The sequence below is a fragment of the Ranitomeya imitator genome, chromosome 3 (assembly GCF_032444005.1).
Source record: "Ranitomeya imitator isolate aRanImi1 chromosome 3, aRanImi1.pri, whole genome shotgun sequence".
In the NCBI taxonomy this organism is placed as follows: domain Eukaryota; kingdom Metazoa; phylum Chordata; class Amphibia; order Anura; family Dendrobatidae; genus Ranitomeya; species Ranitomeya imitator.
Window position 1 is genome coordinate 669,382,008 of NC_091284.1, and position 72,089 is coordinate 669,454,096.

At 44.6% G+C, this 72,089-nt stretch overlaps 2 protein-coding genes and 1 long non-coding RNA gene across 3 annotated transcripts; 2 read left to right on the forward strand and 1 right to left on the reverse strand.

The window, feature by feature from the left end:
- Positions 1-11,232: 11,232 nt before the first annotated feature.
- Positions 11,233-21,284, forward strand: LOC138671718 (collagen alpha-1(XVI) chain-like). The gene is made up of 10 exons (XM_069759871.1): positions 11,233-11,394; positions 11,698-11,751; positions 12,448-12,492; positions 13,170-13,214; positions 13,303-13,356; positions 13,444-13,497; positions 13,580-13,630; positions 13,718-13,807; positions 14,298-14,333; positions 21,255-21,284. Exons 1-10 carry the CDS (start codon positions 11,248-11,250, stop codon positions 21,282-21,284), a joined length of 606 nt encoding a protein of 201 aa, XP_069615972.1. The 5' UTR covers positions 11,233-11,247.
- A 13,427-nt stretch (positions 21,285-34,711) lies between these two features.
- On the forward strand, positions 34,712-36,604 carry LOC138672255 (uncharacterized). Its single transcript, XM_069760227.1, has 2 exons — positions 34,712-35,118; positions 35,611-36,604. The coding sequence occupies exons 1-2, from the start codon at positions 35,072-35,074 to the stop codon at positions 36,530-36,532; spliced, it is 969 nt and encodes a 322-aa protein (XP_069616328.1). The 5' UTR covers positions 34,712-35,071; the 3' UTR covers positions 36,533-36,604.
- Positions 36,605-38,140: 1,536 nt separating this feature from the next.
- Positions 38,141-38,793, reverse strand: LOC138672256 (uncharacterized). Its single transcript, XR_011319674.1, has 3 exons — positions 38,509-38,793; positions 38,274-38,424; positions 38,141-38,187 (listed from the first exon to the last, which is right to left on the reverse strand). It is a non-coding gene; the product is annotated as an uncharacterized lncRNA (long non-coding RNA).
- Positions 38,794-72,089: the final 33,296 nt, after the last annotated feature.

The following is a 72,089-nucleotide window of genomic DNA, read 5'->3' on the forward strand; positions in this document are numbered from 1 at the left end:
GCCAATCAGAGCGATTTGTAATATTTCACCTATTATAACTGGTGAAATATTACAATCCAGCCATGGCCGATGCTGCAATATCATCGGCCATGGCTGGAAACACTGATGTGCCCCGACCCCACCCCACCGATCGCCCCCCGAGCCCTCCGATCTGTCCTTTACACTGCTCCGCTCCCCTCCGTCCTCCTGTCCGCTCCCCCCCGTGCTCTTGTCCGCTCACCCCCGTTCTCCAATCCCACCCCCATGCTCCAACCACCCCCCTGCACTCCGATCCACCCCCCCTGCAGTCCGATCCACCCCCCGATGCTCCAATGCACCCCCCCGTGCTCCGATCCACCCCCCGTGCTCCGATTTACCCCCCATACTCCGATCCACCCCCCCGTGCTCCCCCCCACCCCATCATACTTACCGAGCTTCCCGTGGTCCGTCTGTCTTCTTTCCTGGGCGCCGCCATCTTCCAAAATGGCGGGCGCATGCCGGCCGGCAGATTCGTTTCAAGTGCATTTTGATCACTGCGATAAAACCTATCGCAGTGATCAAAATAAAAAAAATACTGAATGACCCCCCCCTTTGTCACCCCGATAGGTAGGGACAATAATAAAATAAAGATTTTTTTTTTGTTCCACTAAGGTTGGGGTAAGAACTAGGGTTAGGGTTAGGGTTTCGGTATGTGCACACGTATTCTGGTCCTCTGCGGATTTTTCCGCTGCGGATTTGATAAATCCGCAGTGCTAAACCGCTGCGGATTTATGGCAGATTTACCGCGGTTTTTCTGCGCATTTCACTGCAGTTTTACAACTGCGATTTTCTATTGGAGCAGTTGTAAAACCGCTGTGGAATCCGCAGAAAGAAGCGACATGCTGCGGAATGTAAACCGCTGCGTTTCCGTGCAGTTTTTCTACAGCATGTGTACAGCGATTTTTGTTTTCCATAGGTTTACATTGAACTGTAAACTCATGGGAAACTGCTGCGGATCCGCAGCGTTTTCCGCAGCGTGTACACATACCTTTAGAATTAGGCCATGTGCACACGGTGCGGATTGGCCGCTGCAGATTCGCAGCAGTGTTCCATCAGGTTTACAGTACCATGTAAACCTATGGAAAACCAAATCCGCTGTGCCCATGGTGCGGAAAATACCACGCGGAAACGCTGCGTTGTATTTTCCGCAGCATTTCAATTCTTTGTGCGGATTCCGCGGCGTTTTACACCTGTTCCTCAATAGGAATCCGTAGGTGAAATCCGCACAAAAAACACTGGAAATCCACGGTAAATCCGCAGGTAAAACGCAGTGCCTTTTACCGGCGGATTTTTCAAAAATGATGCTGAAAAATCTCACACGAATCCGCAATGTGGGCACATAGCCTTAGGGTTGGAATTAGGGTTGTGGTTAGGGTTAGGGGTGTGTTGGGGTTAGGGTTGTGGTTAGGGGTGTGTTGCGGTTAGGGTTGTGATTAGGGTTATGGCTACAGTTGGGATTAGGGTTAGGGGTGTGTTGGGGTTAGTGTTGGAGGTAGAATTGAGGGGTTTCCACTGTTTAGGCACATCAGGGGTCTCCAAACGCAACATGGCACCAACATTGATTCCAGCCAATCTTGTATTCAAAAAGTCAAATGGTGCTCCCTCACTTCCGAGCTCCGACGTGTGCCCAAACAGTGGTTTACCCCCACATATGGGGTACCAGCATACTCAGGACAAACTGCGCAACAATTACTGGGGTCCAATTTCTCCTGTTACCCTTGTGAAAATAAAAAAATCATTTTTGAGGAAAGAAAAATGATTTTTTATTTTCACGGCTCTGCGTTGTAAACGTCTGTGAAGCACTTGGGGGTTCAAAGTGCTCACCACATATCTAGATAAGTTCCTTGGGGGGTCTAGTTTCTAAAATGGGGTCACTTGTGGGGGGTTTCTACTGTTTAGGCACACCAGGGGCTCTGCAAACGCAACGTGACACTCGCAGACCATTCCATCAAAGTCTGCATTTCAAAAGTCACTACTTCCCTTCTGAGCCCCGACGTGTGCCCAAACAGTGGTTTACCCCCACACATGGGGTATCAGCGTACTCAGGAGAAACTGGACAACAACTTTTGGGGTCCAATTTCTCCTGTAACCCTTGGGAAAATAAAAAATTCTGGGCTAAATAATTATTTTTGAGGAAAGAAAACGTATTTATTATTTTCACGGCTCTGCGTTATAAACTTCTGTGAAGCACTTGGGGGTTCAAAGTGCTCACCACACATCTAGATAAGTTCCTTTCGGGGTCTAGTTTCCAAAATGGGGTCACTTGTGGGGGGTTTCTACTGTTTACATAGTTACATAGTTACATAGTTATTAAGGTTGAAGGAAGACTATATGTCCATCTAGTTCAACCCATAGCCTAACCTAACATGCCCTAACATGTTGATCCAGAGGAAGGCAAAAAAACCCCATGTGCAAAGAGTAAGCTCCACATTGGGGAAAAAAATTCCTTCCCGACTCCACATACGGCAATCAGACTAGTTCCCTGGATCAACGCCCTATCAAGGAATCTAGTGTATATACCCTGTAACATTATACTTTTCCAGAAAGGAATCCAGTCCCCTCTTAAATTTAAGTAATGAATCACTCATTACAACATCACACGGCAGAGAGTTCCATAGTCTCACTGCTCTTACAGTAAAGAATCCGTGTCTGTTATTATGCTTAAACCTTTTTTCCTCCAACCGCAGAGGATGCCCCCTTGTCCCTGTTTCAGGTCTATGATTAAAAAGATCATCAGAAAGGTCTTTGTACTGTCCCCTCATATATTTATACATTAAAATGAGATCACCCCTTAGTCTTCGTTTTTCCAAACTAAATAGCCCCAAGTGTAATAACCTATCTTGGTATTGCAGACCCCCCAGTCCTCTAATAACCTTGGTCGCTCTTCTCTGCACCCGCTCCAGTTCAGCTATGTCTTTCTTATACACCGGAGACCAGAACTGTGCACAGTATTCTAAGTGTGGTCGAACTAGTGACTTATATAGAGGTAAAATTATATTCTCCTCATGAGCATCTATGCCTCTTTTAATGCATCCCATTATTTTATTTGCCTTTGTAGCAGCTGCCTGACACTGGCCACTGAATTTAAGTTTGTCATCCACCCATACACCCAGGTCTTTTTCATTGACGGTTTTGCCCAGAGTTTTAGAATTAAGCACATAATTATACATCTTATTACTTCTACCCAAGTGCATGACCTTACATTTATCCCCATTAAAGCTCATTTGCCATTTATCAGCCCAAGCTTCTAGTTTACATAAATCATCCTGTAATATAAAATTGTCCTCCTCTGTATTGATTACCCTGCAGAGTTTAGTGTCATTTGCAAATATTGAAATTCTACTCTGAATGCCCCCTACAAGGTCATTAATAAATATGTTAAAAAGAAGAGGGCCCAATACTGACCCCTGTGGTACCCCACTGCTAACCGCTACCCAGTCCGAGTGTGCTCCATTAATAACCACCCTTTGTTTCCTATCCCTGAGCCAGCTCTCAACCCACTTGCACATATTTTCCCCTATCCCCATTATTCTCATTTTATGTATCAACCTTTTGTGTGGCACCGTATCAAAAGCTTTTGAAAAGTCCATATACACTACATCCACTGGGTTCCCTTGGTCCAATCCGGAACTTACCTCTTCATAGAAACTGATCAAATTAGTCTGACATGAACGGTCCCTAGTAAACCCGTGCTGATACTGGGTCATGAGGTTATTCCTCTTCAGATACTCCAGTATAGCGTCCCTTAGAATGCCCTCCAGGATTTTACCCACAGTAGAGGTTAAGCTTACTGGCCTATAGTTTCCGAGTTCAGTTTTTGTTCCCTTTTTGAATATTGGCACCACATTTGCTATACGCCAGTCCTGTGGCACAGACCCTGTTATTATGGAGTCTTTAAAGATTAAAAATAATGGTCTATCAATGACTGTACTTAATTCCTGCAGTACTCGAGGGTGTATCCCATCCGGGCCCGGAGATTTGTCAATTTTAGTGATTTTTAGACGCCGCCGCACTTCCTGCTGGGTTAAGCAGGTGACATTTAATTGGGAATTTTTATCCCAATCAGGGATTTAGCCACATCAGGGGCTCTGCAAACGCAACGTGACGCCCGCAGAGCATTCCATCAAAGTCTGCATTTCAAAACGTCACTACTTCACTTCCGAGCCCCGGCATGTGCCCAAACAGTCGTTTACCCCCACATATGGGGTATCACCATACTCAGGAGAAACTGGACAACAACTTTTGGGGTCAAATTTCTCCTGTTACCCTTGGGAAAATAAAAATTGCAGGCTAAAAGATCATTTTTGAGAAAATATTTTTTTTTTTATTTTCATGGCTCTGCGTTATAAACTTCTGTGAAGCACTTGGGGGTTCAAAGTCCTCACCACACATCTAGATTAGTTCCTTTGGGGGTCTAGTTTCCAAAATGGGGTCATTTGTGGGGGATCTCCAATGTTTAGGCACACAAGGGCTCTCCAAACGTGACATGGTGTCCGCTAATGATTGGAGCTAATTTTCCATTTAAAAAGCCAAATGGCGTGCCTTCCCTTCCGAGCCCTGCCGTGCGCCTAAACAGTGGTTTACCCCCACATATGAGGTATCGGCGTACTCGGGAGAAATTGCACAACAAATTTTAGGATCCATTTTATCCTATTGCCCATGTGAAAATGAAAAAATTGAGGCGAAAATAAATTTTTTGTGAAAAAAAAGTACTTTTTCATTTTTACAGATCAATTTGTGAAGCACCTGAGGGTTTAAAGTGCTCACTAGGCATCTAGATAAGTTCCTTGGGGGGTCTAGTTTCCAAAATGGAGTCACTTGTGGGGGAGCTCCAATGTTTAGGCACACAGGGGCTCTCCAAACGCGACATGGTGTCCGCTAACGATGGAGATAATTTATCATTCAAAAAGTCAAATGGCGCTCCTTCCCTTCCGAGCCTTACCATGTGCCCAAACAGTGGTTTACCCCCACATGTGAGGTATCGGTGTACTCAGGAGAAATTGCCGAACAAATTTTAGGATCCATTTTATCCTGTTGCCCATGTGAAAATGAAAAAAATGAGGCTAAAAGAATTTTTTTGTGAAAAAAAGTACTTTTTCATTTTTACGGATCAATTTGTGAAGCACCTGGGGGTTCAAAGTGCTCACTATGCATCTAGATAAGTTCCTTGGGGTGTCTAGTTTCCAAAATGGGGTCACTTGTGGGGGAGCTCCAATTTTTAGGCACACGGGGGCTCTCCAAACGTGACATGGTGTCCGCTAAAGAGTGGAGCCAATTTTTCATTCAAAAAGTCAAATGGCGCTCCTTCCCTTCCAAGCCCTGCCGTGCGCCCAAACAGTGGTTTACCCCTACATATGAGGTATCAGCGTACTCAGGACAAATTGGACAACAACTTTCGTGGTTCAGTTTCTCCTTTTACCATTGTGAAATAAAAAAAAGTGTTGCTAAATATAATCTTTGTGACTAAAAAGTTAAATGTTCATTTTTTCCTTCCATGTTGCTTCTGCTGCTGTGAAGCTCCTGAAGGGTTAATAAACTTCTTGAATGTGGTTTTGTGCACCTTGAGGGGTGCAGTTTTTAGAATGGGGTCACTTTTGGGTATTTTCAGCCATATAGACCCCGTAAACTGACTTCAAATGTGAGGTGGTCCCTAAAAAAAATGGTTTTGTAAATTTCGTTGTAAAAATGAGAAATCGCTGGTCAAATTTTAACCCTTATAACTTCCTAGCGAAAAAAAATTTTGCTTCCAAAATTGTGCTGATGTAAAGTATACATGTGGAAAATGTTATTTATTAACTATTTTGTGTCACATAACTCTCTGGTTTAACAGAATAAAAATTCAAATTGTGAAAATTGCCAAATTTTCAAAATTTTCGCCAAATTTCCATTTTTATCACAAATAAACGCATAATTTATTGACCTAAATTTACCACTAACATGAAGCCCAATATGTCACGAAAAAACAATCTCAGAACCGCTAGGATCCGTTGAAGCGTTCCTGAGTTATTACCTCAAAGGGACACTGGTCAGAATTGCAAGAAACGGCTAGGTCATTAAGGTCAAAATAGGCTGAGTCATGAAGGGGTTAAGGAGGAGGAATGGATCATCAGAGGCAGGGTTCGAAATAAGTATAGAATTTTTGGCAAAATGATGTATTTCATCACCAGGATTTTACCTAATAGAGACAAGTTTAAGAATTTGAAGTGGGCAAAGTCTTTGGATATAGTTTTAGTCAGGTTGTCTATATTCGTAGGGATTAACAGGTGGAATTTATTTATTAGTGTGATTCCTAAATACGCGATCTCTTTGTCGTCCCATAGAAAATTAGTATGCTGTTCAATTTCTTGGATCAAGTTATGGTTGAGGCAAAAAGGTAGGATTTTAGATTTCTGAGGATTGAATTTAAAGTATGAAATTTTCGAAAAGGAGTCCAAATCTGATTTAAGGGCAGTAATTGATTTTAAAGGGTCCTTAATTGTTAAAAAGATATCATCAGCGAATAAGGTAATTTTATGCTGGCGGTGTGGGGTATCAAATCCCGTAATTGAATTATTTAATCAAACCTTTTCAGCCAATGGCTGACCCCATTTTGGAAACTGGACCCCCCAAGGAACTTATCTAGATGCCTAGTGAGCACTTTAAACCCTCAGGTGCTTCACAAATTGATCCGTAAAAATGAAAAAGTACTTTTTTTTCACAAAAAATTTCTTTTCACCTCAATTTTTTCATTTTCACATGGGCAATAGGATACAATGGATCCTAAAATTTGTTGAGCAATTTCTCCCAAGTACGCCGATACCTCATATGTGGGGGTAAACCACTGTTTGGGCACACGGCAGGGCTCGGAAGGGAAGACGCGCCTTTTGACTTTTTGAATGGAAAATTAGCTCCAATTGTTAGCGGACACCATATCGCATTTGGAGAGCCCCTGTGTGCCTACGCATTGGAGCTCCCCCACAAGTGACCCCATTTTGGAAACTAGAACCCCCAAGGAACTTATCTAGATGCATACTGAGCTTTTAAACCACCAGGTGCTTCACAGAAGTTTATAATGCAGAGCCATGAAAATAAAAAATAATTTTTCTTTTCTCAAAAATGATTTTTTAGCCTGGAATTTCCTATTTTGCCAATGGTAATAGGAGAAATTGGACCACAAATGTTGTTGTCCAGTTTGTCCTGAGTACGTAGATACCCCATATGTGGGGGTAAACCACTGTTTGGGCGCACGGCAGGGCTCAGAAGGGAAGGCACGCCATTTGGCTTTTTAAATGGAAAATTAGCTCCATCATTAGCGGACACCATGTCGCGTTTGGAGAGCCCCTGTGTGCCTAAACATTGGAGATCCCCCACAAATGACCCCATTTTGGAAACTAGACCCCCAAAGGAACTAATCTAGATGTGTGGTGAGCACTTTGAACCCTCAAGTGCTTCACAGAAGTTTATAACGCAGAGCCATGAAAATAAAATAAAAATTTCTTTTCTCAAAAATGATTTTTTAGCCCGCAATTTTTTATTTTCCCAAGGGTAACAGGAAATTTGACCCCAAAAGTTGTTGTCCAGTTTCTCCTGAGTAGGCTGATACCCCATATGTGGGGGTAAACTACTGTTTAGGCACATGCTGGGGCTCGGAAGTGAAGTAGTGACGTTTTGAAATGCAGACTTTGATGGAATGCTCTGCGGGCGTCACGTTGCGTTTGCAGAGCCCCTGATGTGGCTAAACAGTAGAAACCCCCCACAAGTGACCCCATTTTGGAAACTAGACCCCGAAAGGAACTTATATAGATGTGAGGTGAGCACTTTGAACCCCCAAGTGCTTCACAGAAGTTCATAACACAGAGCAGTGAAAATAATAAATACGTTTTCTTTCCTCAAAAATAATTTTTTAGCCCAGAATTTTTTATTTTCCCAAGGGTTACAGGAGAAATTGGACCACAAAACTTGTTGTCCAGTTTCTCCTGAGTAAGCTGATACCCCTTGTGTGGGGGTAAACCACTGTTTGGGCACACGTGGGGGCTCAGAAGGGAAGTAGTGACTTTTGAAATGCAGACTTTGATGGAATGGTCTGCGGGAGTCACGTTGCGTTTGCAGAGCCCCTAGTGTGCCTAAACAGTAGAAACCCCCCACAAGTGACCCCATTTTGGAAACTAGACCCCCAAAGGAACTTATCTAGATATGTGGTGAGCACTTTCAATCCCCAAGTGCTTTACAGAAGCTTATAACGCAGAGCCGTGAAAATAATAAATACGTTTTCTTTCCTCAAAAATAATTATTTAGCCCAGAATTTTTTATTTTCCCAAGGGTTACAGGAGAAATTGGACCCCAAAAGTTGTTGTCCAGTTTCTCCTGAGTACGCCGATACCCCATGTGTGGGGGTAAACCACTGTTTGGGCACACATCGGGGCTCAGAAGGGAAGTAGTGACTTTTGAAATGCAAATTTTGATGGAATGGTCTGCGGACGTCACGTTGCGTTTGCAGAGCCCCTGGTGTGCCTAAACAGTAGAAACCCCCCACAAGTGACCCCATTTTGGAAACTAGACCCCCCAAGGAACTTATCTAGATATGTGGTGAGCACTTTGAACCCCCAAGTGCTTCACAGACGTTTACAACGCAGAGCCGTGAAAATAAAAAATCATTTTTCTTTCCTCAAAAATGATGTTTTAGCAAGCAATTTTTTATTTTCTCAAGGGTAACGGGAGAAATTGGACCCCAGTAATTGTTGCGCAGTTTGTCCTGAGTATGCTGGTACCCCATATGTGGGGGTAAACCACTGTTTGGGCACACGTCGGGGCTCGGAAGTGAGGGAGCACCATTTGACTTTTTGAATACAAGATTGGCTGGAATCCATGGTGGCGCCATGTTGCGTTTGGAGACCCCCTGATGTGCCTAAACAGTGGAAACCCCTCAATTCTAACTCCAACACACCCCTAAACCTTATCCCAACTGTAGCCGTAACCCTAATCACAACCCTAACCCCAACACACCCCTAACCACAACCCTAATTCCAACCCAACCCTAACCCTAAGGCTATGTGCCAACGTTGCGGATTCGTATGAGATTTTTCAGCACCATTTTTTAAAAATCCACGGGTAAAAGGCACTGCGTTTTACCTGCGGATTTACCACGGATTGCCAGTGTTTTTTTGTGCGGATTTCACCTGTGGATTCCTATTGAGGAACAGGTGTAAAACGCTGCGGAATCCGCACAAAGAATTGACATGCTGCGGAAAATACAACGCAGCGTTCCCGCGCTGTATTTTCCGCACCATGGGCACAGCGGATTTGGTTTTCCATATGTTTACATGGTACTGTAAACCTGATGGAACACTGCTGTGAATCCTCAGCCAAATCCGCGCCGTGTGCACATAGCCTAATTCTAAAGGTATGTGCACACGCTGCGGAAAACGCTGCGGATCCGCAGCAGTTTCCCATGAGTTTACAGTTATTATTATTATTATTTTAATACATTTTTATAGCGCCATTTATTCCATGGCGCTTTACATGTGAACGGGGCAAATATAGACAAGTACAATAAACATGAGTTAAACAAGGCACACACAAGTACAGGAGGAGAGAGGACCCTGCCTGTGAGGGCTCACAGTCTACAGGGGATAGGTGAGGATACACTAGGAGAGGGTAGAGCTGGTCATGCGGCGTTTCAGTAGACTGGAGATCACTGTAGGTTGTAGGCTTGTTGGAAGCGGTGGGTCTTCAGGTTCCTTTTGAAGGTTTCCGTGGTAAGCGAGAGCCTGATGTGTTGGGGTAGAGAGTTCCAGAGTAGAGGGAAAGCACGGGAGAAGTTTTGGATGCGGTTGTGGGAGGAAGAGATGAGAGGAGTAGAGAAGGAGATCATGAGACGATCGAAGGTTGCGTGTAGGTAGGTCTCGGGAGACCATGTCACAGATGTATGGAGGAGTCAGGTTGTGAATGGCTTTGTATGTCATTGTTAGTGTTTTGAACTGTAGCCTCTGGGCAATAGGAAGCCAGTGAAGGGCCTGGCAGAGAGAAGAGGCTGGGGAGTAACGGGAAGACAGGTGGTTTAGTTGGGCAGCAGAGTTTAGGATGGATTGGAGTGGTGCCAGAGTGCTAGAGGGGAGGCCAAAGAGTAGGAGGTTGCAGTAGTCGAGGCGGGAGATAAGGGCATGTACTAGTGTTTTTGTGGTTTCTTTGTTAAGGAATGTACGGATCTGGGAAATGTTTTTGAGTTGGAATCGGGAAGAGGAGGCAAGTGCTTGAATATGTGGCTTGAAAGAGAGGATAGAGTCAAGGATCACCCCGAGGCACCGAGCGTGTGGGACCTGGGAAAGTGAGCAGCTATTGACATTGATGGATAGGTCGGGTGGAGGGATAGAGTGAGGTGGGGGAAAGAGGATGAATTCTGTTTTGTTCATGTTCAGTTTTAGAAAACGAACAGAAAAGAAGGATGAAATAGCAGACAGACATTGTGGGATTTTGGTCAGTAAGGAAGTGAGGTCGGATGCAGATAGGTAGATCTGCGTGTCATCAGCGTAGAGATGATATTGTAAACCATGGGATTCTATGAGCTGTCCCAGGCCGAAGGTGTAGATGGAGAAGAGTAGGGGTCCTAGAACTGGGCCTTGGGGAACACCGACAGACAGGGGGCAAGATGAGGAGGTGGTGTGGGAGAGGAAGACACTGAATGTCCGGTCTGTTAGATATGATGAGATCCAGGATAGGGCCAAGTCTGTGATGCCAAGAGATGAGAGAATCTGTAACAGGAGGGAGTGGTCCACAGTGTCAAAGGCAGAAGTCAGGTCCAGGAGGAGGAGGACAGAGTTGTGTAGAGTAGATATGTGAATATTACCATAGACTTTAATGAGTATGCAAACTATGTGCAAACACCACGGATAGAACACATACGTGATTCTCGGACATCTGAATAAGGTTATTAGTCTCACAGAGACAACCTCTTTTTAAAACGAAGATTAATGATCATCTGATCACTGTTGTAACTTCTCTGCCTTCTGTCAAGCATGCAAAAAGAGTCCTTAGCCACTCATTTACCCTTATTTTTTTTGGCACAATCTGCAATAGGTGCCTTAGCCAAAGACTCTTAGGTGGGGGAGGCAACCCTTTTAAAAAAAACTATTGAGAATGCAATGAATGCAGACAGATGAAAATAAAATGACCCATAAAGATAGAAGATGGATAAACAAAGAAGATGGGTAAACAAATTATGTCATATGAGAAAGTAGTGCAGCCTCTTTACTGATGTGTTCGGATTTTATTTTCGAATTCTCAAACTCATGGCATCATTGTGTTTCCTATTCTCTTGTCTGTGTGCAGGGTGCAGAGGGACAACGCGGTTCTCAAGGACTAAGTGGTCCATCTGGTCCTCCAGGGCCTCCTGGAATACAGGTAATTTCAGGTTCCTTTTTAGAAAATGTAATGGCCTATCTAGTAGCAATTACTCAGCTGTATTTGCAACTCTTATCACTAATTGGAGAGAGATGCGCATGTGTGACCAGCTTTCTTGTCACTGCAGTTGGAGCGCCAGTCAAAATGGGGGCTCAGGGGGACCCACATTTTTAGATAGGTGATAATCCCAGAAGTGGGGCCCTCATCCATTAGACATTAATGGCATATGACTGTCATGGGGAGACACTTTAACATGTGATGTACTAGAATAGCATTACTCTAATTCTGTAACAATTTATTTAGGGACCTCCTGGAATTGAAGGTCTAGATGGAAAAGATGGGAAACCTGGTGCAACGGTATGTACTAGAGTCAGATGTTTGGTTGTAAATAGAATTACATGACTGATATTTACGGATGAGACACTATGTCTTGGTTTGTGAAGTGGTGTTTTTTTCCAACATTTCCTCATCCCCAAAGTTCAACATGACTGATGTTTGGACACTTGTTAAATTGAAAGTTGTCAGGTTCAATATATTCGGTAGAAAAGCTAGTTGGCTTGCATGCTACATGTATGTATATATTTAATAACCAAATACTTATGTATGGTTGTTACATGCAGACATCTTTTTATTTTATGGCAAGCCTGACATTTTGCATTTTTTTTATTTTAATTTATATTATTCCATTTTAGTGAAAACTTTTTTAGACGGCCACCAAAAATTGCATTGAAAAGTGGTCTTCCAGGGTATAATCTTCTCAAAGAAGATAGTCAATATGCATAATATTTGTTGGAAAATAAATGTCACATAATATCTGGTCTTGATGAGAAGGCGGTCCTCTCAAAGAGTATTTCTCATACGTCTACTCCATTACAGTGGATGAAGTAACTTTATTCTGTTTTTATTGCCCTGCATTATTATAAGCTACTGAGTGTCTGGGGTGCTGTATTACAAAAATGGGAAGATATGGCATCTTTTAAGTGGTTTGTTTGCACACTCTTGCCTGAAACCATTGATAACTATTATTTTTTCTTTCTTGTCTTCTATTCACAGGGAGTACCAGGTCCTCCAGGTCCTCCTGGAATTAAGGGCCTTCCAGTGAGTTAAAGCATTGGTATTCATTTAACATTGCTTTGGTGACTTCATCTACTTACTTGTACTTACTTTGTTTACATAAATGTTGTGTTCCATAAATTCAAGACATATGTGTCCTCAGCAAAATTTTGAGGCAGAAACTTACATTTCTGCTCTGAATTGGCGTTGGTGGTGCTGTAGGGTCACAAGTAGATCAGCCACATACAGTAGCCTGTGGTTTGCTACCTTAATTCTAGTCGGAAACTACTTATTAACTGGTATGCCACTTTTTTTGAGGAGTACTTGAATTTCATATCTAGATACAAAAATTCATTGGCCTTATGAATGGCAATTACATTTTTCCACTAAAACAATAGTCCATGTTGTGTTGGCAGATTTTATATGTATTTTGTCTTAGAAACGCGAAGAAATCCTTGTTAATATCTGCCATTTGAGCATACCTACACTGATTGTAATTTATAATTTAGTTATAAATTTAATTTTAAAATGTATCATTTTGTGCAGTTTTAGACACAAATTTTGAGAATTCCAACACAATTAAATGCAATCTGTAAGATTAGTTGATGGAAATATTAATTACATTTTAAAGTTATTTTACTATTGGTTTGGGATGTTTGTATAGGATTATGCATCAAAGATGAGATGTTTGACAAAATGAATTCATAATATTTTTATTCTAGGGATTCAAAGGAAAAACAGGTCACATGGGCCTGCCAGGAGCAAAGGTACAATAATTTACCACTATTGATCAACTTTCTCACCTAGTAACACAATAATGAATGCTAAATTCTCATTTCTTAATCTTTGTCTTAGGGAGATTGTGGGCCTGCCGGACCTCAAGGAAGTCCAGGAAGGCCGGGAGCAGAGGCAAGCTCACAGCTTCAGTTATTATTTTCCTACAGCTGTAGATGATCTATGTTTGTGATAAAGGCTACAAATAACATTTCTGTTTAGGGTGATCCTGGTCCAATGGGTCCACAAGGACGTCCAGGTCCTCCAGGTCATCTAGTAAGTACACAAGTATCATTTGTAACGTGATACATGCACTTCTGATGTCCACATTGTGAAGTATTTGTAACCTTAATTTTAGGGAAGTGCAGGAAGCCCAGGGCAACCAGGCAGCCCAGGACCTCCAGGGCTGGTAAGGTCTTATAATAGTCTTATCATTAGAGAATATTCAAAAATATGAAAATAATTCATCAATATTTTATTTACTTTCACATTCTAGGGAATGAAGGGAGAACGAGGACCCTCTGGTGAAAGAGGTTTGATGGGTCTTCCTGGGGAACCAGGAGCCCCAGGACATCCTGGCCCTGTTGTAAGTATCACAGTGATGACAAAGACCATCCATCAATTTGTGAGCAATGTCAGTAGTGAATCTGCAATCAGAAATCAGATTTGTAAAAATGTAAAGTGGTTGTTCTGCATTAACATGTTATTGAGTTATCCTATCCATGGTATAGGTCATCAATATGAGATTGGTGGGGGGTCCGACACCATTCTAACCGATCAGCTGACACTTGGTACAAACACCACAGCTCTGTACATTGTTTAGGGGCTGCTGCTGAGTACTGCGGTTCACTTCCCTTAGAGAACAGTGCCAGTCAACTCACTGTCAATGTAACATGAATCAGAATGACCTGTACAATAAATAAAACAATGATGCTGGATTTGCTGTTTTTTTCATTACCTCACCCAAAACTGATTATTCATGTTCATAAAGGCCCGACCAGGGTTTGCCCATTAAGAGTACAAACAAAAGGGAATGTTAAGTAAATATGTTGAAAGTATTTTCTTGCTTTCATTAGGGAGAAACTGGAGCAGATGGAGCACCAGTGAAAGAGGTATGTAATGTTTAAAAGGTTTTGTCAATGTATTTGCAGGTAATGAAGCAATAATTATATGTATACATTTATCACCATGGATACAATAACCAAGTATGTCTACATTTTATAATGGAAATGAGATGCCCGCCAGGGCCGTGGGGTACCTTGTACCGGGTCCGGTATTAACAGGGGAATGTCATGGTGGCGACCCGGTCCGTGACCCTGGGCACCCATGTAAAAGGGATATTGATTACAGTTTGTGTTCGTGATGCCACCTGTGGTATTCGGTCAGTGGGGACTGAGCTGCTTTAAGGGGTCCACTGGGGTGATATTATGGCAGCTAGATGGTATTACTTCCAGGTGAAGTATATGCCCAGGGCTCCCGGGGTGTAGATGGAAGATGATGGTGAATGGTGCAATAATAGTAGATAGAACAACAGGAAATGACAGAACATAAATGACCCCTGGACAAAGCTCACTTAGTACTCGTGGGTGTATGCCATCCGGACCCGGAGATTTATCTATTTTAATCTTATTTAGCCGGTTTCGCACCTCTTCTTGGGTTAGATTGGTGACCCTTAATATAGGGTTTTCATTGTTTCTTGGGATTTCACCTAGCATTTCATTTTCCACCGTGAATACCGTGGAGAAGAAGGTGTTTAATATGTTAGCTTTTTCCTCGTCATCTACAACCATTCTTTCCTCACTATTTTTTAAGGGGCCTACATTTTCAGTTTTTATTCTTTTACTATTGATATAGTTGAAGAACAGTTTGGGATTAGTTTTACTCTCCTTAGCAATGTGCTTCTCTGTTTCCTTTTTGGCAGCTTTAATTAGTTTTTTAGATAAAGTATTTTTCTCCCTATAGTTTTTTAGAGCTTCAATGGTGCCATCCTGCTTTAGTAGTGCAAATGCTTTCTTTTTACTGTTAATTGCCTGTCTTACTAATTTGTTTAGCCACATTGGGTTTTTCCTATTTCTAGTCCTTTTATTCCCACAAGGTATAAACCGCTTACACTGCCTATTTAGGATGTTCTTAAACATTTCCCATTTATTATCTGTATTCTTATTTCTGAGGATATTGTCCCAGTCTACCAGATTAAGGGCATCTCTAAGCTGGTCAAACTTTGCCTTCCTAAAGTTCAGTGTTTTTGTGACTCCCTGACAAGTCCCCCTAGTGAAAGACAGGTGAAACTGTACAATATTGTGGTCGCTATTTCCTAGATGCCCGACCACCTGCAGATTTGTTATTCTGTCAGGTCTATTAGATAGTATTAGGTCTAAAAGTGCTGCTCCTCTGGTTGGATTCTGCACCAATTGTTGATCAAGAGAAAGGCTTTGGAGACCTCCTCTGACCACAACTTGGGATTTGCTCCCTTCTTGGTGAGGGCAACCAAGGGAGCTACCAAAGTTGAGAAGTGTGGAATGAACTGGCGATAGTAATTAATGAACCCCATAAAGCACTGCACCACTTTAAGAGAATGGGGTTCCTGCCAGTCCATTACAGCCTGTAGCTTGGCAGGATCCATAGCCAAACCCTGGGCAGAGATGATATAACCAAGGAAAGGCAAGGACTCCTGCTCAAACACACACTTCTCCAACTTGGCGTAGAGGGAGTTTGCCCGTAAGAGGTCGAAGACTTTGCGAACATCTCTCCGATGGGAGTCAATATCTGGAGAGAATATGAGAATATCATCCAGATAGACTACGACCGAGGTGGTGAGCATATCCCAGAAGATGTCGTTCACAAAGTCTTGGAAAACGGCTGGGGCATTACAGAGCCCGAAGGGCATCACCAGATATTCATAGTGCCCATCCCTGGTGTTAAAAGCCGTCTTCCATTCATCCCCCTCACGGATGCGAATCAGGTTGTAAGCACCCCGCAGATCTAACTTTGTAAATACCCTCGCTCCCCGTAGCCTATCAAACAGCTCAGATATCAGGGGTAGTGGGTACTTGTTCTTAATGGTGATGGCGTTAAGACCCCTGTAGTCTATGCATGGACGTAAGTCTCCAGTCTTCTTCTGTACGAAGAAGAACCCAGCCCCTGCCGGTGACACTGACTTCCTAATGAATCCTCTTGCCAGATTCTCTTGGATGTACTGAGACATTGCCTCCGTCTCCGGGAGAGATAACGGATAGACTCGACCCCGGGGAGGCTCAGCACCAGGCAAGAGGTCAATAGGACAGTCATAGGGGCGGTGAGGCGGAAGGGTCTCCGCAGCTCTTTTGGAGAACACGTCTGCATAGGGCCAATAGTGCTTGGGGAGAGAGGAAAGATCTGCGGGTACCTGTGTAGTAGCAACCCGAATGCACTCCCTCTGACATCTACCCTCGCAGGATTTACTCCATCCCAAAATTCTCCCAGAGGACCACTCAATATGAGGAGAATGGTAGCGAAGCCATGGTATCCCCAACAGGACCTCATCAATTCCCTCAGGAATGACTAATAGGGAGATTATCTCCTGATGTGATGGAGACACAGAAAGCGTGAAAGGAATGGTTTGGTGGGTAATCTGTGAGGGTAGTGTTGACCCATTTACCACTCGAACGGTTACAGGCTTGGCGAGCATCACCAAGGGTATTGCGTGACGCTGGGCAAAAGAGGAAGACATAAAATTACCCTCTGCCCCAGAATCCACGCATAGCTCGACCATAAGAGTGGATGGGCCTATGGTAATTGTCCCCTTGAAGGACAACTTTGAGGCAAACATTGCCGTGTCTAGTGTACCTCCTCCAACTGCCACTAGACGCTGACGTTTCCCTGACCGCTGAGGACCCTTGGAGGCAAGATGTCCTGACTGCTGGCAAACATGACGGACCCTATGTGCACGGGCGGACTGAGATTTGGATCCCGCTCGTGTCACCTCTAAGGCCTCATGTGACTCAGATGCCTGGATTGGAGATTCCAAAGGTTTGGCGAAGGTGGGAGCCAGCCGAAACCTCTGCCTACACTGGGCTCGCTCTAACCTCCGTTCGTTAAAACGGAGGTCAATACGAGTAGAGACAGTTATTAACTCCTCCAGTGTGGCAGGAATCTCCCTAGTGGCCAGAGCGTCCTTAACGTGATCAGCCAGGCCCCTCCAAAATATGGGGATAAGGGCTTTATCTGACCACTCCAGCTCAGAAGCTAAAGTACGTAAGCGGACGGAAAAATGGCTGACCAAGGACTCACCCTGAGTTAATGCCAGTAGTTGGAGCGCTGTGTCATGGGTGACTTGAGGTCCTAAAAAGACCTTTTTCAGAGTGCTCAGAAACAATGGAGCACTCTGCACCACATGATCACCACGCTCCCACAGCGGCGTAGCCCACTCCAACGCCCTGTCCGGCAAGAGAGAGACAATAAATCCCACCTTAGCCCGCTCTGTAGGAAAACGTGCAGCCAGGAGCTCGAGGTGGATAGAGCACTGACTCACGAATCCCCTACAAGTTTTGCAATCTCCAGAAAATTTTTCTGGCAACGGGAGGCGAGATAATGTCGGAACAGGGGTGGCAGTGGACAAGGTTGCTGCAGCCACGCTAGCAGCCTGTACAGCAACTGCGGTAACATCCACAGCTGAGGTTGAGCTCTCGAGAGCCGTCAACCTACCCTCCAGCTGCTGGATATACCGCAAAGATTGCTGAATGTCCGCCATTTACTAGCCAGACCTTGGCGCTAGTATTATGTTAAGGACTGGCGGAACGCACCAAGTGTAAGATGATATGGAACTAGGTGCGTTCGCAGTCTGAGGTCCACCGTGCAGGTAAAAACCCTGCTGCTAGTAAAGATGGACTATATGGTGGGACTATAAGAATACACACACATGGGTTAACTCCACCCTGTGTGAAGGAAGCGACCCTGTTGCGTCACAGGACCGCGGTACCGCACATAGAGCGCTAGCAAGGAGTCTCTAATCTCAAACCCGAGACTGAGGATTTGAGTTCAGAAGATCCCATGCGCTCGACACCGCAACTGGGGTGTCAGAGAAACATAAATAATAATATATAAGGCACGAGAGTGCGTGCGGTGCCGCACTGACGGACGCCACTAACCACCCAGGCTTGGGTAAGGAAAGCGCAGAGAAAGCGCACGGCGCCGTACTGGCGGACACAGCAACTGGACGCTGTGATGTGTGTTACGTGCAGATGGCTAGTCGGGCGCTAGATAGCTACCATCATCCGCGAGCAGTCAACAACACTAGGGAGGGATATTTAGGAGCTTTCATCCTTCGACATACATCCATCTACACACACACATATATCAAAGACAATACTAGCGCATGGCCGTGCGGTCATGCGCAGCTTATATAGTTGCAGCACAGGAAGCTGCTACCAAAGTTTTGCCCTTTCAGGACCTTCCTGGAGGACCAATGGGATGCGCTGCAGTACCTGAGCATGTGACCCTTGACCTCCAACGGGAGATCTTGCCCTGGGCATGCTCAGTGTGTGTAAATAAGGACTTAGTCCCAGAGAAGCCTGCTCGCCGCAGATCAGTGCAGGGTACCATAGGAAAGCCAGAAAAGGCAGTAGTGACCCTATGCACAGAATCAGCTTCAGCGAGACGCTGGGAGCGACGTCTCCGCTGAGCAGACCCCACTGCGGCCGATGCAGAATGGGAGACCGCAGCAGACACGGATCGAGATTCCCCCTGTGCAGCAGAGGAAACTCGACTCCTAACACAGGTGACCACAAATTACATCACCACAATTTTCAAAACATATTTTTTTTGTTAGGAAGTTATAATGGTTAAAAGTTGACCAGCGATTTCTCATTTTTACAACAAAATTTACAAAACCATTTTTTGGGGGGACCACATCACATTTGAAGTGACTTTGAGGAGTCTATATGTCAGAAAATACCCAAATTGACACCAGTCTAAAAACTGCACACCTCAAGTTGATAAAAACCACATGTCAGGAAAATATGAATTGTTTACCATTGTTCTGGGGACATGGCCAAAGCTGGCCTACTATTCCTCCCACCATTGGTTTCCTCTCTCTGTGATTTTCCACCCCTCAGTCCTTCAGGCAAATGGTCAGTGTGGAATGCGAGTTGTATTGCCTGCTAGGACTAGCAGAGCTGAATGTGTTTCCCCCAAAAAAATCATCTCTTTGTCTTCTAAGCATACCACTCAAATTCAATAATGCACTTTAACCCCAGAAATGGGCACTAGGGGTTACATATGGCAGCGTTTTGCGGTGTTTAGGGCCATCAGAAACCTGGGAAATGAATTTCTGCCGACTAGCAAATCACAGACATACCGTGTTTGGACTCTAAAGAATGGTAAAATCGTAGAAGAAAATACAATGCCAATATTGTTGGCCTGTGAGCTTTCAGGCCAAAGATATGAAGAAAAGGAGTTATCCATAACTTTACAAGCTATGCGTACCTCCCAGAAAACAGCCCATATGTGAGGTCAGCAAAGTGGGAGTTCTTAGTTTTATGGCCGAAGCATAAAACAAGAATGTCCATGTTCGGCAGTCATTCAGAGCCAGGAGAGACAGCTGAAACACCATGCTGTGGTACTGGATAATTTCTTTGGGATGTCTCCTCCCCTTTATCGACACGTCATACATGTGACTGATATTTAGTAAGTTTCATATTTTCATCCTTTTTATTTCATAACTGTTTGTACATAATTGTATTTTGTCTCTTTTGTAATATCATTTGTATCTTTTGTAAACACTGACAATTTTTTCTGGAGTAAATTTATTAATTTGCTAGCTTTCTTCTTACTCTATGAGCGATTCGCCACGTACTCCGAAAATTCACGTTACCAAACGAGTGTCCGATCCATCTATAAGAGGTCGGTGGTGGCAGCATAGTTTTCATATTTATGTGGTGTTGGGGACTTGGTGGTGAATGGATCAAGGTATATATAAGATCCTATCAGGAACCGGTGGTATATATACATCCCGTCACATCACGAGCTGCAATACTTGACATAAATTAGAGCAGCTGCACCCTTTTTCTTATCCTTTGTCAATAAACTTATTGTCCAGCAGAGCAGGGGGTGCCAGATAGTTGAAAGTCCCTGACTAAAAGTGAAGTTTTCTTGAAACCACATTAAAGAAGTTTATTAAACCTTCAGTTAGTTCACAGGAATTAATGGAACATGGAAGGAGAAAACAAACATTTAACTTTTTTCCACAAACTGTCCTTTAGACCCACATCTTTTTTCATTTCACAAGGGCAACAGGAGAAAATGGACCATACAGTTTGTTGTGCATTTTCTCCTAAGCATGATGATACCTCATATGTGGCGGAAACCACTGTTTAGGTCCACGGCAGGGCTCAGAAGGGAAGGAGTGCCATTTGACTTTTTGAATGTAAAATTTGCTGGAATAATTAGCAGACGCCATGTCGCGTTTGGAGAGCCCTTGATGTGCCTGAACAGTGGAAACCCACCACAAGTGACACCATTTTGATATCTAGACCCCTCTGGGAACTTATGTAGATGTGTATTGAGCACCTTAAACCGCAGGTGCTTTACAGAAGTTTATAATGTTGAGCAGTGAAAATAAAAAAAATCACAGTTAGGGTAACAGGAGAAATTGTGTAACATCCCTACCGGCATCACTGCATGGCTTCCCATCTCCTCTCTTACTTACCACTCCTGGCCATGCTGTGAGTTCTGTCTTCTGCGGGCTCCATGCTCTGGGGCTCATGTTCTTGCTTGTTGCATGCTTCCTGGCTGAGTGCTTAGGGCGGCAGCCCCGGCACTTCCTGTTTCTTATAGTGACTGTGTGCACCATCCTAATGTGTCCCCTGCCAATTGCCAAGAGGCATCAGGTACTTAAGGCATTCCCACCCCTAGGGGGATGCCTGAGCAACTTACTTCCTCAGTTAGTGGCTTGCTGCTGAGGCGCCAGGTCCCTTCTTGCTTTTTTCTCTTGTGTCAGCCACCCAGAGGGTCTTCGTACTCTGGCCTGTACCTGTGTTCTGTGTCTCATGTTTCAGCCACCCAGGGGTATTCGTACCCTGGACTGAGTCCTTGTTTCTGTGCCTTGTCCCATTCCTGACCCTGTCTGAACATAGTCCTATACCTGTGTCCATTTGTATCCCTGTCTGTAGCCTTTCCTATTCCGCTGTGTGTTTCCTTGTGTTCACTCCTTATCCTCTTTGCTCTGCCTCCTGCAGCTTTGCTCTTTGCTCCACCTCCTGCAGCTCTGCTCTTTGCTCCGCCTCCTGTGGCTCTGCTCTTTGCTCTGCCTCCTTCGGCTCTGCTCTTTGCTCCACCTCCTGTGGTTCTGCTCTTTGCTCTGCCTCTTGCAGTTCTGCTCGTTGCTCTGCCTCCTGTAGCTCTGCTCTTTGCTCTGCCTCCTGTGGTTCTGCTCTTTGCTCCATCTCTTGTGGTTCTGGTCTTTGCTCTGCCTCTTGCGGTTCTGGTCTTTGCTCCACCTCTTGCGGCTCAGTCCTGCTCTCCACATCGTGCGGTTTTGCTCTGCTCCTGCTCCGTACCCTGTGTGTCCTTGTCCCTCCAGTCTGTACTGTTTCCTACCTGCTCCCTTATCCTACTCATTCCAACCTGTGTTCCCATGTCTCCTGAAACAGTTCCTGTCCCTCCAGTCTGAACTGGTTCCCATCTGTTCCCTACTTTTACCTGCCTATGTGCCTGTCCTACCCGAACCAGTTCCAATTCCGCTAGTAATGCCCGCCTGCCTGGCTGCCTAGAGTGCCAGCCGTGCCTGCCCACCTGCCTGCCTAGAGTGCCAGCTGTGCCTGCCTGCCTAGAGTGCCAGCTGTGCTCGCCTGCCTGCCCAGAGTGCCAGCCATGCCTGCCTGCCTGCCCATAGTGCCAGATGTGCCTGTCAAAAGTGCCAGCTGTGCCCGCATGCCTCCCAAGAGTGCCAGCCGTGCCCGCCAGAGTACCAGTCGTGCCGTCTGCACTTGCCTGCACTTGTTATTAGTGTTTAGTTCTTCAGTGTGATCAGCTGCCACAGCCAGACACAGCCCTGGAGTGGTACCTGGCAGCTACCTGCCGCACAAACCTGACCTCACCATCAGAAGCTCCAGTGAACACCTTCCATGGTAGTCTGGCTTGTGGCACAGTGGGGCCACAATCCCATACTCGCGTCACCCAGTCAGGGCGCGAGCGTTAAAAATTGTACCATACAATCTGTTGAGCAATTTCTCCTGAGCATGCTGATACCCCATATGTGGGGGAAACTACTATTTGGGTGCATGATAGGGTTCGAAGGGTAAGGAATGCCATTTGACTTTTTGAATGTAACATTTTCTGGAATAATTAGCGTATGCCATGTCGCGTTTGGAGAGCCCCTGAAGTGCCTAAATAGTCTAAACCCCATACAAGTGGCACCATTTTGGAAACTAGACCCCTCAGTGAACTTATCTAGATGTGTGATGAGAACCTTAACACCCCAGGTGCTTTATAGAAGTTTATAAAGTTGAGCCGTGAAAATAAAAATAAATACATTTTTCCCACAAAAATGTTTTTTAGCCTCAAATTTTGTGTTTTTACATGAGTAACAGGAGAAAATGGTCCCCAAAATGTGTTGTACAATTTCTTCTGAGTTCACTGATACCCTATAAGAGGTAAAAATTACTTTTGAGGCACAGTACAAAGCTCAGAAGGGAAGGAGCGCCATATTACAGTGCAGATTTTGCTTCACTGGTTTGAGGGTGCCATGTCGCATTGGCAGAGCCTCTGAGGTATCAGAACAGCAGAACCCCCCCATAAGTGACCCCATTTTACAAACTAAACCTCTCAATGAATCTAGGGGATCAGTAATCATATTGACACCACAGGTGTGTCACAGAGTTTTATGCCATTGGGCAGTGGAGAAAAAATAATTTTCATTTTTACCATCAAGATTGTGTGTTAGCCCCAAATTTTACATTTTCATACTAGAAAATGGGTTAAAATGGCACCAAAATTTGTCCCAAAATTTCTGCTGAATGTAAAATACACCAGTACTGTTTAGCCACACGGTGAGACTCTGGAGGGAAGGAACTCTATTTGCCTCCTGAAGTGCAGATTTTCCTAGAATAGTTTGCGGACTCCATATACAAAGCCTTTAAGTGCTAGAATGCTAGAAAAGCAGAATCCCACTTAATTGACCACATTTTGGAAATTATACCCCATTGGGAATTTATTTACTGGAGCAGTGACGAATCTGATTCCATGAGTGTTTTAAACAGAAAGGTGACATGGGGCAGCAAAATATAGATCATGATCTGGGCAATTATAAATAAATGAAAAAACAGTGTTAATAGTCAATTGTCCAGTTTCAGTTTCTGCCATGGATACAAAGGAATATGACCGGTTACCAAATAACTAACACGAAAAGGGGGGAAGGAAAAAATCCAACAGATAACCAATGGTCTTTAAAAGTAATGCTTTATTGTGAGAGGCATAGAGGCGGTGGCAGCAACAGAAAGCCACCAAACTTGAAAAAGAAAGGGCACTGAGAACCCATATGTGCCATGAAAATATTTAGGGTATAGCAAATATACACAGTACAGGGTACAAGATATATTCGCCCGCATGTAGAGCTAACATAGGTACATATTTAATGCAATCACATGCGGATAGATGTCGTCCCAGCTCCAAATTGAGCCGGACACAAATAGATATAAAGTAGATATATATCATACAGGTAAAGAAATGAATAATACATCACCCAGAAAGTGCAAGCAAATGCAGGCAGGTAGAGGATCCCAGCGCCCGCCCCAACGCGCGTTTCGGAACACCTTCGTCAGGGGCAGGGGTGGATTAAGGGTAGCCAGGGCCCCGGGCTGTTCAGACACTGTGGGCCCCCCGGGTCATGTGACGGGGGTCATGTGACGGGGGTCATGTGACGGGGGTCATGTGACGGGGGTCATGTGCCATACCAGAGCCAGATTATTCCAGAAAAATGGCCGGGCCCTACTCTACTGTAACCTATTAAATATTTGTTAAAATCTGCAATACAATTTAGGTATATTTTGACCAATAATATCACATACAAGGAACAAATACCACCGCACCATGACCAGACCACAAATTACAACCACAGTGATCGAATAATATCACATACAAGGAACAAATACCACCGCACCATGTCAAGACCACATATTACCATTTGGTGACCAAATAGCACATACAAGGGACAAATACCACAACACCATTTCCAGACCACATATTACCACCACATAGTGACTGAATGCTACAATACTGATCAGTAATAAAAAAGAAAACAAAAAACAAACAAACACAATACTATCACTATAAGTGCCAGTATTCACAGGAGATCTGTACTTAGTATGCAGTGTCTGTGTAGAGGTAATACAGAGATCACTGGTGGTATTATACACAGGAGCTCTGTATATAATGTATATGGAATACAGTGATCACTGGTGACATAGTACACAGGAGCTCTGTATATAGTATACAGTGTATAGTGTCAGTGTATAGGTAACACTGACTCACCAGTGACGTCTCTAGGTGAAGTCCTTCATCTTTCATCCAGCAAAGACCGCCATCATTTTTTCTAGCCAGGACTCGTTTCTGCAGGAAATAACACAGTTATCTCGAGCTCCGCTTGCAGAACACATTACTTAATTTTTCACAACTTCTACATTACAACACGAAGAAAAAAAGGCGACAGTGTCACTCTGCACAGTAACAGGACCGCCCCCCCATTTAAAACAGTATACTCAAAAAAATAAAATAAATACATCACTGCAGTAATAATATCCCTTAATTAGCCCCTATGGTAATAATATTCCCCACCCTGGCCCCGTGTGTCTCATTCCTGGCTCCAGTCATATGTTCTCCCATCCTGCACTCATGACTATCCATTCTACACCATATGATCTCCCCATCCTGCCCCATCTGTCTCCATCGTATCCATCCTGCCCCATGATCCAATCCTGCCCCGTGTCTCCAATCATGCCACGTGTCTACATTCTGCCCATGCCTCCAGTCCTGCCCCCAGTGTGTCCAGCAATCTGCCCCAGTGTGTCCAGCATATTACCCCCAGTGTGTCCAGCAATCTGCCCCAGTATGTCCAGCATATTGCTCCAGTGTGTCCAGCATTGCCCCCAGACAGTGTGTCCAGCAATCTGTCCCAGTGTCTCCAGTATTGCCCCCAGTGTGTCCAGCAATCTGCCACAGTATGTCCAGCATTGCCCCCAGACAGCGTCCAGCAATCTGCCCCAGTGTATCCAGCATATTACCCCCAGTGTGTCCAGCATATTACCCCCAGTGTGTCCAGCATATTACCCCCAGTGTGTCCAGCATATTACCCCCAGTGTGTCCAGCAATCTGCCCCAGTGTGTCCAGCATATTACCCCCAGTGTGTCCAGCAATCTGCCCCAGAATGTCCAGCATATTGCCCCAGTGTGTCCAGCATTGCCCCCAGACAGTGTGTCCAGCAATCTGCCCCAGTGTCCAGCATTGCCCCCAGACAGTGTGTCCAGCAATCTGCCCCAGTGTGTCCAGCAATCTGCCCCAGTGTGTCCAGCAATCTGTCCCAGTGTCTGACTCCAGCATATTGCCCCCAGTGTGTCCAGCAATGTGCCCCAGTGTCCAGCATTGCCCCCAGACAGTGTCCAGCAATCTGCCCCAGTGTGTCCAGCAATCTGCCCCAGTGTGTCCAGCATATTACCCCCAGTGTGTCCAGCATATTACCCCCAGTGTGTCCAGCATATTACCCCCAGTGTGTCCAGCATATTACCCCCAGTGTGTCCAGCATATTACCCCCAGTGTGTCCAGCAATCTGCCCCAGTGTGTCCAGCAATCTGCCACAGTATGTCCAGCATTGCCCCAGACAGTGTCCAGCAATCTGCCCCAGTGTGTTCAGCATATTACCCCCGTGTGTTCAGCATGTTACCCCCAGTGTGTCCAGCATATTGCCCCCAGTGTGTCCAGCATATTGCCCCAGTGTGTCCAGCATAGTGCCCCCAGAAAGTGTGTCCAGCAATCTGCCCCAGTGTCTCCAGCAATCTGCCCCAGTGTCTCCAGCAATCTGCCCCAGTGTCTCCAGTATTGCCCCCAGTGTGTCCTCCAGCAATCTGCCCCAGTGTCTCCAGTATTGCCCCCAGTGTGTCCTCCAGCAATCTGCCCCAGTGTCTCCAGTATTGCCCCCAGTGTGTCCTCCAGCAATCTGCCCCAGTGTCTCCAGTATTGCCCCCAGTGTGTCCTCCAGCAATCTGCCCCAGTGTCTCCAGTATTGCCCCCAGTGTGTCCTCCAGCAATCTGCCCCAGTGTCTCCAGTATTGCCCCCAGTGTGTCCTCCAGCAATCTGCCCCAGTGTCTCCAATATTGCCCCCAGTGTGTCCTCCAGCAATCTGCCCCAGTGTCTCCAGTATTGCCCCCAGTGTGTCCTCCAGCATTGCCCCAGTGTGTCCTCCAGCATTGCCCCAGTGTGTCCTCCAGCATTGCCCCAGTGTGTCCTCCAGCATTGCCCCCCAGTGTGTCCACCGTAACCGTTAGCTTAACAGTCTCCTCACCTGTCCGCGCTCCAGGCGACGAGCTCCTTCCAGCAGCGCACACTCGCCGGCGACTGACAATGACGTCAGACGCCGGCGACGTGTGCGCTGCGGCCGACATCAGCTGCCAGCCTCCAATTGGCTGGCGGCTGTTGTTGTTAACTATTGATGTGCGGGCGCGCGCCCGCACATCAATAGGAAACCGCCGTAGCGCCGGAAGGGGCCCGGTGAGCAGAGGAGAAGGGGCCCAATGCGGGCCCCCTCTCTCTGCCCACCGGATCCGGGGGCACATACATGCCGGCCCGGCGGTGGGCATTCAATCACAGACGATTAGTGGAGGGTCAATCTGTGCGGCAGCCCAGGGCCCCCCCAGACCACTGGGCCCTGGGCTACCGCCCATATTGACCCTCTGATAATCCGCCCCTGGTCAGGGGGCACATTTGTACAGAGAACGGAGGGAGTTTAAAAAGGCCACGCGCAGGAAGTGAACTGTGAAACCGCACCGGATGTACTTCGGCGCTCCCTAGCAACCACACACACGGCAGAACAGGTATCCTCCAGGCTGTGCGTATGGACGACACGTGGGGCCCCACGTGATCCACACGCAACAGAAACCATGGGCGGTGCCGTCTGCCAAAGATGGTAAGTGGGCGCATGCACCAAGGTAAAAGTACAACACAGACCGCCATATAGTCTAAGGGCAAGGACATAGTGATGTATGGGCAAATACCACCCATACAAAAGTCACAACGGCCAATTAGAAATATACCAGTGAGAATAACAAACAAAGGAGGAGTATGTATACAAAGTGCTCCTGCAAAGTACACTGAGGACTGATAACAAGAGAGAAAGAAAGAGAAAGAAAAGAAAAGAAGGTGAGACGATACTACCCAATCTATAACCATCGTTTAACCATATCCCCATTACATGTTAAGAAAATATTAAAGGTAGCTGGATATAAATGTCCATACAGTATATATCACGTATAATGGCACCTAAATTTGTCCCACAATTTCTCAATGTAAAATACACCATATGTGGATGTTGTTGAGTGAAAATTGCAAACTGCCATTATAGTGACCAGTATGTTGAAGTGAACAGTACCTTATAGTGCCCAGCTCATGCTTCAGGAGACACAGACCAGTAAATAAGGCGGGCTATCATCACTACAGAAATGCCAAACATTTGGGTGCAAGATGTGGTTATCAGGATTTGGGGGAGAAAACCCGAGAAGTGGACCCTCTTGATCGTGGCTTCTGAGCCTCCGAGGACGAGCAGACCAGATGAAGCCACCCCCTGTACAGGGAGTGTTTGGAACAGTCCCAAGGAGGATGAAACCTCAACTGCCGGAGACAAAGGGGCGACTAAGGGCTAAGGAGAAGAGAGGACGAGGTAAAGACAGGACCACCGAGGTGGCAGAGACAGCAGAGATACAGGGCAGACAGGAACGGCAGAGACACAGGACTGATCGGATTGGCAGAGACACAGGTCTGGCAGGGACGGCAGTGACACCGTACTGGCAGGAGCAGCAGAGAACACAGGGCAGGCAGGGATGGCAGAGAACACATGGCAGGCAGGAACGGCAGAGACACAGGGCTGGCAGGAACGGCAGTGAACACGGAGCTGAAAAGAATGGCAGAGACAATAAGAATGGAACAAGGCAGAGTCACAGCGAAGGAAACAGACAGGGAGCCAGAAGAGCCTAAAAAAGCGCCAGCAAGAAAGCCAGCGACACCAATAGATACAAAGGCGTTTTACCTGAGTAGACGCAGGAAAGAAATACCCGATGGGTGCCACCATATTGAGGTGGGGCCACGAACTCCCAGAAGCCCCAGCGGTGAAAGGAGCACATCTGCGCATGCTCGGTCTGCTGAAGGGACGAGCACCAGTGAACCCAGACGGAGGAGAGTGAGGAGCAGCGTCGGGATCGTGCCGGCCGGAGAGGTGAGGTAAGTATTAGGTGGTGTGACAGTGGTTTAAAGATAATGGGGCATAGAAGGGAGGTGGGGCATTTGGATTTGGGAGCACAGAATTTGCTGAATTTCTTTTGAGAGGCAAGGAGCCATTTCGCTTTCCAGAGCCTTTGTGCTACCAGTAGCATAAAAGTCCCCTACATTTATGTTAACAGAAGACGGACCTGAGGGGGTGGGGGGGTTCTTGATTTTTTTTGATGATTGAGTTGAAACTTTTATTGGGAACATTTTACATAACATTTAGGACCATATTTATCTGGTGCTCTATGCTGAGCACTTACTTTGAGGTTTCCATCTTAATCTCCGAGTGACGTGATTCAAATGAAACCCCCGAGGGATCCATTCACTATAATGAGGCAGCAGAGTTACTCTGGACTCTGTCTGGCCTTTGTTCAACGTTGTCCTTATTTTCAGAAGTGCACAAAACTGTAGTTGACTGCGCTTTTCTACTCATCTAAAAATACGAACACCACCGGATCACAGGTCAGACAGCGCCCACAGTGCCTCGATCTGCCTCATTATAGGGAATCTTCCGCTGGGGTTTTGTTTGAACTGCGCATTTCAGAGATTTACATGGAAACCCCGATGTAAATGCTCTGTGCAGAGTGCAGTATAAATGTGCGACAAGCCTTACTGTGATATTTGGGAGGCAGAATGAAAAAATCAGCAGGTGAAGAATTGATTTTATTTATTTTTTACCAAATTCCTTGTGTGGTATAAGTGATTTGACGACTTTATCCTTTGGTTCGGTGTAATCACAGCGATACCAGATTCATATCAAGGTTTTATGTTTGGCTGCTGTCACACACTAATAAACACTTTCCCCCATATTTAGACACCTATAATTTCTCCATATTTCGGCTGACATTTATGTGATGTCTTGTTTTTTGTGGGACAAGTTGACGTTCTTATTTGTACCATTTTCGGGCACATAACATTTTTTATCGCTTTCTCTTCCAATTTTTGGGAGGTAGAATTAACAAAACCAGCAATTCAGGAATAGTTTTTGTCTTTTGTTTTTCTATCGTTCCGCGTTTGGTAAAATTGATAAAGCAGCTTTGTTCTCCCGGTTAGTATGATTACAGCAATACCAAATTTACATCTTTTTATGTTTTGGCGCTTTTACACAAGAAAAACTATTTTATAAAAAAAATAATTATTTTTGCATTGCTTTATTCTGAGAGCTATATTTTTTTTCATTTTTCCACTGATGGAGCTGTATGGAGGCTTGTTTTATGTGGAAGAAGATTATATTTTCAGCAGTATCATTTTTATTTACATTCGTCTTTTTGATCGCGTTTTATTGCATTTTTTGCTCAGCGGTATGAGGATAAAGCATTGTTTTTTGCCTCATTTTCTTTTTTTTAATTGTGCTCACTGAAGGGGTTAAATAGTGGGGCAGTTTTATAGAGTGGGGTGCTCCGTACGTGGCGATAGCAAATATGTGTACTTTTTTACATAAATAAATGTGTTTATTGGATTCATTTTTTGTTCTTTATTTGTAGATTTAAAAAAATATATTTTTACACTTTCTAATAATAACTTTAAAAAAAAAACTTTTTTACATTGTCCCAGGATGGGACATCACTCTATAACAACAGATCGATGATCTGGTACTCTGCAATCCTTCTGCACTGCAGAGCAACAGAGCAATGTCTGACAGGCAGCGAAGCCAACTTCCCTGCAGGACTCGAAAGGATCCTGCGGCCATCTTGCCGCCAGGGGGTCACCATGGAGACCATCAGCCTAACACGATTGCATGATGTTGGAGCTTACTGCCTGTGCTATGCTCCTCAATGTCACTGTCACTATTGACTTCGGCATCAGAGGGGTAAAACATCCGCTGTATATATATATATGATAAACCAATGGATCACAATGGCGCTAAACACATGTACCTTCAGCCAAAGCAGCAGGCAATCCAGCTAGTGTGGTGTGTGAAACTGCCTAGATAACGAAAACTGGACGAATAAAAAAGATTGCCGCGCTAAGGGGCACTTATGAATATGTGTGCAGTCCTGTGCAGGGAAGAAAAACTGGCGTGGTGGTATATTCCCCACTGTCCACTGGTGTCCGATGTGGGAGCGTCCTCCAAAAGACTGCAGTCCCCCGTGAACACGCCGCTGGCACAGCGGTTAGCCTCGGCCGATGGCGCCGCTGCTGGAGTAGCGTGGTGAGCGGGGGGCGTGGTCGACTGGTGACTTCACCTGTCCGTGTGTGAGGGATTGGCCTATATACAGTTAGGCCCATATATATTTGGACAGAGACAACATTTTTCTAATTCTGGTTATAGACATTACCACAATGAATTTTAAACAAAACAATTCGGATGCAGTGGAAGTTCAGACTTTCAGCTTTCATTTGAGGGTATCCACATTAAAATTGGATGAAGGGTTTAGGAGTTTCAGCTCCTTAACATGTGCCACCCTGTTTTTAAAGAGACCAAAAGTAATTGGACAATTGACTCCAAGGCTATTTCATGGACAGGTGTGGGCAATCCCTTTGTTATGTAATTCTCAATTAAGCAGATAAAAGGCCTGGAGTTGATTTGAGGTGTGGTGCTTGCATTTGGAAGGTTTTGCTGTGAAGTAAACATGCGGTCAAAGGAGCTCTCCATGCAGGTGAAACAAGCCATCCTTAAGTTGCGAAAACAGAAAAAACCCATCCGAGAAATTGCTACAATATTAGGAGTGGCAAAATCTACAGTTTGGTACATCCTGAGAAAGAAAGAAAGCACTGGTGAACTCATCAATGCAAAAAGACCTGGGCGCCCACGGAAGACAACAGTGGTGGATGATCGCAGAATAATCTCCATGGTGAAAAGAAACCCCTTCACAACAGCCAACCAAGTGACCAACACTCTCCAGGAGGTAGGCGTATCAATATCCAAATCTACCATAAAGAGAAGACTGCATGAAAGTAAATACAGAGGGTTCACTGCACGGTGCAAGCCACTCATAAGCATCAAGAATAAAAAGGCTAGACTGGGCTTTGCTAAAAAACATCTAAAAAAGCCAGCACAGTTCTGGAAGAATATTCTTTGGACAGATGAAATTAAGATCAACCTCTACCAGAATGATGGAAAGAGAAAAGTATGGCAAAGGCGTGGTACAGCTCATGATCCAAAGCATACCACATCATCTGTAAAACACGGCGGAGGCAGTGTGATGGCTTGGGCATGCATGGCTGCCAGTGGCACTGGGTCACTAGTGTTTATTGATGATGTGACACAGGACAGAAGCAGCCGAATGAATTCTGAGGTATTCAGAGCCATACTGTGTGCTCAGATCCAGCCAAATGCAGCCAAACTGATTGGTTGTCGTTTCATACTACAGATGGACAATGACCCAAAACATAAAGCCAAAGCAACCCAGGAGTTTATTAAAGCAAAGAAGTGGAATATTCTTGAATGGCCAAGTCAGTCACGTGATCTCAACCCAATTGAGCATGCATTTCACTTGTTAAAGACTAAACTTCGGACAGAAAGGCCCACAAACAAACAGCAACTGAAAACCACCTCAGTGAAGGCCTGGCAGAGCATCAAAAAAGAGGATACACAGCGACTGGTGATGTCCATGGGTTCAAGACTTCAGGCAGTCATTGCCAACAAAGTGTTTTCAACCAAGTACTAAAAATGAACATTTTATTTAAAATTGTTGAATCTGTCCAATTACTTTTGGTCCCTTTAAAAACAGGGTGGCACATGTTAAGGAGCTGAAACTCCTAAACGCTTCATCCAATTTTAATGTGGATACCCTCAAATGAAAGCTGAAAGTCTGAACTCGAACTGCATCTGAATTGTTTTGTTTAAAATACATTGTGGTAATGTCTATAACCAAAATTATAAAAATGTTGTCTCTGTCCAAATATATATGGACCTAACTGTATATATACTAGATGGTGGCCCGATTCTAACGCATCGGGTATTCTAGAATATGTATGTATATAGCAGCCACATAGTATATAGCACAGGCCACGTAGTATATAGGAGTACTATGTGTCCTGTGGTATATACCCTGTGGCTGCTATATACATACATATTGTAGAATACCTGATGCGTTAATATAGGCCAAGCAGTAAATAACACAGCCCACGTAGTATATAACACAGCCCACACAGTATATAGCAGCCACGCAGTATATATAGCAGCCACGCAGTATATAGCAGCCACGCAGTATATAACACAGCCCACGTAGTATGTAACACTGGCCACGTAATATATAACACAGCCCACGTAATATACACCCCTCCCCCTATACAGTACAGATAATGGCCGGTATACACCGCCTCCTCCCTGCAGTGTCCGCACATTACACAGGATATATATTAAATACACATTATGTATATGTATATATATATATATATATATATAGAGGTAAAAAAGGGAACAGCACAGCTTTTAAACTTATCTGCGGGTGCAAAGCCTTTAGGGAGCCTGTCCACCGGCTATCCTCAGTCCATAGATTCAAACAGAAAATAGGCAGCACTCCATAGTCTTGGATGTCTTGTGCAGTTTATTCAGACCCACATGTCTTAATTGCAACGTTTCGGCTCAGACTGAGCCTTTCTCAAGCAGTGAGTGAACCATTTGTGTGCGTATAAATACATTTCAAACCATAACCAGCCTTAATTAGCCATTAATGGACAGTACATGTGCTTATAAATTCTTATACAAATTTCAATCATTATCATAAAGTGCTACAGTGCATACCTTCTGTGCAAGTGTTGCTGTGTAAACTATATATTACTATACTTGTGGAGCTGCTTACCGGCAATGGAGGATATCTGCACACATCTCGGCGTTCTCTATGCGCAACTGCGCATGTCCGCTACGTCACCGCTCTGTGTTAGACCGCGGACCAATCAGCGCCTACAGCGCCTGCGCAGTAGCGCTATGTATCGCCATTTTGGTAGTGGCATCTCATACAGGAAGGTCAATTCCTTAGTCGGATGACAGCGCCTGCGCATAAAGCGCTGCTCAGCACTAAATCCACCCTTCACTTGCCAGCAAAGATTCCAGCCACTGTGGGACCATACTAAATATAAGGTTGTGGTCCTCACAAACTTCACCACGCATAACAATGCTTTTGTTAGATCGTGCCCTGTGGACATTCTAGCGCTAAACATCGCCCTGACACTACGGGCTCAACCATATCTTAGCTGATGTCCGTAGGTCATACACTCACACGCCTAGCGTCAGGTCAACCCTCTCAGGTCAATCCACCCCAGGCTTAGACTGTATTAGCAATAGCGTTGACGTCCCGGCATACACACTATATCGAAGTTAGAGGTAGTAGACCACTGCTGTATAATATTTTAACTGCTTTATTTATTAATCCATGGTCCAACACAGTATGGGACAAAATAACAATAATATTCCAATCCAAATATATAATTATATGTCCTCCATGCCCTTAAGCATTTCTCCACTGGTCTTCCGCTATATTAGAAGCATCAGAAATCTAAAATTAGAGAAATACAGTTACGTGAGTTACATATGGTTCTCTAAAATTAAAAACAAAAACAAAAAGTCACATGACTGACTCATAAGGACTCTATATAATATACAACGGAGTTCATACACATTATTAAATTATTGTATGCATTTTAAAGTCGGCGTTAAGTCCTCCCGGTCTCAAGGTTTTAAGTTCATAAATCCACATAAGTTCCTTTTTCTTTAATATCAGCTCCCTATCACCACCTCTTCTCTGTATCGGAACAGCATCTATAATTTTACATCTAAGGTCCTTTTCTGTATGTTTGCAGTCAGCAAAATGTTTTGCAACAGGAAGATCCAGTCTGTTCTTTCTTATACTGAATCTGTGCTGGTTCATTCTTGTTTTAAACTCACATGTTGTTTCACCAACGTACCAGAGATTACATGGGCACATGAGCACATATATAACGTAGTCTGAACTACATGTGAGGAATTGATCAATATTATATGTCTTTCCCGTTTTCGGATGTACAAAAGTCGGTCCCTTAACCATATATATGCAATTAACACAGTTCAAACAAGGGAAACATCCTTTTCTTTTACTCCCTGTAAGGTATCTCTGTGTATCTTTCTTTTTGGGGCCGATATCCGATTGTATGACCATGTCTTTGATATTTTTGTTCCTCTTATATGAATATAAGCTTGCCAAAAATACCTGAATTCAAAATGCCACCGCTATATAAGTAGAAATATATTGAACGACAAATTTACCTTTTTTTGCTAACAATACTTGTGAAGTAACCCTTTTTTGTGTTTCTTTTTCAATTTTCAGATATCCGGACAAATTTATATCTTTTTGTCGGCTATCGATTCTGGCATTCGACAGACTGCTCACCATCCTGGCACCCCATTTGACACTGCAAGACACAGTGATGAGGAAGTCCATCTCTGCAGAGGAAAGGCTGCTCATCACCTTGCGGTAAGTAACAATTTTTTTTGTGGGAATGTCGTTAGGTCTCTATTTTACACGTCTCTGTGTCCAGTATGTGTGATTAAACCCACCCACTCCTCTTGTTGGACGGGGAGCACACATACACACACACACGTGAGATACGGGCGAGTGTTGTATGGTAATTCCCGGCCCTGCCGCCTGCACTCTGGAGCTGAGTTTGCACCCACATACCAATACATGGAGCCGCACGCTCCACAACGGAGTGCATGCAGCAGGTCCGGGGATTACCATGCAACACTCGGTCATATCTCGCATGTGTGTGTGCACAAGTCCCATCAGGCCTTTTATTAAGGTTTTTTACACCCTTTGTGTTGTGCTGGGTGTTAATGCCATCATTATTGAATGCTTAACATAACACATGAATGGTGCTGGACGCATATTATAGCGGCCTTAACTTGTGACATATTTTAATTACATTTTTGTGTGACACTTCTAATTTTCTTTTTTGTTTCTTTGCAGATTTTTGGCCACAGGAGAGAGCTATACATCCCTGCACCTCCAATTTAGAGTTGGTAAATCTACCATCTCTAACATTGTGAGGTGTACATGTACCGTCATCTGGCAGAAGTTGCAGCCTATAGTGATGCCTTCCCCAACCGAGGAGACTTGGCTGCAGGTTGCAGCAGGCTTTCAGTCTGTTGCCAATTTCCCAAACTGCATAGGTGCAGTCGATGGTAAACATGTTAGGGTTCAGCAGCCCCCACGATCAGGATCACGCTTCTTTAATTATAAGAAGTATTTTTCAGTGGTCCTGATGGCGGTGGCTGATGCCCATTACAAATTTGTTGCCATTGATGTTGGTGCCTATGGTAGTACTGGGGATTCTCGGGTGTTGCGAACGTCACAGATTGGGATGCAAATTCTTCGAGATGGCGGCACGCTCCCAGCCCCAAGACCTTTGCCGGGTTACACACATCCAGTGCCCTTTGTGATGGTATCGGATGAGGCGTTTCCCTTAATGACAACCCTGCAGCGCCCATACCCACGAAGGGGACTGGATGCCCGACGGAGGATTTTTAATTATCGGCTGAGTCGTGCACGCAGATATGTGGAATGCACCTTTGGGATCATGACTAGTCAGTGGAGGATCTTTCACACTGCCATTCAGTTGGACACAGACACCGTTGATGCTGTGATAAAGGCTTGCTGTGTACTCCACAACTATGCTCGTGAGTACAACACTGACGTAGATGTGGAGTACCAGCAGCCAGTATTTAATCCAGTGGTCAACGAGGGTCTGGGCAGGCCGTCCAACTCTGGTGTGCGTGTGAGAGAATCCTTCACTGACTACTTTATGAGTCCTCAAGGTGCCGTGCACTGGCAATACTCCTGTGCTGGTGTTGAGCAGCCTGACCAGCAGAGAAGGATGCATCTACACTGACCCTCCCCAAAAAGTTGCCGACATCGCTGCTAACTGTTGTGAAAAGATCCCGAAGAATGTGAAACGACAACAATCAACACAAAGTTGTGTTTAAAAAATTTTTTTTTTCATGTTACCCCAAAAAAAAATGTGGTTGTAATTTAAATAAAAAATTTTTTTGGGCTTAATTTCTTTTGTTTCTTTGTATGTCAAAAAAATGTGGCGTGTTTTCAGAAATTAACTGCAGTATGAGATATACAATAGTTAACACATCAACCCCCAAACCACTAATCGATAGCCCATAAACCCAGGACAGCGTCCGACACAGAGGCCTTGTCCCCATTGTGTAAAAACAAGAGAATATTTTTTGAAAAAAACATTTATTGTAAAGAACACAAAATTGTTGTAAATTTTATAAATGATTTTTCAATTTGAAAAAAAATAATTAAACAGCCCCTTTCAAAGCCAACGTGCAACTGGAGCTAGAAACAAAAGCTCAGGTCCGGACACCATACTCATAGAAAAAACACAAGAAAACCACAAGAAAAAAGAAGTACATTATCTCGGCTAATCCTTAAAATTGTCAGTTTATTTAAAATATTAAAAATGAACAAAATATAACAGAAAAACCGTTTTAATACTGAGATATTCGAATATTAGGGAACGGGTGCACCACAACATCCACTATCACATAACAGGAGGGGAGAAGGACATGAGTTGTCAAAGGAGTTATGTGTCCCTGTACATCTCTATGGAGACCTCCAGTGCCAGTACTCAGTTATATTTTTTACTCCTTTAACAACTCATGTTCTTCTCCCCTCCTGTTATGTGATAGTGGATGTTGTGGTGCACCTGTTCCCTATTATTCGAATATCAATACGGTTTTTCTGTTATATTATGTTTTGTTCATTTTTAATATTTTAAATAAACTGATAAGTTTACCGATTATCAGATATGATGTACTTCGTTTTTCTTGTGGTTTTCTGTGCAACTGGAGCTGTAGCCCAATTTACTTTTAATGGAGACAGGTGTACTCGGGAGAATACAGGAAATTTGTTCCCTCTGTTTGTGAAGTTGCTCCCAGCTGCTGCGAACTTCCTCTATCTGTGTAACTTCCTTGGCTGTTGCCCAAATACTGTGGTCTTGTTGCAGGTGTGTCCGGTGTTCTGTGTTGGGGCCTGAACAGTCCCAACACCCCCATCAGAACCTCATTGTATGGCAAAATAGGAGCAGGGTCCTCCAGAGCAGTGAGGGACATCTGGACCATAGACATAAAAAGAGACTGTCTAGCCGGTGGCAGGGAGCGGGTCTTTCTTGCGACAGTTAATGCAAACAAATCACAATGGTCGTCGCTAGAAGATTTTTTTTATAAAATCCAGGGTGTCGGAGTCAATTTGCACCGTTTGGTCCTCATTGTTCTTCTTTGTTTTATTTTTTTTTTCTCTGCTGCCACCGGATAGACAGCCCTCTTCTCCACTCTCACAGCTTCTGCGGAATCAGATGCTTCAGCAGCTGCTGAAGCAGATGTGGATGCAGCAGCTGCTGAAGTGGATGTTGATTCAGCAGAAGCTGTGGGAATGGATGGAGAGATGATCCCTCCCACTCCAGAGGAACTGCCTGCTCCATCCTCTGTGTCGCTTTCCTCTACATCAGCTGCTGACATGTTTCCTTCCGTCCTGTGGGGGGAAAAAAAGATCATTAATAAATTTTTTAGCAACACATATTATATATAAATAATCTTGTGGAGTGGATTGTAACTTACTTTCTCAATGTCCGGCTGGTCACAATGAATTGGAGCTCTTCACTGAAGGGAAAAGTTTTTTTGCTCGGCGACGAGCCACTCTTTGCACAGTCATTAATAAACTTTGTAAATCTGTCCCTGATGGAGCGCCACCGTTGCCTCACATCTTTATCTACAAAAAAAAGGTTCCAAAAAACAACAAAAATTATATTTTTAATAAACTCAAGGTTTGCTAAATAAATGTAATTATAATTACCGATTTGCTGTTGTGTTGCCCCAGGATACTTGTCCCAATCCGGGAACATGTCACGAACAATTTTGGTCCATGCGAGTTCCCGATAATATTTGTCCTTATATGATTCATCAGAAGGGTCCCACAGGGCCGGATAATCACGAACCTACAATGAATACAATAGTGTCATTTCATAATCTATAGAACGACCAAGTAATGTGACAGAAATGGTTTTAAAAAGTTGGAATATATCAAAGTAACCCCTAAATGAACCCAAGCACAAACTAAAAACACAAACACCAATAAAAACGTTCGTGTGCAGTTGTTTTACAACTAGCTCTGGCGACGTCAATCCTGAGTGGCGCGTGCACCAATCATCAAAATTAAGTTAAAAACCCACTATAAACTGAAATAGTTAGGGTAGGGTTAGGGGTAGGGATCATAACCCTAACAGGGACCCTACCCCTAACCCTAAAGGGATCCTAACCCTACCCCTACCCCTAAAGGGATCCTTACCCTAACCCTACCCCTAACCCTACCCCTAACCCTAAAGGGATCCTAACCCTAACCCTACCCCTAAAGGGATCCTAACCCTACCCCTAACCCTAAAGGGATCCTAACCCTAAGCCTACCCCTAACCCTACCCCTAACACTAAAGGGACCCTAACCCTACCCCTAACCCTAAAGGGATCCTAACCCTAAAGGGATCCTAACCCTAACCCTAAAGGGATCCTAGGGTTAATGATAGGGTTGCTATTGTAAGGTGGCATTAAGCCCGGTTAATAATGGAGAGGTGTCAATAAGACGCCTATCCATTATTAATCCTATGAAAGGGTTACTATAATATATGGGGACCCCCGAAAAAAAAAATACGTAGTGTCCCCCTATATTTTTAGGCCAGAAAGGCTAGGCAGACAGCCATGGGCCATTATTTGTGGCCTGGGAAGGGGTTAAAATACCCATGGCTGTTCCCAGGCCATGAATATTAACCCACAGCTGTCTGCATAGCCTTTCTGGCACTAAAATATAGAGGGCCCCCCCAAAAAAAAGTGTTGGGGTCCCCCTATATTTTTAGGCCAGAAAGGCTAGGCAGACAGCCGTGGGCCAATATTTGAGGCCCATGAAGGGGTTAAAATACCCCTGGCTGTTCCCAGGCCATGAATATAAGCCCACAGCTGTCTGCGTAGCCTTTCTGGCACTAAAATATAGGGGGCCCCGAAAAAAAAAGTGTTGGGGTCCCCCTATATTTTTAGGCGAGAAAGGCTAGGCAGACAGCCGTGGGCCAATATTTGAGGCCCAGGAAAGGGTTAAAATACCCCTCGCTGTTCCCAGGCCATGAATATAAGCCCACAGCTGTCTGCGTAGCCTTTCTGGCACTAAAATATAGGGGCCCCGAAAAAAAAAAGTGTTGTGGTCCCCCTATATTTTTAGGCCAGAAAGGCTACGCAGACAGCCGTGGGCTTATATTCATAGCCTAGGAAAGGGGCCATGGATATTTGCCCCCCCTGGCTACAAATATAAGCCCGCAGCCGCCCCAGAAAAGGCGCATCAAAAAGATGCGCCAATTTCGGCACTTAGCCCCTCTCTTCCCACTCCCGTGTAGCGGTGGGATATGGGGTAATGAGGGGTTAATGCCACCTTGCTATTGTAAGGTGGCATTAAGCCCGGTTAATAATGGAGAGGCGTCAATAAGACGCCTATCCATTATTAAGCCAATGAAAGGGTTAAAAAAAACAAACGCAAACACTAGAAAAAAAATATTTTAATGAAATAAAGACACCCACTTTTTGACCATATTTTATTGTTCGCTCAATCCGTCCTGAAGACCCTCGACCTGAAAAAGACGTAAAATAAAAAAACAAATTCATACTCCCTGGCCCTGTCCGCAGAAATCCATCGAGGGTCCCACGAAGATCTTCCATGGAGAACAGACACATCCAGAGATGTGTCTGCTCTCCACGGCTGCAGCAACACACTGACAGGAGCCATAGTTCCTGTCGGTGTGTCACTGCGCATGCGCGAGCGAGTTTACCGGCGGTCATTGACCCCGGTACTCTCGCTTAACGGCAGTGCTGCGTGGGAAAGTTCAACGCAGCTGTACTGCCGTTAACCGAGACGCCGGAGCCATTGAACTCCGGAACAGTACGCGATACACTGCCAGGAGCGAAGCCGATCGGCATGGGACACTCGTTTTATGGATTCTGCGGACAGGGAGTATGAATTTGATTTTTTATTTTGGGATTTTTTCTAGGGGATCGAGGGCTTCGCCTACCAGTGTGCTGTTGGTGAGTATATACTCTGTGTTATATGTTGTATGTACTGTGTGTCATGTATGTGTATTGTGTGTGTTTTGTGTAACTTTACAACTGTGCTAAGTCGCCGGACACAGGGACAACTCTCCCATCCTAATACCGGATGGGAGTAGTAGTCCCATATGGCGACTTAGCACAATGGTTGCACTAGCGTCGCATGGGGACACACACACACACACACACACACAACACACATACATACCAAATCTATCAAATGGCTGACATCGATCCCCATGCGACGGTATGCCTCCATGTCTCTTCAGGATCCAGGACCACACTCCGCCCACGCACTTCCGCGCACCAACTTCCTCCCGCTTCCCCGCACTTCCTGCTGCAGCGGTTTCTCCACCCATAACCGCAATAAAACCCGTTTTACTGCGGGTTTGACCTCACAATGGAGGTCTATGGGTGCAGAACCGCTGCAGTTCCGCACAAAGAAGTGACATGGTCCTTCTTTTTTACCACAGCTATTCAGCGCGGCTTTTTTGTGAATTTCAGCATCATGTGCACAGCGGTTCCTGTTTTCCATAGGGTTACATTGCACTGTACCCTGCATGGAAAACAGCTGCGGACCCGCAGCGGCAAAATCACTGCGGTTCCGCAGTTAAAAACGCACTGTGTGAACATGGCCTAATAATAATAATAACAAAGAGATAAAATCACATTTAAAATTGGAGTAAAGTTATCACAGTAGTTTTTTTACATACCATACTCCAAATAGCACCATGCACTTTAAAAATTGCACAAAGTATATGCACATTATAATAATTATGTATATAGTAACAATGTTTTATGAACAATTATGCAAATGTCTGTAGATTATGCCTATAAAAACACAACTATTGGTCCCACTCACTGCTTGAAAAAGGCTCAGTGTGAGCCGAAACGTTGCACAGAGATGTGGGCTGAATAAACCTCACTTTTTTCACTTTTACAAGGACTGGAGTGCTGCCTTCTTTTGCCTTCTTTTGTATATGTTTTGGGTGGAGGAGTGGACCACTCTACCCAGGAGGCCAGACACCCACCGGTGAGCATTGTGCTGTTCCAATTTTCCCTCTTTTATATATATATATATATATATATATATATATATATATATATACACCCCTCACCCTATACAGTACAGATATACACCGCCTCCTCCCTGCAGTGTCCGCACATTACACATGATATATATTATACACACATTATGTATGCATGTATATATATATATAAACATATATATATATATATATATATATATATATATATATACACCCCTCCCCTATACAGTACAGATAATGACCGGTATACACCGCCTCCTCCCTGCCCTGCAGTGTCCGTACATTACACAGGGTATATATTATATACACACACTATGTATATATATATATATATATATATATATACAGTGGGGCAAAAAAGTATTTAGTCAGTCAGCAATAGTGCAAGTTCCACCACTTAAAAAGATGAGAGGCGTCTGTAATTTACATCATAGGTAGACCTCAACTATGGGAGACAAACTGAGAAAAAAAAATCCAGAAAATCACATTGTCTGTTTTTTTTAACATTTTATTTGCATATTATGGTGGAAAATAAGTATTTGGTCAGAAACAAACAATCAAGATTTCAGGCTCTCACAGACCTGTAACTTCTTCTTTAAGAGTCTCCTCTTTCCTCCACTCATTACCTGTAGTAATGGCACCTGTTTAAACTTGTTATCAGTATAAAAAGACACCTGTGCACACCCTCAAACAGTCTGACTCCAAACTCCACTATGGTGAAGACCAAAGAGCTGTCAAAGGACACCAGAAACAAAATTGTAGCCCTGCACCAGGCTGGGAAGACTGAATCTGCAATAGCCAACCAGCTTGGAGTGAAGAAATCAACAGTGGGAGCAATAATTAGAAAATGGAAGACATACAAGACCAATGATAATCTCCCTCGATCTGGGGCTCCACGCAAAATCCCACCCCGTGGGGTCAGAATGATCACAAGAACGGTGAGCAAAAATCCCAGAACCACGCGGGGGGACCTAGTGAATGAACTGCAGAGAGCTGGGACCAATGTAACAAGGCCTACCATAAGTAACACACTACGCCACCATGGACTCAGATCCTGCAGTGCCAGACGTGTCCCACTGCTTAAGCCAGTACATGTCCGGGCCCGTCTGAAGTTTGCTAGAGAGCATTTGGATGATCCAGAGGAGTTTTGGGAGAATGTCCTATGGTCTGATGAAACTAAACTGGAACTGTTTGGTAGAAACACAACTTGTCGTGTTTGGAGGAAAAAGAATACTGAGTTGCATCCATCAAACACCATACCTACTGTAAAGCATGGTGGTGGAAACATCATGCTTTGGGGCTGTTTCTCTGCAAAGGGGCTATGACGACTAATCCGGGTACATGAAAGAATGAATGGGGCCATGTATCGTGAGATTTTGAGTGCAAACCTCCTTCCATCAGCAAGGGCATTGAAGATGAAACGTGGCTGGGTCTTTCAACATGACAATGATCCAAAGCACACCGCCAGGGCAACGAAGGAGTGGCTTCATAAGAAGCATTTCAAGGTCCTGGAGTGGCCTAGCCAGTCTCCAGATCTCAACCCTATAGAAAACCTTTGGAGGGAGTTGAAAGTCCGTGTTGCCAAGCGAAAAGCCAAAAACATCACTGCTCTAGAGGAGATCTGCATGGAGGAATGGGCCAACATACCAACAAAAGTGTGTGGCAACCTTGTGAAGACTTACAGAAAACGTTTGACCTCTGTCATTGCCAACAAAGGATATATTACAAAGTATTGAGATGAAATTTTGTTTCTGACCAAATACTTATTTTCCACCATAATATGCAAATAAAATGATAAAAAAACAGACAATGTGATTTTCTGGATTTTTTTTTCTCAGTTTGTCTCCCATAGTTGAGGTCTACCTATGATGTAAATTACAGACGCCTCTCATCTTTTTAAGTGGTGGAACTTGCTCTATTGCTGACTGACTAAATACTTTTTTGCCCCACTGTATATATATATACACCCCTCCCCCTATACAGTACAGATAATGGCCGGTATACAGCGCCTCCTCCCTGCAGTGTCCGCACATTATTTACACCGCTGTGCACACGCTGCACCATCTCTTCATGTAATCTCACCCACACATAGGCCCACTCCCCGGGCCTCCTCTGCTAGAAAGTGGTGCCGGTGCGGGGCTGCTCTCCAGGCCCACGATATTTCTCTCCGTACTCGGTACCTATTAAGTGTCCGGCGCACATGTAAGCAGCAGGGGAGCTCCTCGGTGAGGAGAAGCTGTCATCCTCACGCCGAGGGTGCGCCACTGGTGGCCGCTTTCCAACCCATCCGACACAGGGCCCGCCAAGGAGAACCGGCGTCACGACAGTTGCGCTGGCTGGATACATAGCTGCAAACGTAAGTGCTCTATTCACGATGACGATCAGTGCAAATGGGGTAGCTACGACGACTGCATGACGGATCAAAGGACTGGGCCGTCGCTGATTGGTCGTGGCTGTTTTGCGGCGACCAATCAGCGAGTTGGATTTCCATGACAGACAGAGGCCGCCACCAATGAATATCCATGACAGACAGACAGAAGGACAGAAAGACGGAAGTGACCCTTAGACAATTATATAGTAGACAGTATATATAGGCTGTATATATGCTTTCACGAATATCTGAGCCCATGGATCCATTATATGTCCATTTTGCAAGCCGGCGAGAGAATCTCGCCATACGGATGTCACACGGATGTCACACGGATGCTTACATGCGAGAAAATCGAATCCTCGCACTGCACACGGATGACATAAGGATCACTGTTCAGAGTACATTTCTGCGATTCTCGTCCATGTAAAACAGACCGATTTTTATACGTTGTGTGTGACTCCAGCTTAAAGGAGATCCCCCAACATTAAACATAATGGTATTTTACTTACTGATCAGAAGGGGTTTGATTGTCGGTACCTTGCAAAAGAACAGGGGCAGCAGCATTTTTTCCCCCTCCACAGCAGCACTGCCAACTATATGAAGTGTAGGGAAGTGCAACACAGCCCTATTCATGTGAATGGAGCAGCTCCCTGTACAGCAGTGCCACTTTGACAGTAAATATGATGAAGGAGAATTGACCCCATAACTGAGCGTATTTATACCATTGTATAATAATTGGGAATATCTCTTTAAAAAAAAGTAATATCTGCAGATTATTTTACCTTATTTTTCCCTATGGTTGGATTTTTTTTTCAATTTTTGCAAGATTGTTTCCACCAATCTCTCCCATCGGGAAACAATGAACAGTCTGAGTTATGTCAACGCTGAAGTTTTTTACTTGGAACCAGAGGTCACTCCAGGTCACCAATAAGCTGCAACCTTAGAAGGAAGATAGGCTTTTCAATGACTGTCCACTTATATAGAAAATCTGATGGTTCAGAACCTGTCCGGTTCCTTTTAGGCTGCATTCATTTATATCTTCAGTTTTAAAGCTGAAGTCTTAAACAGGTAAAGTTTTACTTTTATTCTACTTCCACATATGTAGCAAATATTTTATATGTACCTGCCTGAAATTGTCTGGGCAAGGAGTTCGGCAAGCTGGAAAGCCCCAAGGCAAATGTTAGGATTTGTTTCAGCTTTGTGGTAGTATGCTTTGGGGTAGTGTGGTGCCACCTGCAGGTCATTTTTCCTACTGCAGTTTTATGAAAATTAATGTTTAAAATGTATTTTGTGATAACATGGTGGATGTGTGGTTTGTTTGGCTATTTTCTTGCTGAAGGGGGCAAGTTTACCTTTCAAATGGTGTATGATTTGTGTGTGTGGGTGCAGTAGGAACGGAGATACAAAGTAATCACTGAAAAAGAGTGTTTTGAAATAATATAGAAGGATTTATAATGCTGTCAGAATATGACACCAGTAATTTGAAGTTATTAATATAGAAATGTATGCCAGTTCTCCACATTTCTGCTGGGGCACATGATAGTTGAAAGTTGCACAAAATTCATTAATCAGTGTATGTCTCTGTATGAATTTGGCATATTTTACTCCAGCACTCCCTACATTAGAACTGGCATACAAAACATCAGTCCTAGTGAATCGAGGCCATTGTGTGTTTATTGTATAGAGCCCTGAAGAAGCTTCTGTCTTCAAGAACAAAGCAGATTTACAACTGCCCACAGTTCTCAATGTCATTTGCGGGGAACTCAATGAGCTGAACTCAGTGATTTTTTTCTCATGGTGCTGAGGTCACCGCAGTTCAGCCCGGCTGTGAACACAGCCTCACTGACCCGGGGTAACATCGATGATGTCACCGCCAGTCACTAATGCTGCTCTTGCAGCAACCGATTCATCAGTTGTTCTCAGCCTGGACGGTTGCATCTTGGCACCATCCAGGTTGAAAACTATTTATTTGAAGACATGGATTATGGCGTGGAACAGAACAACGGTCAGGTCAGGGATATGGTTGTTTTTTCTTTTTTTTTATTAGAGGAGATAAGTGCTTCAATGGAATGGGTATTAGGTGAGTATAACTGCATTTGTTATTTTTAAATAACAATGGAAAAGTGTGTATTGTTTTTATTTCAAATAAAAGACTTCATTCTTGCTGTGTGCTTATTTACCACTAGATGGTAGCCCAATTCTAATGCATCGGGTATTCTAGAATATGTATGTAATTTATTTATGAAGATTTTAGAATAATACATATCACAGGATTTTAGAATAATACACAGTATTCGGCCGGTCGGGCGCGACCAATTAGCGAAGCGTGGTTCAAATCCCGCGCCAATTCGCGGCCGGACTGCACCTGTCGCTGATTGTTTGTGGCCGGCCACGTAGTATATAGCACAGCCACGTAGTATATAGCACAGCCACATAGTATATAGCACAGCCCACGTAGTAAATAGCACAGTCACGTAGTACATAGCACAGCCACGTAGTATATTGCACAGCCACGTAGTATATAGCACAGCCCACGGAGTATATAGCACAGCCACGTAGTTTATAGCACAGCCACATAGTATATAGCACAGCCCATGGAGTGTATAACACCCCACATAGCATATAACACAGCCACGTAGTTTATAACAGCCCACGTAGCATATAACACAGCTCACATAGTATATAACAGCCCACGCATGCAGTATATAACACAGCCCACGTAGTGTGTAACACAGCCCACGTAGTGTAGAACACAGCACACGTAGTGTAGAACACAGCCCACGTAGTGTATAACACAGCCTGCGTAGTATATAGCACAGCCACGTAGTATATTGCACAGCCACATAGTATATAACACAGCCCATGTAGTATATAGCACAGCCACGTAGTATATTGCACAGCCAAGTAGTATATTGCACAGCCACGTAGTGTATTGCACAGCCACGTAGTGTATTGCACAGCCCATGTAGTATATTGCACAGCTACGTAGTATATTGCACAGCCACGTAGTATATTGCACAGCCACGTAGTGTACTGCACAGCCACATAGTGTATTGCACAACCACATAGTGTATTGCACAGCCCACATAGTATATTGCACAGCCACGTAGTATATAGCACAGCCCTTGTTGTATATTGCTAGCCACGTAGTATATTGCACAGCCCACGTAGTATATTGTACAGCTCACGTAGTATATTGTACAGCCCACGTAGTATATTGCACAGCCCACGTAGTATATTGCACAGCCCACGTAGTATATTGCACAGCCCACGTAGTATATTGCACAGCCCACGTAGTATATTGCACAGCCCACGTAGTATATTGCACAGCCCACGTAGTATATTGCACAGCCCATGTAGTATATTGCACAGCCCATGTAGTATATAGCACAGCCACGCAGTATATTTAAAAAGAATTAAAATAAAAAATAGTTATATACTCACACTCCGTCGTCCCCCTGGATCCAGGCGAGGCATTTACCGATGCTCCTCGCGACGCTCCGGTCCCAAGAGTGTATTGCGGTCTCACGAGATGATGACATAGCAGTCTCGCGAGACCGCTACGTCATCATCTCGCGAAATCGCAATGCATGGACTGGTTACTGGAGCGTCGCGAGGAGCGGGAAAGGCCTGTTCCTGATCTGGGGGGCCGACGGACGGTGAGTATATAACTATTTTTTATTTTTTTATTATTTTTAACATTAGATCTTTTTACTATTATTGATGGTGCATAGGCAGCATCAATAGTAAAAAGTTGGTCACACACGGTTAATAGCAGCGTTAACGGAGTGCGTTACACCGCGGCATAACGTGGTTCGTTAACGCTGCCATTAACCCTGTGTGAGCACTGACTGGAGGGGAGTATAGAGCGGGCACTGACTGCGGGGAGTAAGGAGCGGCCATTTTGCCACCAGACTGTGCCCGTCGCTGGCTGGTCGTGGCTGTTTTGCCGCGACCAATCAGTGACTTGGGATTTCCGTGACAGACAGAAGGACAGACAGAAAGACGGAAGTGACCCTTAGACAATTATATAGTAGATACAGCTATTAGGATTTTTCATTTATTTATTTATAGCACAGGCGCAGGCTGTTGAATACTCTCATCGTCTGGCGCCTGCTCTCACTGTTATTAGTGGCAGCAGGTATAGGCTGATGGAAGTAATAGTACCATGAGCCAACGCCTGCTCTTGCTCTTATCAGTTGAATAGAACTCTCAACATTCTCTCCTGCTCATGCTGATCACCAGCAGAGCCATGGTGAATGATGAGAGTGTCTTCAGCACCCGACACCAGGGAACAGCGCACAGGCTATGTGCACAAGTTGCGGATTTTGCTGCGGATCCGCAGCTGATTTGAAGCTGCAGACCTGCAGCTGTTTTCCATGTTTTGTACAGTACCATGTAAACATATGGAAAACAAAATCCACAGTGCACATGCTGCGGAAAAAAAACACGTGGAAACGCAGCTGTGTTTTTTCTGCAGCATGTCAATTCTTTGTGCGCATTCCGCAGAGGTTTACACCTGCTCCTCAATAGGAATCCGCAGGTTAAAACCGCATGTGGAATCCGCACAAAAGCCACACAAAAACCACGGTAAATCCTGCAGATTTTGCAAAAACAGTGCGGAAAAATCCGCACACAAATCCGCAATGTGTGCACATAGCCTCACAGTACCGCTGCACAAGTATTACACACATGGACACACATATCTCTGGTACTGTTTTTTCTGTTACTGAAAATATTAGGACATGTGAAACAGGTCTAAGAGGGTGGCAGAGTGGGAGAAAATGCCCCAGAGCTCTGTACCTGACTAGAGAACTGCAGAAATGCAGAAAAAATACTATGACCTTGCCCTATAGGATGTCAAGGAGTACAGCAAAGTAAAGGCGGAGATTATGGCTTATCTGCGTGTAACTGTGGCTGTCATGCCACAATAGGTGCACTTCTGGGGCAATTAATTTTTTTTACATGTATCACATCTCCACATTTTTATTATGTATTCATATGCATATAGAATGGGCAATTTACATGTAGTCTAAATGTGCATTCGGTTATATTTTTCACAATTTGAGCACTTTTTAACTTTTTAACATATACATTTTCCACATATAATTATATTTCTCTTTACATGGCTTTCATAATAATTTGAGTCACACATTTTGTGGAGTTTTCACCCCTGACAAAGGCGGTAGCTGAAACGCGTGTCGAGGTGTACGCCTCTCAGGAGAGGGCGTTTCAAAATGGTAAGTTTCCACATTATTTTTACTATTTGAAATGGCAAGTATTCTAAGAAACAAATATCTGTCTGTGCATGACAGTTACGAGTGATGAAGATTGATCATGAGGTTCCAAATGCTATATTAAATAATGCTATCTGTTGTGCACATATATCTATGGTACTCTTTTTCCTGTCTATACATCTGATATAGCCATCAGCACACCTATACCTTGATCCCGTACATATCAGTATAATCATGCACTATTACTTTCTATATATTCTTGGCTTGTAGATTACATACTATAGAACTATATTCTTTGCACTAGCACCTTATAAATATTTTTTTTGTCCTATATTTAATATTGGTACAGCCATTCACACTTTGTATATGGGATACTAAGGGTATGTTTCCACGTGCAGGAAACGCTGCGTGTCTGACGCTGCATAGAGCCGCAGCGTCAGACACGCAGCGTCCAGATGTTACAGCATAGTGGAGGGGATTTAATGAAATCCCGTCTCCACTATGCGTGGTAACACGCACGCGGCGGCCCTGCGACTCCGGACATGCTGCGCGTCTTTTCAGATCGCAGCATGTCCGTATATCTTGCGGCGACGCTGCGTCGCCGCAAGATATAGCACAGGGCCCTATGGTGGGGAGCGATGATCCCGGATGTGTGCTATGAACACATCCGGCATCATCGCGTCCCAGAAAGGGGGCGGGGCTTACCGCAGATCGGCAAAGCCGCTCCGACGATACCGCCGGCCATCCTGAACGTGGACACGCAGCCTTACTGAGTAAACTAATATTGACTTCATATGTATATTTAACTACTATGTCCAACTAAATTACTCCCCTCTGGACATTGTCAATACTTTCCTGGGTGTGCGCCCCTTGTTTTTATACTTTTATTACTTTTCGTGGTTTTATGATATTGGTTTGTCTTTCTATTTGCTGTCAACTGATCCTGATAAAATATGATTGTTTCACTCATTTTGATGTACCTGGACTTTTATGGTTGAATTTCTTTTTTCTCTCTTGGCATTTCACCGACTGTCTAATTTTCTTGATAAATTGCGTCCGGTTTCTTGATCTGTGAAGATAATATACACACGGCATAGCAGTAAAATTAAATTATATGTAAATATTACAGAGAAACTAATTTTCCCTTTTTTTATATCTCATTCAAAACATTGTCTACCCTAAATATCAATAAAAATGTCAGCTTAGTTCACAAAATATAAGCTCTTATGCAGCCCCAGATCGTGAAAAATGAGAAAGTTACAGGTCTCAGAAAATGGCGACAAACACAAAAACTTTTTGAATACAAATTTCCGATTTTTTTCCTAACATTTAAATATAAAGAAACTGTAAATTTTTGGTATCTGCGTATTTGTACTGACCTGGGAATCATATTACCAGGTCAGTTTTACCATGTAGAGAACATGGTAAAAAAAAACCCCCAAAATTGTGGAATTGCAACTTATTTTGCGATTTCACCGCATTTGGATTTTTTTTTCAGTTTTCCAGTACATTCTGTGGTAAAATAAATGGTGTCATTCAAAAGTACAACTTGTCCTGCAAATAAAACTAGCCCGCATATGGCCATATTGACTGAAAAATAAAAAAATTATGGCTCTTGGGGTAAGGGAAAGAAAAAACTAAAACGAAAAATGGAAAATCACATGGGGCCAAGGGGTTGTTAAACCTTGGAGGCCATGTTAAACAAGGTGGTAGAGAAGGATGATCGAGATTGGGACGGTCTTTACCCTACCTGTTGTACCAACCCTGCCGGCATCACTGCATGGCCTCCCATCCCCCACCCGCCTTACACCCCAACTTACTCACTACTCCGGTCCATGCTGTGAGTTCTGTCTTTTGCCGGTTCCATGCAGTGTGCCTCATGTTTCCTTCCTGCTCTGTGCATGCTTCCTGGCTGTGTACATAGGGGTGGACGGCGCTGGCAATTCCTGATTCTTATTGAAACTTTGTGCACCTTCCTTAGCTGTCCCCTGCCAATTGTCAAGATGATTCAGATATTTAAAGCATTCCCACCCATTGGAGGATGCCTGAGCAACTTTCTCCCTCAGTTAGTGTCTTGCTACTGAGCTGCCAGGTCCTGTCCTAACTCTGCCATCCTGGGGGCTACATACCCAGGCCTGAATCCTTATACTGTTCTTGTTCCCGTATCTATCCCTGTCTGTATTCTGGTCTATATCTGTTCCTGTTGTTTCCTTGTCTGTTAGCATTTCCCACTCAACTGTGCATTCTTGTGGCTCTGCACCTCCCTGCTCTGCTCACCACAAGCCTGCAGCTCTGCTAAGCTCGCTGCAAACCTATCGCTCTGCTCTTTTCTGCTCTGCTGCACACCTTGCAGCTCTACTCTGCTCGCTGCAAGCCTGCAGCTCCACTGTACAACTTGTGGCTCTATTCTGTTCGCTGCAACCTGTGGCTCTGCGCCTTCCTGCTCTGCTCGCCGCAGACCTGCAGCTCCACTGTACAACTTGTGGCTCTACTCTGTTCGCTGCAACCTGTGGCTCTGCGCCTTTCTGCCCTGCTCACCGCAAACCTGTGGCTCCGCTCTGTTCTGCTGCGCACCTTGCGGCTCTGCTCTGCTTGCTGCAACCTGAGGAAATGCTATTGGCTCCACCACCTGAAGTTCTGCCCTTGGCTCTGCCTCCTGCAGTCCTGCTCTTAGCTCTGCCTCCTACGTTTCTGCCTTAGCTCCGCTTCCTGCGGTTCTGCTCCTAGCCCCGCCTCCTACATTTCAGCTCTTAGGTCTGCCTCTTGTGGCTCTGCTTTGCATTTGCTCCTTGCCGTCCTGCTCTACTTCCGTTCAGCAACCTACGAGTCAGGTTCCTACCTATTCCCATATACCCTCCTGTTTGAACAGGTCCCTACCTGTTTCCATATACCTGCCTGTATGCCGGTTTCTACCTAGTCAATACCTGTCCTGCCAGAGTACCAGCCATGTCCGTCTGTCCTACCAGAGTGCCAGCCATGCCCGCCTGTCAGTGTCTCAGCCGTGCCCGCCTGCCAGTCTCTCAGCCGTGCCCACCTGCTTGTGTCTCAGCCGTGCCCACCTGCCTGTGTCTCAGCCGTGCCCACCTGCCTGTGTCTCAGATGTGCCTGCCTACCAGTCAGGCCCATTGCCTACCCCTGTCCTAGCGTTCCTTCCACCGGTGGAATCAGCCAAAGCCAGACACCACCCTGGAGTGGTACCTGGCAGCTACCTACCGCAGAAGCCTGACCTCACCATCAGAGGCTCCAGTGAACACCAAGGTAGCTTCTTAGTCATACTCCTTCCAGGGTAGTCTGGGTAGTCTCAACATGATCCGGTCAGGGTGCGAGCATGACACCTGTTCTCCATCAGGGAAGTTCCACAAGCCTCCATGGAATGTTCCCCATTTAAGCTACTTTATGGTTGAAACCCCAATGGACTCCTGGATATAGTAAAGGAGACATGGAAAACTGAGACCACACCCTACAAAAGCCAAAGAGAGCCTATGGCTCAGTTAGAAGAGAGGATGGTTGAAGTGATGACTGTTGGAAAAGAGCATCTCCTCAAGACTCAGGAAGCACAGTCCAGGGTATACAAAAGGTCAGCTCAAGTGAGACAGGTTAAGGGCTCTTTTCCATTTGTGAGAAACATGTCCGTGTCTCGCATGTGAAAACCAAGCTCTGGCGCCGGCACTTGGGAGCGGAGCGTGCAGCTCCATGTGTTGCCATGCGGCCGCACGCTCCGCTCTGGAGTGCCGGCGCCAGAGCTTGGTTTTCACATGCGAGACACAGATGTGTTTCTCACAAATGGAAAAGAGCCCTAAGTCTGAGAATTGGGTACTTGTACTTGTGCCCACAATGGAGAGCAAATACCTTGCCATTTTTCACAGATCATATGAGGTGGTTGAAAAAGTGGTTGAGGTCAATTGCAAAATACACCAACTTGATAAAGGGAAACCATTCCAGATATATCATATCAACCTAAGAAAACCATGGAAGAATAGGGAGCCTCTCGAGACCCTTTGCTTGGTAGCCAAGTCAGAAGCCAACATCAGGGATGTTTATAGTGTTAGAAACTTTGTCACGCTCCCAAAAACAGAAGTTCCAGGAATTGTTACATCAAAATATGGACACATTCTTGAACTTACCAGGTTTCACTTCACCAGCTCTATAGGATTTCAGATGCCCCCTAGGACATAATATTGAAGGAGGTGAACTAGATGCTAAATCTGGGGGTAATTAAGGAATTCAATAGTGGGTGGTCAAACCCCATAGTGCTGGTATCAAAGCCAGATGGGGAATTATGGTTCTGTAATGACTAGCAGAAACTTTAATGACGTCTCTAAGTTTGATGCCTTCCTTGTGCTGGGTGTAGATGAGCTTATTGAAAGGCTAGGCCCACCCCGGTACATCACCACCCTAGACCTCTTGAAAGGATACCGGCATATTTACCTGTCCAAAGAGGCCAAGGAAAAAAGCGTCCTTTTCAACACCAGAGAGCCATGGGGTCCTAGCCCCTCACAAAAAGTATGCTGCTGCCAACTTGGATGACATGACTTTTGGATATGGGATTGACCCCACTCCTTCTTAAAACCACCATAACTACAGTAAACATAGGCACTAAAATAAATACACAAAACACATTATTTTGGTTGTCAAAATGGCCACAGCTTTTATTTCAATCACAGGATTAAAAAAATCACAGTAGGAGTCAGGTGGAGTGCTAGTACATTAGGATTCACAAATACTGTGATATTCCCAGCTGTCTGACATACAGCACCAGGACAGACAGCCATAAAGGGGCAGCACACACTGGCTTGTCATTCAAGTAGAGCCAGTATACTTAACCACTGTGCTTAACCACTGTGTCTGCCCCTGATTGACATTACCATTACAATGTCCTTGAGGCTGGCTACCAAAGCCGAGCCTGCTCACCACCATGAGGTTTTACATCCTCTATTAGTTAAAATGAGTCCACCTTAACTTGTCTGCAACTTCCACCTGACTCCTAAACCGCAAAGCCTTGACGGGTTATAAATTCCAAGTCATATTTGGATTACGCTGCTTAAAGGGGACCACTGGGGCTGATGGTGTTGCAGCAGAGTTGGTATAGCTCCCTACAGGCAGAGCTTAGTCCCCAGGGCTACAGGTGCAGTTGGTAAGGGATGATAGCTGGTGTAGTGCAGGACTGACGGTGCAGGAAATAATTGTATGACACAGGGTTTTCAGTCTCCTTTACCTTTTACTGGTGAATTTCAGGTGCAGTCCAGGGCACAGGTTACAGGTGTAGATGGGGTCCGGGCGGTCTGGGAGTAACTTGGGATCCACTTAGCCAGGTGGGTTTGAAGGCCTTCCTTCTGCGCTGAATTCTCTGTCCCTTGCTGCATGAAGCTTTGCACAAGTTGCCCTCAGTGTCTGTTACTCCTAACCCGTATGGTTAACAGCATGAGCCTTTCATGGGCACTGTCTTCTCACCAGCAGCCCCAGGCTCCTAACTTGCTGTGTTGCCTCCAGGCATTAGATGGTCCAGGAGACCCGCAATCTCCTGCCCTCCGGTTCTAGCTGCTGGGTCTTTAGTACCCGTGCAACCATGGACTCCGGTGTCTGGTTTCTTTTGCGCTTTATCCTGAGAAGAGCTCAGGCACAGCTCTGCTCCCAGTCTTTCTCCTCACATCCTTCCTCTCCCTTCAGTGTTGGAGAGGAAGGCAATGCCATTGTGGCAACCGGACTCCTGGGGTGCCACAATAACTCTTAATAGCCAAATAAAATTGAACCTGGTACAAGATATACATTGGCAAATTCTAAAATATAATAAAGCATTCATCATTATACAAGCAATAATTAAAATGTTTTAGGATAGAGAGGATAGAGATTATAAACAGGGCGGGAGGGCGGTTAAAGTTTCCTCCAGTTCATCCAGTGAGAGAAAGAGGGAGAGCCAGAATTACCTCCCCTATATAAGCCCCACCCTCCTCACAGTAACACACCAGGCACAAACATACTAAGCTCCTTCCTCTTAAAGGGAAATCAATCTTGTTTAAAATCTACACCGCAATACAAACAAAGCTGCAGGAGTTAAAGTTCCATCTCTCCCAAAGTCATGTCCTCCTCCATCTAGTCTCCAGTGGTTTCTTTGTCATTTTCAGCTGGGATTGGAAAGTCATTTTTAGTAAAGTCCAGGCAATCTTGGATGCCCTAAGGAAAGCTGGCCTTACTACTAATCTAAAAAATGGACTTGATATCAGCAGAGTGGATTATAAATATTAAGGTAGAATGAAAATAAGGCGCACAGCTATATAAATATAATATTAACTAGGAGGGTGCAAAAAGCAGTAATAAACAGAACCAGAAAAAGTATGTAGAAAAAAGCATCACTGCACCACATGCACACCATCCAAATAATAACCAATATATAGAAAATAATAATATAGTTTATTGACACATCTAAAACACACCAACAATTAAAACATACTTAAAAAGCACCAAAAACAATACATCTCAGGTTGAATAGCCGTATATAATGAGGTAAACACCAATGCCTTATCTAACTGGCTCATATTATAGTATCCTATGTGGCTCTAACAGGATAAACCAGCCACTAATAAGGAGCAAGCAGGGGAAACAGAAAGAAAATAAACATATCCCCACAAATAAACGGCCATAGCTGGAGTGGTGACCAAAACCCTGATTATAGGCAGGACACGAGGTAGGAACGATCCGCCATAAAAACGGCACAAAAAAAGCTCATAGTAACATCTAAATGAGCATACAACCTGGTGCGAACAAATATCCCACGCGTATCGCCCGGCGAACCGGGCTTCGTCAGGGAATGTGCAAAGACATGTCACTTATATACAAACAATATAATCATGAATAGCATACCGGTGTGGGAGGACACGGCCGACCGGAAGGAGCAGGAGACTCACGCAGCCGCAGTACATAGTAAGCGCTGATACAACGCGGGGCCGGGACAGCGCACGTAAGTACAGCTCCACCCCCCATCGAAAGGACAGAGCAAGAGCGCGCCTGCGCAGACGCAAAGTAACAAGCTGCATGGAGGCTTGTCTCAGCTCCATGGAGACCACACGGCATCCGGAAATGGGACAAACAGTGTATGCCCATAGAGCATGAAGCAGGTACACAAGCACAACACCGCCCCCATGTGGAGGACGGATGTAAAGTGTGCCTGCATAAAAATGCATAGGGAAATGAACTGGGCAGTAATAGCAGAATCACTGCGGAGACCACCCAGTCACCGAAAATGAAACAGACCCTAGCTCTAAACCGCTGCATATATTGATGCAAAATAAGTATATGATCAATATAGGAAGACCTGGATACATGTACAATTAAAGCGCCATATAAAAGCAGAATATGTATATGATCAGTACAGGATGACCTAGAACTGCGTGCAGATAAGGTGCCATATAGACCATGATGGACACATGCGTAGAAATATCTGGTATCCCCCGGATAGTAAACATAATAGGTACAAGAAAGTGTAATGTATGTGAGATGTGGATCCAATATAAAGGCGAACGGGCATAGCCCCGATAAGAAAAAAAGGGAGGGGGGGGGGGGGCAACAACCATATACCATACATCATGGTCTATATGGCACCTTATCTGCACGCAGTTCTAGGTCATCCTGTACTGATCATATACATATTCTGCTTTTATATGGAGCTTTATTTGTACATGTATCCAGGTCTTCCTATATTGATCATATACTTATTTTGCATCAATATATGCAGCGGTTTAGAGCTAGGGTCTGTTTCATTTTCGGTGACTGGGTGGTCTCCGCAGTGATTCTGCTATTACCGCCCTGTTCATTTCCCTATGCATTTTTATGCAGGCACACTTTACATCCGTCCTCCACATGGGGGCGGTGTTGTGCTTGTGTACCTGCTTCATGCTCTATGGGCATACACTGTTTGTCCCATTTCCGGATGCCGTGTGGTCTCCATGGAGCTGAGACAAGCCTCCATGCAGCTTGTTACTATGCGTCTGCGCAGGCGCGCTCTTGCTCTGTCCTTTCGATGGGGGGTGGAGCTGTACTTACGTGCGCTGTCCCGGTCCCGCGTTGTATCAGCGCTTACTATGTACTGCGGCTGCGTGAGTCTCCTGCTCCTTCCGGTCGGCCGTGTCCTCCCACACCGGTATGCTATTCATGATTATATTGTTTGTATATAAGTGACATGTATGCGTCTCTCTGCACATTCCCTGACGAAGCCCGGTTCGCCGGGCGATACGCGTGGGATATTTGTTCGCACCAGGTTGTATGCTCATTTAGATCTTACTATGAGCTTTTTTTGTGCCGCTTTTATGGCGGATCGTTCCTACCTCGTGTCCTGCCTATAATCAGGGTTTTGGTCACCACTCCAGCTATGGCCGTTTATTTGTGGGGATATGTTTATTTTCTTTCTGTTTCCCCTGCTTGCTCCTTATTAGTGGCTGGTTTATCCTGTTAGAGCCACATAGGATACTATAATATGAGCCAGTTAGGTTAGGCATTGGTGTTCACCTCATTATATACGGCTATTCAACCTGAGATGTATTGTTTTTGGTGCTTTTTAAGTATGTTTTAATTGTTGGTGTGTTTTAGATGTGTCAATAAACTATATTATTTTCTATATATTGGTTATTATTTGGATGGTGTGCATGTGGTGCAGTGATGCTTTTTTCTACATACTTTTTCTGATTATAAATATTATGTCACAATAAATCCACATGGGGGCGCCAATGTGTTAGCTGTTAATCATGTGTGACTAGGATAGTGTTTACGCGTAGTTGCAATCCTCATACAGAAAACAGAAAACTGGTGGAAATAAGATTTATTGTGATTCAGTTACCACATTGTGCAATAGCTGTAATTCAGGAGAATCAGTGCATCTTACACATTACTGCCTATTGCAGTAAAACAATCGGTAAAAGAAAAGAGTGTCTATTAATTTTTCTTTAAATTTGTAAATAAAATATATTACATTCGTGAATAGTAATTTAATTACTAGTGATTGTGCAATAAAAAGAAAACACAAGTCTAATTAGAGGTAAATTCTCCCAGTAATAATGTGATGTCAGGATCTGTTCACAAGTCCATTTAACTATTCTGTTTGTCTATTTAGTTTAGAGAAATGGAACAGAAACAGAATTAGCATCCTGTACATTTCGGTTCAAAAGAAGCAGAAGTGTTGCATTGATTTATATGCTGTCGGCAGAGTTAAGGTACCGTCACACTAAGCGACGCTGCAGCGATACCGACAACGATCCGGATCGCTGCAGCGTCGCTGGAGAGCTGTCACACAGACAGCTCTCCAGCGACCAACGATGCCGGTAACCAGGGTAAACATCGGGTTACTAAGCGCAGGGCCGCGCTTAGTAACCCGATGTTTACCCTGGTTACCATCGTTAAAGTAAAAAAAACAACCACTGCATACTTACCTTCCGCTGTCTGTCCTCGGCGCTGTGCTTCTCTGCCCTGTGTAAGCACAGCGGCCGGAAAGCACAGCGGTGACGTCACCGCTCTGCTTTCCGGCTGCCTGGCGCTCACAGCCAGAGCAGAGAAGAACAGCGCCGGGGACAGACAGCGGTAGGTAAGTATGTAGTGGTTGTTTTTTTTACTTTAACGATGGTAACCAGGGTAAACATCGGGTTACTGCGCTTAGTAACCCGATGTTTACCCTGGTTACTGTCATGATCCCAATGGCAGGGGATCACAAAAGGACAAGCACAAAAACAAAACAAGCTCTAGGGTGATGGAACCTGAGCTGACCGCGATCCTGAACCTAAACACACAACTAGCAGTAGCTGGGGAACGTGCCTACGATGATTCCTAGACGTCTCGCGCCAGCCGAAGGATTAACTTCCCCTATTAGAAGAAACACAGACCTCACTTGCCTCCAGAGAAACACCCCACAGAAATAGCAGCCCCCCACATGTAATAACGGTGAAATGAGAGGAAAGCACATACGTAGTTATGAAAATAGAATCAGCAAAAATGAGGCCCGCTAAAGCTAGATAGCAGAGGATACAAAAGTGAACTGCGCGGTCAGCGAAAAACCCTTCAAAAAACCATCCTGAAATTACTTGAACTCATGTGCCAACTCATGGAACATGAGGAGTAATTTCAGCCCACTAGAGCAACCAGCAGCAAGGAATCACATATCTGCAAGCTGGACTAAGACAAAAATAAAGCAAAACGTGGAACAGGAAAATCAAAACTTAGCTTGTCCTGAAGATAACAGACGCAGGGAGCAGAGGTAAAAAGACACGCTGATTACATTGATAGCCGGCGAGGAAATGACAAAAAAGCCAGGTTAAATAGGAAACTCCCATAACCTGATGGAACAGGTGGACACCAGAGACCGCAGAGAACACAAGTCACCCAGTACCATCAGTAACCACCAGAGGGAGCCCAAAAACAGAACTCACAACAGTACCCCCCCTTGAGGAGGGGTCACCGAACCCTCACGAGAACCACCAGGGAGACCAGGATGAGCCCTATGAAAAGCACGGACCAAATCGGCAGCATGAACATCAGAGGCAATCACCCAAGAATTATCCTCCTGACCATAACCCTTCCACTTGACCAAATACTGGAGTTTCCGTCTGGAAACACGAGAATCCAAGATCTTCTCCACAACATACTCCAATTCACCCTCCACCAGCACCGGAGCAGGAGGCTCAAGCGAAGGAACAACAGGTACCTCATACTTCCGCAACAACGACCGATGGAACACATTATGAATAGCAAACGATGCCGGGAGATCCAAACGAAACGACACAGGGTTAAGAATTTCCAAGATCCTATAGGGACCGATGAACCGAGGCTTGAACTTAGGAGAAGAGACCTTCATAGGAACAAAACGAGAAGACAACCACACCAAGTCCCCAACAAGAAGTCGAGGACCCACGCGGCGACGGCGATTAGCAAACTGCTGAGCCCTCTCCTGGGACAACTTCAAATTGTCCACCACATGACTCCAAATCTGATGCAACCTATCCACCACCATGTCCACTCCAGGACAATCAGAAGGCTCCACCTGACCAGAGGAAAAACGAGGATGAAACCCCGAATTACAAAAGAAAGGAGAAACCAAGGTAGCAGAACTAGCCCGATTATTAAGGGCAAACTCGGCAAGCGGCAAAAAGGAAACCCAGTCATCTTGATCAGCAGAAACAAAACACCTTAAATAAGTTTCTAAAGTCTGATTAGTTCGTTCCGTCTGGCCAATCGTCTGAGTATGGAATGCAGACGAAAAGGACAAATCAATGCCCATCTTAGCACAGAACGTCCGCCAAAATCTAGACACAAACTGGGATCCCCTGTCAGAAACGATGTTCTCCGGAATGCCATGCAAACGGACCACGTTTTGAAAAAACAGAGGGACCAACTCAGAGGAGGAAGGTAACTTAGGCAAGGGTACCAGATGAACCATCTTAGAAAAGCGGTCACACACAACCCATATGACGGACATTTTTTGAGAGACAGGGAGATCTGAAATAAAGTCCATGGAAATGTGCGTCCAAGGCCTCTTCGGGATAGGCAAAGGTGACAACAATCCACTGGCCCGAGAACAGCAAGGCTTAGCCCGAGCGCAAACTCCACAAGACTGCACGAAAGAACGCACATCCCTCGACAAGGAAGGCCACCAAAAAGACCTGGCCACCAAGTCTCTAGTACCAAATATTCCAGGATGACCTGCCAACACAGAAGAATGGACCTCGGAGATGACTCTACTGGTCCAATTATCCGGAACAAACAGTCTTTCTGGCGGACAACGATCAGGTTTATCCGCCTGAAACTCCTGCAAAGCACGTCGCAAATCTGGGGAGACAGCCGACAAAATCACCCCATCCCTAAGGATACCAGTGGGTTCAGAATTTCCAGGGGAGTCAGGCACAAAACTCCTAGAAAGAGCATCCGCCTTCACATTCTTTGAACCTGGCAGGTATGAAACCACAAAATTGAAACAGGAGAAAAACAGTGACCAACGAGCCTGTCTAGGATTCAGACGCTTGGCAGACTCAAGGTACATCAGATTTTTGTGATCAGTCAAGACCACCACACGATGTCTAGCACCCTCAAGCCAATGACGCGACTCCTCAAATGCCCACTTCATGGCCAAAAGCTCCCGATTACCAACATCATAATTCCGTTCAGCGGGCGAAAATTTTCTAGAAAAGAACGCACATGGCTTCATCACTGAGCCATCGGAGCTTCTCTGTGACAAAACCGCCCCCGCTCCGATCTCGGAAGCATCAACCTCAACCTGAAAAGGAAGCGACGTATCTGGCTGACGCAACACAGGAGCAGAAGAAAACCGGCGCTTAAGTTCCTGAAAGGCCTCCACAGCCGCAGGAGACCAATCAGTAACATCAGCACCCTTTTTAGTCAAATCCGTCAAAGGCTTAACAACACTTGAAAAATTAGTTATGAAGCGACGATAAAAATTAGCAAAGCCCAAGAACTTCTGTAGACTCTTAAGAGATGTAGGCTGTGTCCAGTCACAAATAGCCTGAACCTTGACGGGATTCATCTCAATAGTAGAAGGGGAAAAAATATACCCCAAAAAAGAAATCTTCTGGACTCCAAAGAGACATTTAGAACCCTTTACAAACAAAGAATTGGCCCGCAGGACCTGAAACACCTTCCTGACCTGCTGAACATGAGACTCCCAGTCATCAGAAAAAAACAAAACATCATCCAAATACACGATAATAAATTTATCCAGATATTCACGGAAAATATCGTGCATAAAAGACTGGAAGACAGAAGGAGCATTAGAAAGTCCAAAAGGCATCACCAAATACTCGAAATGGCCCTCAGGCGTATTAAATGCGGTTTTCCACTCATCACCCTGCCTTATCCGCACAAGATTATACGCACCCCGAAGATCAATCTTAGTGAACCATTTAGCCCCCTTAATGCGAGCGAACAAATCAGTCAACAATGGCAAAGGATACTGATATTTGACTGTAATCTTATTCAAAAGTCGATAATCTATGCAAGGCCTCAAGGAACCATCTTTTTTGGCCACGAAAAAAAAACCTGCTCCCAAAGGGAACGAAGATGGACGGATATGTCCCTTTTCCAAAGACTCCTTAACATAATTCCGCATAGCAGCATGCTCTGGCACTGACAGATTGAACAAACGACCTTTAGGGAATTTACTGCCAGGAATCAAATCTATAGCACAATCGCAATCCCTGTGAGGAGCAAGCGAACTGAGCTTAGGCTCCTCAAAAACCTCCCGATAATCAGACAAAAATACCGGAACCTCAGAAGGAGTAGATGAAGCGATAGAAATCGGAGATGCATCATCATGAACCCCCTGACATCCCCAGCTTAACACAGACATTGTTTTCCAGTCCAGGACTGGGTTATGAGTTTGTAACCATCGCAGACCAAGCACTAAGACATCATGTAAATTATACAGTACCAGGAAGCGAATCACCTCCTGATGAACGGGAGTCATACGCATGGTCACTTGTGTCCAGTACTGAGGTTTATTCATAGCCAAAGGTGTAAAGTCAATTCCTTTCAAAGGAATAGGAACTTCCAGAGGTTCCAGACTAAACCCACAGCGATTGGCAAATGACCAATCCATAAGACTCAGGGCAGCGCCTGAATCCACATAGGCATCGACGGAAATGGATGATAATGAACAAATCAGAGTCACAGACAGAATGAACTTAGACTGTAAAGTACCAATGGCAATAGACTTATCAACCTTTTTTGTGCGTTTAGAGCATGCTGATATAACATGAGCTGAATCACCACAATAAAAACACAATCCATTTTTCCGCCTATAATTTTGCCGTTCACTTCTGGACTGAATTCTATCACATTGCATTATCTCAGGTGCCTGTTCAGAAGACACCGCCAAATGGTGCACAGGTTTGCGCTCCCGTAAACGCCGATCAATCTGAATAGCCATAGTCATGGACTCACTCAGACCTGTAGGCGCCGGGAACCCCACCATAACATCTTTAATGGCCTCAGAAAGGCCATCTCTGAATTTTGCAGCCAGAGCGCACTCATTCCACTGAGTAAGCACCGACCATTTCCGAAATTTCTGACAATATATTTCTGCTTCATCTTGCCCCTGAGAGAGAGCCAATAAAGCTTTTTCAGCCTGAATCTCTAGGTTAGGTTCCTCATAGAGCAAACCCAATGCCAGAAAAAACGCATCCACATTGAGCAACGCAGGATTCCCTGGTGCCAATGCAAATGCCCAATTCTGAGGGTCACCCCGCAGGAAAGATATAACAATCTTGACCTGCTGAGCAGGGTCTCCAGAGGAGCGAGATTTCAAGGAAAGAAACAACTTGCAATTGTTCCTAAAATTCAGAAAACTAGATTTATCTCCAGAAAAAAACTCTGGGATAGGAATTCTAGGTTCAGACATAGGCGTATGTACAACAAAATCTTGTATATTTTAAACCTTAGCAGCAAGATTATTCAGGCTGGAAGCCAAACTCTGGACGTCCATGATAAACAGCTGAGGTCAGAGCCATTCAAGGATTAAGAGGAGGAAAGAAGCAGCCAAGCTGCAATTAAGGCTAGGCAGCAAACACTGAGGAGGGGAAAAAAAAAAAACTTCCTCAGACTACTTTTCCTCCTACTTCAGCCAAAACGATGACCAATTTTTTCTGGCCGGCTATACTGTCATGATCCCAATGGCAGGGGATCACAAAAGGACAAGCACAAAAACAAAACAAGCTCTAGGGTGATGGAACCTGAGCTGACCGCGATCCTGAACCTAAACACACAACTAGCAGTAGCCGGGGAACGTGCCTACGATGATTCCTAGACGTCTCGCGCCAGCCGAAGGATTAACTTCTCCTATTAGAAGAAACACAGACCTCACTTGCCTCCAGAGAAACACCCCACAGAAATAGCAGCCCCCCACATGTAATAACGGTGAAATGAGAGGAAAGCACATACGTAGTTATGAAAATAGAATCAGCAAAAATGAGGCCCGCTAAAGCTAGATAGCAGAGGATACAAAAGTGAACTGCGCGGTCAGCGAAAAACCCTTCAAAAAACCATCCTGAAATTACTTGAACTCATGTGCCAACTCATGGAACATGAGGAGTAATTTCAGCCCACTAGAGCAACCAGCAGCAAGGAATCACATATCTGCAAGCTGGACTAAGACAAAAATAAAGCAAAACGTGGAACAGGAAAATCAAAACTTAGCTTGTCCTGAAGATAACAGACACAGGGAGCAGAGGTAAAAAGACACGCTGATTACATTGATAGCCGGCGAGGAAATGACAAAAAAGCCAGGTTAAATAGGAAACTCCCATAACCTGATGGAACAGGTGGACACCAGAGACCGCAGAGAACACAAGTCACCCAGTACCATCAGTAACCACCAGAGGGAGCCCAAAAACAGAACTCACAACAGGTTACCAGCGAAGACATCGCTGAATCGGCGTCACACACGCCGATTCAGCGATGTCAGCGGGAGATCCAGCGACGAAACAAAGTGCTGGCCTTTCTGCCCCGACCAGCGATATCACAGCAGGGGCCTGATCGCTGCCGCCTGTCACACTGGACGATATCGCTAGCCAGGACGCTGCAACGTCACGGATCGCTAGCGATATCGTCCAGTGTGATGGTACCTTTAGACTGGGACTGAAATTCAGTTTTGGAATTGAAAGCACAGAGGTCCATACTGCCCCCATTCTCCATAGGCGGGTCTCTATTATTAATACTACCCTGCATGAAGAAAATTAAGATTTGCTACAAGAACTTTATTTCCAATAATACCGCTGTATAAGATTAAACAAATTAATATACCCAATAATAATATTTCAACATAACAAATACCAACAGACTATGATCAAATATTACCAGCATATACCAGGGTGATAATTAGAGATGAGCGAACCTTTCAAAATTGACCCACAGTACAAATAGTATAATTGCACAGCATGGATGCATGGGACAGGGCTTGGACCAGCATTTCTAGCTAAAACATCGCTCTGTAACAGGTGACTGAGTGACAGGTCTAGGCCTGGTGCTCTGAGAGGCCTGCCAAATTCAGGCAACACACATGAAGAAGACCCAACTAGGAGTACAAACATTTCCAAAAATTAGGGGCAAACAACAGGAAAAGTGGCATCAATTGACCCACAGTAGAATTTTGATAATGGCACAGCAGCAGTCAGCCGTTGGCCATGCATGAGGTATCAGGGTCTCAACCAACATTTACAGCTTTGAATTAAAGTTTCAATTAAGATGAGGTGGGTGAGGGAACTGTGTAAGCCTGCTTAGCTGGAAGCCCTAATACCTCATGAAACAGCTCAAACAGCTTTTTTGCTTACCCACACTCAGGTGGCACAAATATCAACTTGATAGACCATCAATGTTAGAAAACTTTCAAGATTGTAGCACAGGTAGTTGACTGATGATCAATTCACCCACAGTAGAAAATTGATAAAGGCACAGCAGCAGTCAGCCATGTGCCGTGCATGAGGTATCAGGGTCTGGGTCAGCTTTAAGGCCATGTGCACACGTTCAGGTTTTTTCGCGTTTTTTCGCATTTTTTCGCACTAAAAACGCTATAAAAACTCATTAAAAACGCATACATTATGCATTCTATCATTTAGAATGCATTCTGCATGTTTTGTGCACATGGATGCGTTTTTTCTGCGAAAAAAAACGCATCGCGGTAAAAAAATGAGCATGTTCATTATTTTTGCGGATTTTCTGCGTTTTTCCCGCAATTCTATTCATTTGGGAAAAAACGCACAAAAAACGCACCAAAAACGCATCAAAAACGCGTCAAAAACGCATGCGGATTTCTGGCAGAAATGTCCGGTTTTTGTCAGGAAAATTTCTGCAAGAAATCCTGACGTGTGCACATACCCTAACAGCATGTAATTTCAGTTTAAAGTAAAACATGGTGGCGAGGGACCGGTGTAAGCCTACTCTGCTGGGAGCCCTGATAACTCATGAAAAAGTTGAAACTGCTTTTCTACTCAGACACACTCAGATGGCACAAATATCAGATTCATATGCTACTATTGTTAGAAACATTTAAGTCACAGGTAGTTGACTGAAAGTAAGTGCAGGCCTGCTGGTCTGGAAGCCCTACTGCTACAGTCAACACACATGAAGGAGACCCAACTTGGAGTCCAAACATTTCAAAAAATGATTGCCTCACACCACTAAAGTGGCATCAATTTCCCCAGGGAAGAAATAGTATAATGGGCCTCTCAGATCCCTTGCATTACAGGCAACCCACTAGATGGAGACCCAACTTGGAGTCTCCACATTTCAAAAAATTGTTTGTAAACCCAGCAGCAAGAGCAACAGCAGCCACAGAAACCACAGCAAAGGTGTCATAGACTGCAATAATGCAATATTAATGCAGCACACTAAAAAAGACACCATCGCCTAGTCTGCGCAGTCTGCGACTAAGGTGCAAATGTCATTGGAGATCCATGGCTTGTTCATCTTTACTCTTACTTTTGTACCATGGATCTAACAGAGTGGCAACCCAGTAGTCAGCAGCACTATTTCTAATCCTAACAATACAGGCATCATGTTGCAGGCAGTGCAGCAAGAAGGCGCTCATGTGTTGGGCACTTCCATGAGGTCCAACGTGTGTTGGTGGCAGGGTAATATTCAAGCTTGCTTACTTCATCTATTCCTGCCAACCACAGACAACAGAGAGGGGCACATTATCCTCTTCATCTCCTGACTGTTGCGCACCCATCACCTCTTCCTCCTCATCCTCTTCCATTTGTTCCTTAGCTCTTGCACCTCCACTAACAGTTTGTTTGGTACTATGAGCCCCCATAGATCAACAATTTTGATTATGAAATGGGGCCTGTTGCTTGCACCTCAATATTAGACCAAACGATTTTGCTTCGGAAATGTGACCTCCTGACTACAAGACAGTATTAGCCCAAACAATTTTTTATTCTATATTCGTTTATTAACCACGAAATAAAATATACAGTATACACATTTGTATTAATTATTAAGCACGATATAGAGCACACATACTTATATATATTATTTAAACATACTCTTATTTATATCCAAGATGATACATTTGTAATCTACGAAGTATTTGCAAAAGGACAGCAGGTTGGTTATATCAAATCATTTATATCATGTAAATTATATAAGTCCTTATATTATTACATAAGTAATAATCCAAAACTACAACTACAACTATAATAACTACTTAATACGTTACATTGAATTATCCTCTATCTAATGCCCAAAAAACAAGAAACCTGAATCCTTACACTGATGTCGAATCATTATGGATTCATAGAGTAAGATGGGAAGAGTTCCATCTATCCCAAATTTTATCAAATTTACCTGGACATCCTCTGTTCTGGTACAATGCGCTCATATGGAATAACCAAGTTCACCAATTCAATCAAGTCTCTAAGGGAGGGACATGAGCCCCCCATCCATCGTAATGCCAATACCTTCTGTGCCATAAAAATAGTCTCCAGTAGGAAAATTCCAACATAGTGACCCCAAGTCTCCTCATCCCATACCCCAAACAAACTGATCAGCTGTTCCAGAGGAAAAGGAGTTTATACCAGGGATGTCAATAATGACACCACCTCTTTCATTCATATGAATGAAATCTGCATCTGATGAGTGACATCGCAAACATTCTGATGATTGGAATTGACCCATCCTAAAAAGTTGTGTCGGAGTCAAGTATGATTGATATATTATATATAACTGGGTTATCCTGTTATTGATCGATGGGGACTCCCTGATTGGAGACTCTAGAATCTCTTCCTATTCCTCTTCTTGTACATCAGGGATGAGCCCCTTCCACTTCCCCTTGATAGATCTTATAGCAGATTCAGCTCCCACTGATAGCATATAGGTATACAAGGAGGAGATAAGGCCCTGAGGAGTCCGTGAGTTAAGAATTCCTATCAAACGTAGAAATGCGATATCACGGCCCGCACCCATACATCTTATATGTGACTGAAAGGCTGATCTTAGCTGTAGATAATGAAAAAATTGGGATCTCGGGATACCACATTTAGCCTGTAGTTGTTCAAAAGATATTAATGTCCTACAGTCATTCAAATCACCTACCATGGAGACATTATATAAAATCCAGAAGTCAGTGGATGGGTGGTTCAACAGCACTGGAAAATAATTGTTGTTCCACAAGGGCATTTCAGCTATGATGTCTTCAAATCTAATAACTTTTTAAATTTGCCTCCAAACTGATCATGCTAGTCGAAGTATGGGCAACAGACATGGGACATTATTTTTTTCCAATTCCAGGAAACCCAGCGGGCAGACAATCTGTGCAGAATGAAGCAAATGACTTTCAGAATTGGGAAGATAATCATCAGGCATTCACTTTCTTAGGCCTCTTTCACATTTCTGTCTTTTTGTTTCCGTCAAAATCCGTCATTTTGTGAAAAAAACGGATCCAGCAAATGTTTCTGCTGGATCCGTTTTTTTCTCATAGACTTGTATTAGCGATGGATTGTGACGGATGGCCTTCTGTTTCATTCATCGTGTGCTGGACATGTCATAAAATCGCTGTCCGTCGGGCAGAGACAACGTCGGAAAATTGCTCAGCGACGGATCCTGTGCTGTCTGCTAGCCAGCCAGCAGCCTCCAAGCTCCTGGCCCTTACCTCATCCTTTGGACTCACTCAGTGGTCGTCCACAGCCACCCACACAGACGGACATACACTAGACCTCATCTTCACCTGCCTCTGTTTCTTACCTAATCTCTCCCTTCCCCCTTTCTGACCACCATCTACTCACCTTCTCATCCTTGTCCTCCTCACCTGCCCCCATGTCCAGCCATTACCACATCCAGAAACCTTGCACACCTAGACATTCACAGACTCTCAGACTCTCTTCTATCCATGTCCTCCATATCTTCACTCCACCCTCACATCAGCCATAGACTCAGTCGCCCATCTCATGCATGGCAAAGTGCGACAAATCAATAGGCAACCCTGGCATAACAACTTCACCAAAAAACTCCGACAAGCATCCAGGGTCGCGGAGCGGCATTGGAAGAAATCAGGCCTGCCAAACAACTTCACTGCTTTCAAACAAGCTACACTTGCCTTCAAACTAGCCCTCACTTTTGCTAAATAGACCTATTTCACTAACCTTGTATCCTCACTATCCTACAACCCAAAACAACTGTTCAGCACATTTAACTCTCTCTTCCGCCCACCACTGCCACTTCCAACTCCCCTCATCTCTTCTGGGGACTTTGCCACCTACTTCAAAAACAGGATTGACCAAACAAGGCAAACCTTGACTGTTCCACCACCCCAACCACCTCATATACCAGACCTCTACCCTTCCCTAATAACTTCCCTCTCCAACATCACTGAAAGAGAACTTACTCACCTCATTTCCAAATCACACCTCACCACCTGTGCACTTGACCCCATCCCTTCCCACCTGCTCCCCAACCTCACTACCATGCTCATTCCAGCCCTAACCCATCTCTTCAACCTATCGTCATCTTCTGGTACCTTCCCCTCTGCCTTCAAACATCACACCCATCCTCAAAAAAGCTAACCTTGACCCAACTGCTATGCCAAGCTATAGCCCCATATCACTACTCCAGTTTGCTTCCAAACTCCTTGAGCAACATGTCCATGCTCAACTTTCCTTCCACCTGTCATCTAACTATCTCCTTGACAACCTCCAATCTGGCTTCCGCCCCCACCACTGCACCGAAATTGCTCTGACCAAAATTACTAATGACTTACTCACAGCCAAAGGTAACAGACAGTTTTCCATTCTCTTCCTTCTCGACCTGTCCTTTCGACACAGTTGACCACTGCCTACTGCTACAGATTCTTTCTTCCCTTGGCATCAAAGGCCTTGCCCCATCCTGGATCGCCTCATATCTTTCTGACCGCACATTTAGTGTTTCCCACTCCCACACTACCTCCTCATCCCGCCCTCTCTCTGTTGGAGTCCCTCAAGGCTCTGTCCTAGGGCCCCTACTTTTTTCCATCTATACCCTTGGCCTAGGACAACTCATAAAGTCCCATGGCTTCCAGTACCACCTGTATGCGGACGACACACAGATCTACCTCTCTGGCTCAGATGTCACCTCTCTGCTGTCCAGAATCCCGGAGTGTCTATCAGCCATATCCTCCTTCTTCAACTCTCGCTTCCTAAAACTCAATCTAGACAAAACGGAACTCATCATCTTTCCTGTTGTGAGTTCTGTTTTTGGGCTCCCTCTGGTGGTTACTGATGGTACTGGGTGACTTGTCTTTCCTGGGTCTCTGGGTTCCACCTGTTCCATCAGGATATGGGAGTTTCCTATTTAACCTGGCTTTGCTGGCATTTCCTCGCCGGTTATCAATGTATCCAGTGTGTCTTGTTACCTCTGCTCCCTGCTCCTAGAACCTTCTGGTCAAGCAAAGTTTGGATTTTCCTGTTTTGGTGTTTTGCTTTATTTGGTTTTTTAGTCCAGCCTGCAGATATGTGATTCTTTGCTGCTGGTTGCTCTAGTGGGCTGAAATTGCTCCTCATGTACCATGAGTTGGCACATGAGTTCAAGTAACATAGTAACATAGTAACATAGTTAGTAAGGCCGAAAAAAGACATTTGTCCATCCAGTTCAGCCTATATTCCATCATAATAAATCCCCAGATCTACGTCCTTCTACAGAACCTAATAATTGTATGATACAATATTGTTCTGCTCCAGGAAGACATCCAGGCCTCTCTTGAACCCCTCGACTGAGTTCGCCATCACCACCTCCTCAGGCAAGCAATTCCAGATTCTCACTGCCCTAACAGTAAAGAATCCTCTTCTATGTTGGTGGAAAAACCTTCTCTCCTCCAGACGCAAAGAATGCCCCCTTGTGCCCGTCACCTTCCTTGGTATAAACAGATCCTCAGCGAGATATTTGTATTGTCCCCTTATATACTTATACATGGTTATTAGATCGCCCCTCAGTCGTCTTTTTTCTAGACTAAATAATCCTAATTTCGCTAATCTATCTGGGTATTGTAGTTCTCCCATCCCCTTTATTAATTTTGTTGCCCTCCTTTGTACTCTCTCTAGTTCCATTATATCCTTCCTGAGCACCGGTGCCCAAAACTGGACACAGTACTCCATGTGCGGTCTAACTAGGGATTTGTACAGAGGCAGTATAATGCTCTCATCATGTGTATCCAGACCTCTTTTAATGCACCCCATGATCCTGTTTGCCTTGGCAGCTGCTGCCTGGCACTGGCTGCTCCAGGTAAGTTTATCATTAACTAGGATCCCCAAGTCCTTCTCCCTGTCAGATTTACCCAGTGGTTTCCCGTTCAGTGTGTAATGGTGATATTGATTCCCTCTTCCCATGTGTATAACCTTACATTTATCATTGTTAAACCTCATCTGCCACCTTTCAGCCCAAGTTTCCAACTTATCCAGATCCATCTGTAGCAGAATACTATCTTCTCTTGTATTAACTGCTTTACATAGTTTTGTATCATCTGCAAATATCGATATTTTACTGTGTAAACCTTCTACCAGATCATTAATGAATATGTTGAAGAGAACAGGTCCCAATACTGACCCCTGCGGTACCCCACTGGTCACAGCGACCCAGTTAGAGACTATACCATTTATAACCACCCTCTGCTTTCTATCACTAAGCCAGTTACTAA

What these genes read in the sequence shown, in the direction of transcription:
- LOC138671718 (XM_069759871.1), top strand. Translation starts at nt 11,248, where the DNA reads ATGTGTTCGGATTTTATTTTCGAATTCTCAAACTCATGGCATCATTGT. An exon ending in CAGGGCCTCCTGGAATACAG is followed by an intron (nt 11,395 to 11,697) that starts GTAATTTCAGGT and finishes CAATTTATTTAG; the next exon opens with GGACCTCCTGGAATTGAAGG. An exon ending in ATGGAGCACCAGTGAAAGAG is followed by an intron (nt 14,334 to 21,254) that starts GTATGTAATGTT and finishes CTCATGTTTCAG; the next exon opens with CCACCCAGGGGTATTCGTAC.
- LOC138672255 (XM_069760227.1), top strand. Translation starts at nt 35,072, where the DNA reads ATGAGGAAGTCCATCTCTGCAGAGGAAAGGCTGCTCATCACCTTGCG. An exon ending in AGGCTGCTCATCACCTTGCG is followed by an intron (nt 35,119 to 35,610) that starts GTAAGTAACAAT and finishes GTTTCTTTGCAG; the next exon opens with ATTTTTGGCCACAGGAGAGA.